Source organism: Zophobas morio, unplaced genomic scaffold, assembly GCF_036711695.1.
Source record: "Zophobas morio isolate AGI-343-1 ecotype UQ-CSIRO unplaced genomic scaffold, CSIRO_AGI_Zmor_V1 ptg000101l, whole genome shotgun sequence".
Lineage (NCBI taxonomy): Eukaryota > Metazoa > Arthropoda > Insecta > Coleoptera > Tenebrionidae > Zophobas > Zophobas morio.
The window spans coordinates 3369-71660 of record NW_026972206.1 but is presented as its reverse complement, the minus strand read 5'-3'; the positions used below and the strand labels follow the sequence as shown (position 1 = coordinate 71660).

The 68292-nt window shown below is 33.9% G+C and overlaps 4 protein-coding genes and 5 long non-coding RNA genes across 15 annotated transcripts; 3 read left to right on the top strand and 6 right to left on the bottom strand.

Moving 5' to 3' along the window:
• Positions 1-2598: 2598 nt before the first annotated feature.
• LOC135144465 (uncharacterized) lies at positions 2599-6440 on the top strand. Its single transcript, XM_064076498.1, has 17 exons — positions 2599-2671; positions 2726-2820; positions 3237-3298; positions 3394-3449; positions 3505-3614; positions 3672-3725; positions 3776-3857; positions 3910-4034; positions 4089-4240; positions 4430-4535; positions 4596-4894; positions 4950-5012; positions 5061-5283; positions 5337-5379; positions 5604-5732; positions 5794-6269; positions 6325-6440. Exons 2-11 carry the CDS (start codon positions 2755-2757, stop codon positions 4728-4730), a joined length of 948 nt encoding a protein of 315 aa, XP_063932568.1. The 5' UTR covers positions 2599-2671; positions 2726-2754; the 3' UTR covers positions 4731-4894; positions 4950-5012; positions 5061-5283; positions 5337-5379; positions 5604-5732; positions 5794-6269; positions 6325-6440.
• Positions 6441-8320: 1880 nt separating this feature from the next.
• Positions 8321-8677, bottom strand: LOC135144457 (uncharacterized). The gene is made up of 3 exons (XR_010283148.1): positions 8588-8677; positions 8448-8534; positions 8321-8391 (listed from the first exon to the last, which is right to left on the bottom strand). It is a non-coding gene; the product is annotated as an uncharacterized LOC135144457 (long non-coding RNA).
• Positions 8678-9980: 1303 nt separating this feature from the next.
• On the bottom strand, positions 9981-12695 carry LOC135144456 (uncharacterized). The gene is made up of 6 exons (XR_010283147.1): positions 12640-12695; positions 12435-12581; positions 11597-11634; positions 11074-11211; positions 10334-10440; positions 9981-10032 (listed from the first exon to the last, which is right to left on the bottom strand). It is a non-coding gene; the product is annotated as an uncharacterized LOC135144456 (long non-coding RNA).
• Positions 12696-27370: 14675 nt separating this feature from the next.
• On the top strand, positions 27371-30654 carry LOC135144464 (uncharacterized). 7 transcript variants are annotated; one of them, XR_010283157.1, is made up of 17 exons: positions 27371-27451; positions 27505-27595; positions 27648-27791; positions 27942-28124; positions 28183-28401; positions 28464-28595; positions 28650-28749; positions 28804-28870; positions 28935-28994; positions 29222-29279; positions 29328-29405; positions 29457-29663; positions 29729-29788; positions 29854-30114; positions 30170-30262; positions 30337-30457; positions 30515-30654. It is a non-coding gene; the product is annotated as an uncharacterized LOC135144464 (long non-coding RNA). The 7 variants fall into 7 exon arrangements; XR_010283156.1 differs by having other exon boundaries at positions 29328-29532; positions 29585-29663; XR_010283155.1 differs by having other exon boundaries at positions 28025-28124; positions 29328-29663.
• A 4144-nt stretch (positions 30655-34798) lies between these two features.
• LOC135144471 (activating signal cointegrator 1 complex subunit 3-like) lies at positions 34799-44433 on the top strand. The gene is made up of 66 exons (XM_064076507.1): positions 34799-34911; positions 34961-35045; positions 35106-35208; positions 35270-35377; positions 35436-35501; positions 35556-35618; positions 35684-35783; positions 35842-35934; positions 35988-36071; positions 36127-36243; positions 36295-36395; positions 36456-36512; positions 36573-36689; positions 36755-36829; positions 36884-36946; positions 37003-37092; positions 37146-37248; positions 37314-37366; positions 37420-37534; positions 37586-37696; positions 37758-37805; positions 37863-37940; positions 37991-38036; positions 38094-38217; positions 38272-38349; positions 38411-38524; positions 38582-38660; positions 38718-38785; positions 38836-38922; positions 38983-39049; positions 39106-39212; positions 39266-39393; positions 39452-39530; positions 39600-39642; positions 39694-39755; positions 39814-39892; positions 39949-40053; positions 40123-40186; positions 40240-40288; positions 40345-40458; positions 40512-40566; positions 40618-40697; positions 40750-40875; positions 40930-41043; positions 41104-41190; positions 41237-41315; positions 41367-41410; positions 41464-41485; positions 41539-41653; positions 41708-41766; positions 41832-41942; positions 42002-42115; positions 42180-42289; positions 42352-42463; positions 42525-42638; positions 42696-42791; positions 42854-42999; positions 43056-43141; positions 43203-43320; positions 43383-43463; positions 43524-43745; positions 43798-43854; positions 43920-43994; positions 44047-44116; positions 44183-44233; positions 44291-44433. The coding sequence occupies exons 4-66, from the start codon at positions 35285-35287 to the stop codon at positions 44431-44433; spliced, it is 5607 nt and encodes a 1868-aa protein (XP_063932577.1). The 5' UTR covers positions 34799-34911; positions 34961-35045; positions 35106-35208; positions 35270-35284.
• Positions 44434-44453: 20 nt separating this feature from the next.
• On the bottom strand, positions 44454-46072 carry LOC135144470 (porphobilinogen deaminase-like). Its single transcript, XM_064076506.1, has 11 exons — positions 45913-46072; positions 45756-45849; positions 45628-45704; positions 45452-45578; positions 45307-45378; positions 45172-45240; positions 45075-45121; positions 44955-45015; positions 44778-44906; positions 44601-44720; positions 44454-44551 (listed from the first exon to the last, which is right to left on the bottom strand). The coding sequence occupies exons 1-11, from the start codon at positions 46003-46005 to the stop codon at positions 44454-44456; spliced, it is 987 nt and encodes a 328-aa protein (XP_063932576.1). The 5' UTR covers positions 46006-46072.
• Positions 46073-54889: 8817 nt separating this feature from the next.
• LOC135144459 (uncharacterized) lies at positions 54890-58930 on the bottom strand. Its single transcript, XM_064076494.1, has 24 exons — positions 58781-58930; positions 58640-58720; positions 58479-58576; positions 58353-58409; positions 58221-58300; positions 58067-58148; positions 57930-57997; positions 57780-57873; positions 57615-57725; positions 57440-57560; positions 57305-57380; positions 57004-57251; positions 56832-56947; positions 56686-56776; positions 56531-56627; positions 56395-56471; positions 56251-56341; positions 56088-56183; positions 55856-56036; positions 55690-55795; positions 55337-55628; positions 55192-55279; positions 55051-55129; positions 54890-54996 (listed from the first exon to the last, which is right to left on the bottom strand). Exons 1-21 carry the CDS (start codon positions 58928-58930, stop codon positions 55383-55385), a joined length of 2367 nt encoding a protein of 788 aa, XP_063932564.1. The 3' UTR covers positions 54890-54996; positions 55051-55129; positions 55192-55279; positions 55337-55382.
• A 228-nt stretch (positions 58931-59158) lies between these two features.
• LOC135144460 (uncharacterized) lies at positions 59159-59535 on the bottom strand. Its single transcript, XR_010283150.1, has 3 exons — positions 59476-59535; positions 59308-59414; positions 59159-59242 (listed from the first exon to the last, which is right to left on the bottom strand). It is a non-coding gene; the product is annotated as an uncharacterized LOC135144460 (long non-coding RNA).
• Positions 59536-67358: 7823 nt separating this feature from the next.
• On the bottom strand, positions 67359-67979 carry LOC135144481 (uncharacterized). Its single transcript, XR_010283165.1, has 4 exons — positions 67960-67979; positions 67802-67898; positions 67652-67744; positions 67359-67465 (listed from the first exon to the last, which is right to left on the bottom strand). It is a non-coding gene; the product is annotated as an uncharacterized LOC135144481 (long non-coding RNA).
• Positions 67980-68292: the final 313 nt, after the last annotated feature.

The following is a 68292-nucleotide window of genomic DNA, read 5'->3' as shown; positions in this document are numbered from 1 at the left end:
GCTTAACCTTAGTGGGGCTTAAATTACCATAGGAGATCAAAGCGAGCATAGATAAGTGTTGCAAAAGGGAGTTTGAAATACTATTGTCAGCTTCCTAAAAATAATTTCGGTATTAAGCCTCTGGAACCAAGGTAGACCTAGTGTTAGCGTTAATCCCCCAAATTGGTAAGCAAGCAATTAACTGCTTTTAAATAGAAGTCTACAGTGAACATAAGAGGGTGAGTAATGTATCTTATAGGGGCCTTTACTTAAGGACCCATCAGAGAACATGCCAGCAAGGGGCTTAAGAAGAAGTGTTATTCCTACGATTTTAATAGACGCCGCGAATACAATTTGTGAGGAATTTTGTTTTAGAGAGCTGGCAACAAGCAACCCCAAAGACAGAGAAGTACAAAACTGTTCTAAGGTAGTCACCTTTTCAAACTGTTATAATGAATCCTGGGCACGTTTACAGCATTTCTTTCAAATTAGGACGCTTAACTACTTTATGAAAAAGTTATCCACCTGGTAACAGTAGGTATCGATCTCTATCTCTCCGGCGTAAAAAGCTGAAAGTGAGGTAGTAGAGGTACTCGAAAAAAGGCGTCTTTCTCTTTTTTTTCACCTAATCTTCTATCCAGATGAATCCATAATAATTGCAGGCTCTCCAAGTATTATAGTAGTTTCAGGCTACTAAGCAGAATGTATCCTTAATCTTTTCATTAATTTCTCTATTATATCGTTTTTAAGGGCAGCTATATTGTTCTAAAACTTCAAGTGGTAGATTGCTCTCAGTAAAACCGGCTGGAAAAGGAGTGCCTGCAAATAAACTTAAAAAAGAATCCCTTGCTCCTTTTTCTTCCTCCACCGAACAAAAACTTGCTGTGTGTGCATAAGAAAAATTTTAAAAAGTGCACATTTTTTTTTAGATCTGGCATACTACGGTCGGTTCTTCTTTAGACCTTGAGCCCTTAATCTGAATTACCCTCTTCAGCAGGGGTTGGAGCAGGAGTGTCCACCCCTGTACGCGATATAGAGCTATCATGACCCCCTCGAAAGGTTGAAAAAGCGAAAAATATCGGGCTCAGACACCCACCATTCGACCTAGTGTGGTGCAAAACCGCTAAAAATCACCACCAGGAGAGGCAGCCCTAGGCTGAAGTCACCTAGAGACACCGGCCAGCACCACTGCTAGCCCGGCCTCCCTGACTATGAGCTCCTAACCGGGAGGGAGGAACAAAGTGCACTTTTCTAGCGTGGAAGACCTTTTCTACCCTTTTTTCTAGTTGGTTGGAAAAATATTTTCTAGGGTTTTGGGAAGAGATAATAGTTAACTTTGTGAATTTCTTAGTTTAAAAGTAGGGAGTTATGGTTTATAAAACTGGCTTTTTTGACTAAGCTGAATGAGTGGTATACAGTTTGGAGAGGTTAAATCCAAACTCCAGTAATCTTTTTTTTTTCGATAAGATTTTTATGTACCTTTAAAAAGCGCCAAGCAGGATAGGTTTAAACTGGAGGCTAACAAGGGCCTGGTCGAGCCCAAGACAACGCATTCTTCGCGCTCCGCACAGTCGCTAAGAATTTCGCCTTTATTTCATACTTTGCTATACCAGTGGATAGTCTTACAATTTAAACTTTGCACGTAAAACTGATTAAAATATTTACATTCTTTTCCATTTAGCATTTCCTGCCAGATAAAAAAAAGCAATAGCAACTCTCTTTGCGCCATGTATGTTTACAGGGGTCGCAGTAACCTCTATAATAGTGGTAATATTGTATACAACTGTAAAATGAATAGCCTGCATTTTTGGCACTTTTAGTACTAAAATTTTAAATTTACCGTTAGTTTGTTTTGAAGTTGGTATTTGTTGAAACAAATAACGTTTTTAAAATAATTAGTTAATTTTACCTTAATATCTTGTAAAAGGAAGGGCAAGTATACAATATAACTACGTGTTAAGCATGAAACATCTTTTAACCGTAACGTTTCATTAGCTAAAAGGCATTGCGTAACTTCGATTTGGCTGTCCATTTCATAAATTTAAGTTTGTTTAGTGCTTCATAGGTACAACGATTACTTTCACACACAGACCCTTTTATTAAAGAAAGCAGAGTTCAGTAACCTATTTAGTAGACGGAGCTTCCCCATAGACTGAAATATCTGTGAACGAGGTAAGAACCAAGCATATTGTGCTTGAAAATCTTTATCTCTTCAACATAGCAGTTGCGAATAGTATGACTCTTCAGGGCGAGCTATCATCAACTAAAATCAGTGATGATTGTTGTGACCAGTCATGCCAAATATATTATAAACAAGAAAAAGAAGAAAGTATATGTGATCAAAATTCTATTAGTTATGACTCTTTTATAGAAGGCGCTTTAAAGGAGGAAAACTTTTTGGAAAAACCTTTTGATCTAAGCAGTTCACTTGTTGATAGCAATTTATCGCATAGCTTCGCTTGTAGCGAGCTAGAAAATCAAAATTTTAGTAGAAGCCAAAATTTAAGTGAGCCTTTTGTTAAAAATAATATTGATACTATTACGTCTGAAGATGACAGCGCTACTTTAAACCAAATGAATAATAATTCTTCATATAATAACAACATTAAAGCCCGTGAGTCAAATATTGAAGCTTACAAAATTTTGCCCACTGTTAACTTAAAAATACGAGCGAATATCAATCTTGACAATGGTTTATTTATGCTTTTTCTTACTTACAGTTAAAAAAAATTTTATAAAGTAAAAGATTGCGTTTCCTATATAAACCAATTACAAATGGTCAACTATGCTTTAAAGCTCAAACTTTTATATTATGAAAATTTTCTTGTAAAAACGGATGGGGTAAGTAATATTTTTTGTTGGTCCATTGCTAAAAAACATTTTCATATTTATCAATTTTTCTTTAAAATAATTTGTTTTAAGCTAAGATTTTAATCTAAAATAAAAATTGTTCAACTTCGGTTTATCAAGTGACTTTTTTATAACTATAAATTGTTATAAAATTTTTAAATTTTCCAAAAAACTTGTTAATATTCTCCTATAGTTATTGTATTCTCGTTAAAAATATTGCTGCTTATAAAGTTTGTATTTTTTAGATATATTGTTTTGACCACTTTCTATAATGAATAGCTTTAACGTTTTTGAAATTTAAATACCTTTATTATTATTTTTTCCGGTTTTAATCTATCTAGCTTTTTCCAGTTTTATAAATCACTTTATTGTTAGTTACAAATATTAATTTTAATTTTATTAATAAGAAGTGGGAGAATAGAGATTTTCTGGTTCAAGAAAATGTCATCCTAAAGCGCATTAGATCTAGGTAGTATTTTATATATTAGCCCTGCTTTAACTTTTGTTAATTTATTAGAAATAATTAATTTTTTTATTATTTATTATATACTTCTTTTTATATAGAATTAAAGGAGAAGTAGGTCGGCTTTTTGAGCTGACCGCGAGCGATCGTAGCAGAGGTCCAAGCTTACTTTTTTGTATACGTGAGCTCATAAATACCGCTTTGTTATAAAGGATGCAGCTATGATGAAGTAAAAGAGGTTTACGACGTTGTATTTATGCATCAAGATGAAATCTACTCGACTCTGTGGGAACAGCCAAATCCCGCTGGGAGTGCCTGCAAAGTTTTATTCGCGTTTTCTCTGTTGAATTGCTCTTCATTTGAAGATTCTCTTTTCCAGTCGACTAGCTTAGAAAGGGCAGAGTCTTTCCTGTCTCCTACGGAGCATCCGGATGTTTGTTTTTTTTTAAATGAGTATAATAAAATTTATGTTAACTTTAATAGTTTGCCTACAAAGAGGAAATTAACAAGTTGACTAAAAAAATTGATTATTTGCGGGAAAAGCTTTTCTTCTACGAAGAAAAAGGTCGAAAATATACGCTTAACGCGATATATTAAGTGTTAAGCTAGAACAATAGAAAGGAAGGATGGCGATTATTTAAGGAAGTACGACGAGCTTGAGGCTCTTTACAGCAGTACGAAAGCTAAATTATACGAAATGGAGGACGAAAATGCTCTTCTGAAAACTCGTTTCACTGCACTGGTGTAAATTGTTAGCCCACTCAACACTTTTCAATTCTTAAAATTTTTTGCTCAGTCCGTTGAAGTTAAAGAAGCCAAGTGTTCTTATCAAGAGGCTCGTGAGCACAACGACGCTCTGCTGAAAAACATTAAGCGATTGGCAAACAGAAAACATTGGGCGCTTCTGCATGAGCTCAGAGGCCGGTTTCCTAATGTCCACTTGCAATCGTACTTGCCTACAAAGTTATTCTCTGTTTGGCAAAATCGTACGCCTCAAAGTTAGGGCGTGCCTAGTACATTGGCTATATCCACATAGTTGTTTTTACTAGTAAAGAAAATTAAGAGGGTGTTAGCGCATTATGTCTTATTTCCTTCTCACAGGCGGTTTCTACTTAATTCTGTATTCTATTTTTTGAGGTTTAAAAGTGGTTTAGAAGGAAATAAAAACAATACTGCACTATTAAGGAAGACTTTTCCCACAATGACACATAAAGTTGAAGAAAACGGGACTGCTGCTAATAAAGTTATTTCTTAATACTTTAATGTTGGGTTGCTTTAGTTCTTATGCACGACACATCCATAGTCTGACAGTGCGCGAGAACAAGATGAGGAGGCTCCGGGTATTATAGTTACCAACAGCGTAAGAGATGTAGAAAAAAGGAAAATAGGTCTAAGTAAAAACAGTAAAAATAAAAAAAATTATTTATATCTTAATTGAAGCGCTTAAAGATCCTCGTTAGTTTTTATTAATTCTATTAATTACTATAATACTTCGTTAAGAACACTACACTCATTTCACCTTTTTTACACTCTCTATGTGTATTGTGCCTCACTTTAACAGCCAGCACCACGCACACAGCCATTGTGGAAGACTTTCCGCAGGTTATTAAAACATGAAGTCTCTTCAGTCATTTAAAACTTAAATATTATTTTAAAGAATGTTTCTCCTTCTAACTCCGGGTTAAGCCTAGATTTTGAGGAGGAACAAAATGCAGATTTGGTTTTTTTTATTTAATTTTGCTTTCACCTTTTACTGGTTTATTAAAAGTATACTAGATATGTTTAAATGGGAAAGAGGTTGCCGCGAAGAGTGCTTCAGAAGAGAATTCTAAATGGTCACTCCGTGATAAAAATTCCGAAGCTGTAAGAGAGAGTACAGAACAACTGAAGCAAGAGATACTTGCAAAAAAGTCCACAATTGAGATGCTCACAAAAGTTAATCTTCACTTTTTCTCCCAGCTGGAAGCGCTTCATAAAAAAGGACATACGAAGTATTTACAATCTTTTTTAATGGCAGATATCTTTACGATGTAAGTATTCTTAGTAATTCTCAGGAGAAGTTGACTTGTTCTGGCACTAACAAGAAGGTGGCGCAGCGTGAGACATATTTAATTTTTTACATTTGTAGAGAGCGCGACAGTAGATATTAAGTAGTAGAGTAAATAATTGCAAAAAGAGGATGGAGGGCGGGGCCGCCTTAATTGAGTTTATTAAATTAAAGCAACAGTGGATAATTGCGCTACCGTTGTAATACGAAACCCTTGTTTTATATATTTCACTAAATCTTTAGTATACTAACAGCTTAGTTAAGGTTAGGAAAAAAGAACTTTCAGAAGTGGTTGCAAAAAATCTAGAAAATGCTAAAACTCTTATGACAAGCCAGCAGGCGCTTATTGACGATTATGAACATTTTATTATTGATTTTACTGAAGAATTTCAGGTATATCAGTTCAGAAATTAAATTTATATAGTCAAATAACCTTGGGGGATCTTTATACCAGGAATTAAAGACTAACTTGCAAAGATGTTATGAATTCTTAAAGCCATCCGAAGAAGTGAAGGCAAGTCAGCAATCACAGTATAATTACTTTTATAAGCAAATAGAGAACTACGAAAAGATGTTTGAAAATCTTAAGAACCTTGAAATACAGAACCGAGAGAACACGAGTGAACTAGAAGTTAACTTGCAGAAATGCGAAGAAGAGAACTTGCAAATGTCATATAAAGTAGAGACCCTCTCTGAGTTGTGCACTGCAATAAGTGAAGAGAAAGAGAAACTGAAGAGCTTTTATAAAGAACTTATAAACGTTAATAAACACTTAACAAATGAACTAGAATGGCGTAAGAAAGAGTATGAGCAACACGAGGAGAGATACACTAATCACATTGAGGAGCTGCAGAAGACCATAGCCTTCCTTAATTGCGAGCTGGAGAAAAGTAAAGACGAGTACGAGCAGCAAAAAAAAGACCACGCAAGGTATCTTCCTTACCTTGCTTCTTACACGTGCGCGTCTTAGAGAACTCCTTAATAGAATTAGTACCAATTTAGCTGAAGAGTTTAAAAGGCGACAGAAAGAACATATCCTCCAACTAAATTTGTATTTAAAGTGGATTTTATCTGTGCAAGAGATGCTTTCCCAGCAGAATAATCGACTGTTAAATTCGGAACAGCTTCTTGAAGAAAGAACAAAAAAAAGTTAAATTTCCTCGATTAATTGTGAAATTTTTTTTTGCTTTTGGATTGGAGAAATAAAGATGATAAACCTTTTATATTAAAGACTTAAGATAGCCATATTAGTGTTTTACCATTACTATATATTATACAACAGTTAATTAATATGACATTAAAAGTTAGAGTCAAGTGAATAAAATGTTGGTGACCGCAACGTAACTTATTAATATCTTTTTCGCTAAATCAGTATCTATATCCACAAGCGACGCCCCGAGGGGATTGGTGTAAAGACCGTTTATAACTTAACGTAAAACAGTCTTTGCTGTGTTACTGAAAAGTTCGGTTTAACGTTTTTTAAGCATTTTACTAAGTTGTTGCGCTTTTTTAAATAAAGTTGCAAATCTATAGTTTAACAATTTTTTATTCTTTAAAAGCTGTAGCTTATCTTGTTGCGGGTTTTTATATATCTTACTCAAACATTTTTACTAAAGGGTTAAAATCTAATGCAAAAGGATCTGCTTTTGTCTAATTAAATGCATATAGCTTACGTAATAACTTCACAATTCATACACAACTTTAGTTTTTACAATAAGTCTAACAATGTGCCATAAAGGTGGGTTAAAGCAAATAGTAAGCCTTTAAAAGACGGCAAACAAAAAAACTTTAAAAAAAGACTGCAAAGCTTAATATACAACTGAGTGACTGTACTCCTCCAAGCATAGTTTCAATATTTAATTAATCTTGTTTTTTTAATTGCTTTTAGTTTTAAAGAAACACCTTTTTGTAAAAGGAATGTAAATAACTTTAGAGGGACGATTATATAAAGTTCTCTTGGGTTGTTAATATCCTTCCGTAGCGTATACTTTAAATTATAGTTTATTGTGCGTCTTAAGTTTTATTTAATAGTTTTTAAAAGTTATTGAAAGCGTACCACTTTAGCAGTTTTAAGGTAAATCTTATGTAATATTAGTCTTAAAAAAAATTTACTTTAACAAAATCACCTCAGACCAGGCCAAACAATTTAGAAGTAAACTAAAATATCTGCTAATGTATCTTTGTTTAGAATACAGTTCCTTTTCTCTAACTGTTTCTTACCTTATTTTACTATTACTTATGTATATCTGCTAAAGCTCTTAAAAATGTTTTTTTTTAAAATAATTTATAAACTGTAGGTAAAATTAAGTTCATACTAACCTCTCAATTTGATAGTATTTGTTAATTTTTTCGCACTTATAAAAATACTACTAATATATAGTGTACAAATTTACATTTATTTAAATTAAAGCAATAACACTGCGTTTCGTTTCATTACGTAACTTGTATAAGTAAAATATCACTGCTACTATTGTAGGATAGTGAGATCAAGACAACTGCACGAGCTAAGATTTTTAGATTAAAATAAATAAAAAGCTTAAGATGTTACATACGTTCTTTTTTAAAAAAATGTTTATTGAATAAAGCTTTGTAGTTACTATGATATTTTTTTCTTTTTGATAATATTTTTAATTTTTAAATATTATTAGTACGATACTTGAATATCATTAACATAACCTTGAGAGTCCTGAAAATTTCTTAAATATTGTATATACGTTTCGTAAAATTAATTGATTTCGTTTTTTATAACTTTTTACTGGCTCCTCTCTTGTAATTGATACTCTTGTAAACATATTAAAGTCAGCTAAAGGTTTTTTATTTTATTGTAAATAGCGGAGTAAACTAATAAATTAATTTGAGCAAAACTTTTCCTTCGCCAAGCCTTACAATTATTTACAATTAAACGATAAGCAAAACCACGAATATATATAAAAAAGATGTTTCCCTTTTATTACTAAACTTTCATAAAAAAATTAAAATCAGCCAATAATATTTCAGAACTCCCAACTCAAGCAGATTTTTTATTTAAAATCCCCAAAAAAGTGATGTAAACCTGATCAAAATAAAAACTAAGTTTTCTTTGCATCAGTAAATTTACAATTATACTACAGGACAGCCCCAAATTTCAGACAGACTTGAGCTAACTTCCTGCGAAAGCATAGAAATGCCGCGTCCACCAGAGCCAAGAAAGATGATCTTTAAAACAATTTAAATTTAAAGGAAAAATTCATGCAAAACAAACACAATACCAATCTTGAACGTTTATTAAAAATGAGAGTGTGCTTGACAAAAATGCATTTCTCGGCGGGATGATAGTTAAAAATGGTTTTATCCTTTGTTTAACGTTTTTTTAAAAAAAAGTTAATCGCTTTAATCAAAAAAAATAACCAAAAAAAGCTAAATTTTCTGAACTAAAATAGTAAAAATAAAAAGGATTAAAAAATTAAAAGTGAAATGCAAAAACTTTTAAACTAAAAATTTTAATCCTCTCTTAATAATAAAATCACAAATGTCTAATAATCCCGATAAACATTAATAAGAGCGCACGTGTGTAATAAGGTATGGGATTTCCTCGTCGTAATTTAAAAGCAACTTTTCACGTACAACCATAAGAAAAATTTCGTGAGGACTTAATCGAAGCGGACTTTCTCCCTTGCTGAATATCCACGGACTAACTTTTTTATAAATCTTTATAAGGTCCTTAAAAAAAATTAAAAATAACTTGAATGCAAATTATTTAAAAAAACTTTAAAAAGTAAATTCTTTTTAAGAAAATTAATATCTTTAAAAAAGTTCTTTAAAATTGAAAAATGTGACCTTAAGGCCGTCGATTCCAAACTTTGTACCGCAAGAAATGCAAATTTTATTTACGACATTCACTTTTTCACTCAACAGATTGTATAAATGATTTGTAGATTCAGATCTTTTCAGAGAATATTCATCATCACACTGAAAAGATTTAAAATTAAGAGAGAGATTATTTTAATTACGAGTTTAGATCTTATAAAGAATTCAATTTTTAATAAGGTAAATTCCTAAAAAATTTACTAGTAAAATTAAAAAGGCAAACATTTCGTACAATAATATTAACTACAAATCATGACAAAAAATAAATATTTAAAAAGATTTTGACTCAAACAGGAAAGTTATAAATCTAAACCCAGAAAGAATTTAAATTTAACAAAAATAAATTAATATATATAATGTAACAAAAAAAAGAGAATGCATGCCTTATTTAAAATTAACAAGACGGGGAGCCCCGAAGGAATTTTCTTAAGCAAAGATTTGTCTCTTAACGTTAAATCTCTAAAAGAAGTTTTTTTATATTCCTCAACAGAAATAACAAGTAAACCTTTAATTTAAATATTTATAAGTATATTTAAAAATTAAATCAACTTTATAAACGTTCAATATTAAATATTAGATATAATCTTAAAGAACGTTAACAAAATACAAATTAATTATTTATTAAATTTATTTTTCTTAACAAGTGTTTTAATATTTTCTAAAAAATACCATAATTATTTTAAAAAAAAGATTTAGGGATGCAAAATTATTTTATTTAAAATTAAATTATCTTTTAATACTAAATTTATATTTATTGTAAAAACTTTCTAAGAATAATACATGTATATTACAAATGTCTGCATTTTGAAGAGAAGAGGCAATGGAGGAAGCAGAATTCTCAACTTTTCTATATAATTGTTATAAAATACTTGTTTACTAATAAATATATAAATATAAGTGTAGCTTATGAACAGCAGAAATTGATATATAAAAAAGTATATAAAAATGTATATAAAATATTAATAAATATCCTTAAATAATTGTAGCACAAAGTTTCATAAAATTTAAACTTTTATGAAACTTTAAGTTAATTAACTTTTAAAGCAGTGAAGAGACAATTCATTGTTTAATTATTATTAACCAATAATGTCATTAAAAAAGGGTCTCAACCAATCATTAAACAATGAAATATAAAAAGAAAAAGTTACCGGCTGAGTGGAGGTGTATCGGTGAGGACCACCTGCAAGTGGGACGTCCAATAAGCGGCAGTAATATTAAAAAGTGTCGTATCGACTCGTGGTGTAACCGTACTGGACTGTCCAGTGGCACGCAGAATAAACCAGTTAAATAAGTTATAGATATTTTTAAACGTTTATAATATGAAAGGAACAAAGTTTAATGCCGGGAAGGTCAAAAAACACCTAATGCGAGGGGCTAATAGCACAGGCTTCCGCTTTATTCACTCTCTGATTGCTTAAAACCACGACCAATTTATGCATAACTAACCTAGCTACCAACGGCCATATAAAAGTCCGCAGCAAAATCAGGTCACAATAAGACGACAGCCGGAAAAAAAAAGTGGGCAACACTCAATATCAAGATAAGCACTTGGCTCGTTACCTACACTATAGCCAAAGCAAATGCGGAAGCGCCGTTGGCTATGATATACTATTTTCAATTCATATAATATTGCTAGCAGCAATAAACTAACTAAAAACTGGTAAAATTATTTTTATTATATTGTCAAGTTTATTTTAATTTATCTTATAATTGTTTTATCATTTTTTGTTTACTATTTCAGTTTATTATATTTCAAATTGTTTTAATATTTATTATTTTTATGTTCACTTTTTTATTAATTTTTAATATCGTCCTTATTTTTATTAGGAAACTTAATAATAATCTAACTCTAAAAAAATGTATGAACAATTATTAAAATAAATATTACTTTAACTCCCAGCAACGAATTAAAAAGGCTCGACTTTCCAGCATTAGGAGAGCCAATAATAACGGCACGTACTACTTCTGAATCAGAAGGACAATCAGCAAGAGTGCTCGAAAGCCATTCGAAATGCCCGTTCCACTCCTTGTAGAAGTTTTTATACAAAAGTAAAGTTGGAAGTAAAAAAAGAAAAATATTTGTAATAAGTTTATTTTAGTTAAGACAATAAAGAGAAAGATGAATAGTATTGTTTTTTATTAATAAATTTTGGATATTAATTAATAGTGTAATAATTTGTTATTTAAACTACTATTCGTCAAAAAAACAAAAAGAAATATTTCCAAATAAAAAGTGGTAAAAAAAAAAGCTAAAAAAGTAATATAATTAATACTTAGCAACATATATATAGATAAATTAATTTCATCTTTTTTTAATTAAAAAAAATATTTCACTATATAATTTTTTTAACCTTTTTTATTTATAAATACATGAAACGATAAAATAGTAAAAAAAAAAAGATAGTATATACAGCAAGCGAAGTTGGTTTCTTTAGTTGAATCCAGTTTTCTATATAAAAATATAATGATTCAAAGATTAGAAGCTATAAAAAAACGGAATACAAGTAAAAATTTATTATAACCAAAAATTTCCATAAAGAAAATGGCATAAAACCTCAAAAAGCTCAATTAACTTAATATAATAATTCAGGAAATAGTTCTTTAATATAAATATAAAGGGTGTTTACTAAAATACTGTAAAATATTTATTTCGCTCTAAAGAAAAATCTCAAACTTTACTGTAATTATAAACCATCAGTCCACTAAAATTTAAATATTTTTAATTCAAATAGATGACCCGACTTAATCATTTAGGCTAAATTTAAGTTGATAGTTTATAAAATAACTACAAAAATAAAAATTAAAAAACCAATAAGTTTTCAATAAACGAAAACATGCTCATTAGTATACCGTAAACGACGACCCAAATATATCAAATAATATATTAATAGAGAGAAGGAATAATAAAATAAATAAACAAGAATTTTCTCAACGAATATAAAATTAACCATATAAATATTATTGTAAACAGTTAAAAAAAAAATTAATTTGTGACAGGGTTTAACGTATAAACTAAGACAAACTAAGTTTTCCTAAATGTAAGATAAAATTCTACACGATTTCTAAGGTACATAAGGTTATACTTAAATATCTGTGTTATTACTTCAAAAAAAGAAATTAGAAAAAAATATAAGTACAATGCTAATAATATCTTACTACTTTTATATTATCAAAAATTAAAGTAAAATCAACTTATTCTTATAAATATTTATAATTACGAGTAACAGTCATATAATAATTAAGTTTTACCACTCACGTCTTCAGAAAAAGAAGAGCTTACAAAATCTTTTAAAGGTTGCCCACTATATTTTAAAGCATTAGAAGGGTTTACAACTGGTGGTGACAAAAGTTCAATATTATCTTTGGCGCTGGTCTGCTTATCTTGATTATCTGCAACTTTTTAGATTTTTAGCTTAAATTCAATAACATCAAGATTTAATTAAAGCAAGCTCACCTAAATCAAATTGGTCTATCTCCTTAACTGGAAAACAATTCTCGTTTTTAATTTCTATCCCATTTGAAATATTGGTGAATTTAAGTAGACTAGAATCTTTAAAAGATGTAAAATTTGAAAGCTCAACTTTTCTATCAGACACCTCTAAAAAATTAGCTTTCTGAAAATTACTAGCATCTAGTTTACTTAGATCTATAGTAGAAGTTTTCCTAATATCTTTTCTTGTATAAAGGTAATCTCCTTCTTCATACTCTATAAAATAATTCTGAGTTGGGCGACTTTCTAAAGTTTCATCTGGAAAAATAGTGTTTTCCAAATTCATAAATTTGCTTATGATGGAGTTATCTGATTTTTCATTGATTGTTTCGTTTAAGCGGTTTTTTAGATTATCTATAATCTTTCCGTCTTTTCTAAGATATAACATTACAGTTAAAAACAGTTTATAGCTCCAAGAATTCTTTAAATAATTTTGTATTATAAGACTCTTTCTTAATAAAAATATTAAATAAATTAAAATAAGCATTTCAACTGATACCTTCCCTCTAATTCCTCTACTGAGCTGAAATGATCAGATGAACTTGAAAGTTTATTTACCTTTTTCCCTTCAAGAATTGTTCGAGTTATGATGCTTATATTTCTCGAATATAAATATAAATATATCTGAAAATTAATTTTTTTTATTGGTCCTATACAGAACATCATTTCTTATAAATAATTGATTACAATAAATTTTAACTGTTTTTGTGCTTGCTCACATTACCCTTAAGAAAGTCACGTGGGCACCCCTACTTGGCTATATTTAATTGATAACAAACAGCTATATTTAAATATATTTTAAAGGGACGGTTTGTTATTGAAGATATGTGCCAGCACATAATAATTGTCAATTCAATTTTTTAACTTTTAAGAAGCTACTAGCATTGAATAAAAAAAGCTATGTAAGAGCTTAAAAATAAATATTAATACTTTATATAGAGTATTGAAGTTATCTTGACATCGATCTATCCGCAGCTTTTATTTAGTAAAATATAGTTAAATCTTCGAAGCAAGACCTTTTTAATAGTTTATACACCATAAATTATATTTCATGACACCTGTTTGTTTGACTGAGAGTCTGCAACTAGATAAATACTTCAAAAAGTTTATTGAAACTTGACAAAAGATTTTATAACTTATTTTAAACTTTTCGGTATATTTGGTATGCTGGGAAAATGCAGTCTTAGTTTAAGAAATAACGATTTTATAATCTTATTGAAGAGTGGAAATATAGCTTAAAATTTAGTAAAATTAATTTAACTTTAAGTTTTCCTATTGCCACGCGCTGTCAATTGTTTGCTTATCAGTGAGCAAAGTAAACTTATAACTTAGTTAAATTTTTTAAGACTCGCAGAGTATATTTAGTTATAGCTGGGAGATGTATATGGTCGATAGGAGTTTCAATGTTTTTGATTTTTTTGAAAAAAAGTTTTTGTTGTACTTTAAATATATATTGGCAATTTTAATAAAGATATGCATAGGCATTAATAAATTAACTATTTTCATTCGCTATTTTCGTAAGTTGTAATTATTAATATAAATTACATCTTTTTAAAACTTTTATGGTAGTATAATGTCACTTTTACAATAGCAAGACGAAGAAAAGTTACGGGTTATTGTTTGTTTCTCCATCTTTTAAGCTTAGTCAATGTTCTTAATTTGCTATTAAGTATGTTAGTATTAATATTTCACTCTTAAAAGTACGTTTAAAAAAGGTTAGTGTTTAAATTTTCCTTCTAAGCTTTTAGGTTTTTTTAGTACTACACACACCTTCTAGATGTTAAGCTCCCAATAAACTCTCCTGTAGACAGTTACTATCAACACTTTGTTCGACCCTATAGACCAAAACAATATAACTTGCTCTTCCGATAATAAAGCTAAAAATTCTTTACAGTCGTACATTCTGAAAAGATGCCACTAAAACAAGGAATTGAAATCTTGTAATGTTGAAATAAGATGAATATTTTATACACAATTTTAAAATAAACTTGATAGATTAAATCTACCAGTTAAAATTAATATAAATGCAAAGAGCATAACCTTAGTTGTATGGAATCTGTCCTTAACTTTTAATTTTTTTTAACTGTGCACTGTAATTGGATCATATAATCAACAGTTAGCCCATTGTTTAAATAACCTCTTAGTCTAAAAAAAAAAATTAATAGTTGCTATTGTTTAACACATTAATGTCTTGAAGAATTATATACATATAATTAAAAATTTAAATGAGTGAGTTATTATTCTGTGAAAAAAATCCTAAAGGCGTTGGTTTCTTTATACGCGAAGCCAAGCAGTTGTAATACGTGGACTAGGCTCTACTATTTAAAAGCCCTTTATTTATGACTAGTCCACTTAATAATTTTTACTTTTTACTTTACTCACGTGTATAAGAGAGGTGGACAATTCAGATGAGATAGATTAAATTAGTAATATTTTTATGAACACTGTTCGAGTAAATAACCCGAGTTTCAATGCAGGAACTGTTGGTTGTGCTTAGACGTAGAGTCGCCATAAACACATTTATTAGTTTTGTGTGTGATTATAGTTTTCATACCGTAAAGGTAAGTTCTCCCATTTAACATAATTTTTTTGAGAAATGTATTTGCGTGAAGCTATTGCTGTGAAGTAATACTTGTTATTTTTGCTAACAGAAAATAGTTCTTAAAACAATGATTCACTCTACCTAAACAGCTACATTTTCTTTGTTTTAAGCTTGCGGAGTGGGGGGAAACTTACAGCCAACTGTTGGGAGGGAGGTTAAACCCATGGTTGAAACAACCTCCTGTTACTTTTTAATAATTTTGTTTAAAGTTTAAATTTATCCTTTAGATGCTTAACAAATACGTTCGGAAAACAAATAGTTGAGGAAACGAACAAATGATGAAACCAGCAATAAAAGAATACTTAAAAAAAGAATGCATTACTGAGAAGAGGATAGGGAAAAAATGAATTAATTCTCAATACTTTACAAAGTACATTATTATAAATAACTAAACTTAATCCGAAAAAAAGCTATGTAGACTCAGATTCTGGTGCAGTAATGAAAGATACAGGGATAATATTTCTAAAATTTATATGCAGTTAAGCAAGTGTTTTTAAAACAAAAGGAAGCCGAACTCACCAATTATTTAAAGAAATCTCATCGCTATATAAACAAGTTTTTATGTAGGATATGAATTTGTAAAGCATTACCCATATTTAAATACCCTTCTACTGGGGATGTAAACAAAATGGCTGGTAAGATTTTCTTGTAATTTATTTGTAATTTTCACTCGTATGTAACGTGAGGGTTATTCACCCGAGGGTTTTAATATTTATAAGCGAGTTGCCAATCGTTAGCCAGATTTTTCTTTTACATTGTACTTACTCGCTCTTAGTTTGAAGTGGCAAAGCTTTTAGGAGAATTAAAGATTGTTAAATAAATTACCACACTCCTTCTTAGTTCATCGGCCTTCCTATAATATATATGTATACTATAATACTAGTTTTCGAAACTATCAGCTGGTGAAATTAACACGGTGAAATTATAGTTATTGAGTGATCACATTAGAAGTACTGCTTTTAATAAGCAAAGGATGGTGGAATTTTTGAAAACTATGCTTTTTAATTGAAAAATAAAAGTTTAGACCTAATCAGATATACAATCTAAATGAGACAGGTAACAAGAGTTATGAGACCCGTGAAGTGAAGTTGTAACCACAAAAGATAAAAAAACCAAGTTGCTCAGGTTTCCTCTGGTGAACTAGGAGAAGTAGTAAAAATTGATGTCATTATTAATGCAGTAGGAGGAATCATTCCTACTGAATATTTATTTTCACGGGTTAGAGATCTTGAGGCGTACCTAATTGACGGCTCCGAATTCAGCCTGGTTTTAAGCAACAGACCGGACTGGACGACCAAAGGATTGTTTTCTATTGTTTTAAAAAATATCATTTAATATACCAAATGTCCAACAGACCATTGAATATTGCTACTCATTGCCAACCACGATTCTTATGGCCCTCAAAGGTCGGACTTTGACAGTGCCATATGACGATTAGATGCTTTCTCATCGTAAAAAAGTAATTACTAATAGAAACATAGTAAAAACGACAAGGTTAGGGTTTTTTCGGGCGTTTACTATAAGTAATACTATCGGTAAATTAAACAGGCCGGATTGCGCTGCTTTTTCAGAAGACTTTGTGGCAAGCACATTTAGAAATGCTGGATCTAACACAGCAAAGAAAATTATAATAACCTTCCTCAATCAAATACCTTAAGCACTAATACGTCTATCAGTACTAATTCACTATCTTAATCAGTCAGTCGCACTAACTGCGTCGAGTGATTTTTTGGACAACAACGCATGTACAAAAAGAGATCTTTTAGAAAGATTTCGACCTATCCAAAACTAAAAGAACCGAAAATGTTTGCCGAAGAAAGAGAGAATCTAATGCAAAAATATTCACACTGACACCTGAATTGATGGAAAAAGAAAATAGTCAGGTTTATTCTTTTGCAGCCAATTGCAAAATGCGGTGAAGCACCAACACAGTTGTAATGCACTCAGTTAAACGGTATCGCTACAGTAAGTGGCGGGGCGGGTTGAGGGAAAGGAGTGGGCGTGAGTTAAGTAAATTCTGACAAAAGTGATTTTTGACTCAAGTTAAGTCAGCTAAGCTAATTCAAATATTAGATCACCAGCAAATTATAAATTTCCTTGTTATGACCAAGTGCCACCGTTGCTCTAGACCAGTGTAAAATTACACCAACTAAGACACGGTGAAAACCGAAAAGTAAGGAGTGGAGAAAAAAATTGGAGATATTTTTTTTAAAACCATATATATATATATTATCATAAAAATACAATTAATGTAAAACTATAGAAAATAGTTACCTCAATTATTTAAATTTTAAATCGGCGCTGTAAGGTGAAATAATCCTGAAAATTCTTTATCAAACTCCTAGTTGTAAATTCTTCCGCCCGCCCCCACCTTTACCTACTTATGCCGCAACTTCACTTTCATTTTAAAATCTTAACTGTTTCTGTCCACCATATTTTCTCGAAGCTTTCATAAGTTAACTTTTTTGTTTCTTTCATCTATCCTTCGCTGTCTAAGAGTTCATCTATGGGCCCTCACCAAAGTAGGAATCTTACGATTTTAGAGTCGTAACAGAAAATATTTACTACTTCAAATTATCATATGGTTTATATAGAGTTATTACCTTAATTAAAGTTTAATATTTACAAAATTAAGTTAATTTAGACTAGTTGATAACTGAGTAAATTAGTTAGCAGCTGCTTGAGTGTAATGGTAAAGACTGTATTATAATTAAAAAACAACATTAAAAAAAAAAAGTACAAAAACGTAAGGAAAATTTGTATTTAGAAATAACAAAGAAAACGCTTAAGGTTTGCTTATTTTTTTTTAAACACTGGCATACTGCAGACGGTCTTTCGATAAAGACCTTAAAGCGCTTAAGCTGGATTCCCCTTTTCAATAGGGTTAGGGCACGAGTGCCCACCAGTGTACGCCCTTTACGGCTATTATGACTGCCCCGAAGGAGTGGAAAAGTGGATTATCCGGCTCGGACACCTACCGTTTGACCTAGTATGGTGGAAAAAGACTGAATTTCACGTGAAAGGCAGTCTTAGGCATAAGATCTGAGGCCACCTAGAGATGCAGACCAGCACCGCTGCCAGCCGTCCTAACAGAACGAATTTGAAAAAATAATTAATTCATCGATCAGCTTCTTTTGAAAAAATATTTTTTATAGTAATCTTCTCTTACTGGTACCGAATTTTGCTTTATACACTTTAAGGTGTGTAGAAAAGCTTTATTAAATTTAAAAAATTATTTTTCTGTCACTTAAAATTTTAGCAGAAATTTTTATGTAATTCTATAACATATGAAATTAATTCTTGGCTCTCCTCCTATATTTGGAATTGCTAGCCATTAAAAAATCGTCAATGCACACATGTGTATCTATGAGGTTAGCCATTATGAAATTCATACTTTTCTGTGTTTTGAAAGAGTCATTCTGTCTAGCATGGTAAATGAATAATATTTTTTTGATTCTGGATTTATCTCTCTTTTATAAAATCCTTTAACATTATCTAAGGTGCTATATATCTTTTTACCTCTTACCGAAATACTAACATCCCTCTCTTTCGGAGCCCAGTAACTCCACTATACAAAGCCTTTTACCTTGGAAGGCAGCCCACATTCTCCTAAAAATTTCTGGTGAATGCTGAGTTTCTTTTGGGTTAGCACCTTTAATACTTGGTTTTTTAAAAGAATAATCTTCATTGTCTATCAGTATGACACGTAAAAAAAAAAATTAATACACACTCCCCATATTACGTTCTTAAAGTGAGCACAACTTAGAAGGGCTTTCAGCAGGCAACATAAATCGGTTCACTTCTTACAATAGTAGAGAAAATATTTTAATAGTACTCATTATAAACTAAAATTATTTTCTATCTTCTTTAAGAATCCGCATTGTAAAGTACGAAGTGTTCTTCATTAATCTTTTACCTTGCCGCAAATATATTTTAATAAAACTTTATTCACTTCCTAAGCACTATAGCGACCAATCCAAAAGTTCACTAATTATAATATTCGATAAACCATTTAATTAAAGTAATTTTTGGTTAAAGTCCTTACGAATAAGGTTTATCAAGCTTAGTTATTTAAGGTGGTCACTAGTATTCGCTTAACAAAGTAAATAATTTAGTAAATCGTCCTTTAAAATTTAAAGTTTAATGAAGATTAGGCAATAACTTATGGTATTTGGTAAATATTTAATATTTCTGCTTCCGTAAGGAGGAAATATGAAATAGTTAAATAGAAAAGACTCCTCCACTTAGTAAGTTATACCCTTAAGTTTTTCTTTTCGACGAAGTATAAACGCTCTTAATTCCAATAGAAAATTATTGCTTTTGGTAAAATCTAAGGGAAACAACTTAGACCCTAAGTCTTAGGAATAGCATCTTTACGACCCACATTCTTACAATAAAGTAACCAAATATCTTTCAGGTTCTATTAGCCTTTTTAATTAAACTAGCATTGTTATCCTTAAACCAAATTGTTTACAGGTGATGAATTAGTTTATCGATAGTTTTAACAAATATACCATGCGAGGAATCTGTTCTAAAATTTTAGACACTAAAAAAAACATTTTAATTAAAGAGTTTTTAGTTACTAAATAAAGATTAAAATGTATTTATCGACCCACTTGTAATAAACTGGAAAGTTGGAAATATTACTATTTGCTTTCAAGTGTTATGATTTTGGGTTTTTAACTCAAGTTTCTAATAAAATTTAAAACCCTTAATGTAGCGTTTAAGAGAAAAAAAGTATTCACTAACCCCTATAGGTCACTGGTTACTATGTATACTACTTGTCGCCTAGGTTCGCTCTGTAAGAGTAGAATTGAGGAAATCGATCCTAAACGACAGGCTCAGTCCTGACACAATCTCTGGTAAGTTTGAGTACCATGTTCTAACGGATTAGGCAGCAACCAACAAAGTGGTAAATTTGGTTATCGGTGAACGTTGAACATCTGTTGCGCGGTCTTTTTATTGGACAAAAAAATTGTTCATTCTGGTTGTAAGAAGTTTATTTTTGGTTGTAAGTAGGTAAGTAACATTTGTTCTACTGTTTTGTTTTGAAATATCAATCGGGATATTATAGAATCAAATTTTTTGAAAACAAATATTGGGCTTTTAAATATAGTTTCAACATAGGTAGTGATTTCGCGGGAAAAACAAACCTATAACTCGCCTTTTGCTCATTCGCTTGAGGCAACTTTATTTATCCCTGATTTAATATGACTGCTTCCTGGGCAACCTTACACGTAGTTATAAAAAAAGACTGCAAATTAAAAGTTTGAAATTTTTCGGTCCTTCAAGAAAATATTTTTCTGCTAACGAGCTTCTTTAATAAATGAAACAGTATTTCTTTGCAAACACTGAACTCGAAAGCAGGGACAACTCTTTTCCCATCGTATGCTCATTAAAAAAATAAGCAACACGAATTTGTCAACCAAATTAATTATTTTAGAATAGCTCGAGGTTAATAATAGAAAAAGTATGGTTTTTAAAAACTGAACCCTTATTCATTCTTTACCTACCACATTATTTATTGCAGCCCAAAAGCTCAAGAACATACTTGGGCCTAGAATAAGCAATTGTAACAATAATCCTTCCTCTATATTAGTTATGTATTCGGGTAACCGTTTCTATAAGATTTCTGACTTCTAATAAGAATGAAGTACAGTTTTACAATAAGGGTGTGGTGACATGAGGAAATATATTTCTAACCATACTTCTTACAGTTCCTGGAAAAGCGCTGAATGGGGTGTAAAATGAAATTGTTTTTAAGTCACAAATTATATTTATAACGAAGATCTTACCTTGCATAAATTATTCGATGTTATAACATACGCAGAATCAAATAAAAAATCTATAAATACAATTTTTAACCAAAAATAACACACTAAGAGGGGGACAACAATTTCTTAACTGTAAGGCTAGCACTCTACTTTACTATCAAATACGAATATGACAACGTAGGCTCATTATTAACCTCGTAATTGCGTCGCTCACCAAATATACATGCAAACTAGAAAGCTCGGCCTTCACCAACACCGGCGCTATCTCTAACACACCTTAAACTAGCTCATGAAATTTATTTATTTATATTTAAGCCTACCTGCTACAGGCTTGTTACTGTCAATTGCTGCTTAACCAAGTTATTCCTTGACAACTCATGGCTTCATTAACGAGAAGAGATTTGTTATATCATCACAGCTAAAGAGCATACATATTAGGAAAGAAGCAGTGGCAATATAAAAACATTAATAATACATATTATATAAGCATAATGAAATTTTAGTACCATTATAAATTAATTAAATAACCTATAATTTTAGCCATATTCCCCCCCCCCCCATAAATAGGTCTAAAAACTGTTATGGTCTTGAAAACTTGGTGTGCCAGTGAGAGTCATAATCAAGAGGCTGTGTAATTATATCATTGTGAAAGCTAACCCTTGTAAGCCAGTTTCGTGTAATTATACAAAAAATGTGCTTAAATAGGCTTGAAGTTGTACTCTTGAGGTAGTTGTTTGTGGCGCACAAACTAAAGGGCACCCATTACCATTATTAGTACGTAATTTTGTAGTACTTGTAGTTGTTGTATACGTTTTCCTTGAGAGATATGCTCAGGCAACGGAGGCGTAGGCCACCAGCGGGCGTTTAGGTCGATTTATAAAACAAAAGCTCGCTTTTTCTAAAAACAATCTGCTTTTTCTCTCTCATATGAGCTTAGCAGTAAGTTAGTTTTAACAGGTTAAATACGTCAACAATCATACCAGGATTGAGAGTTGTTGTAGCCCAGCGGTTAAGAGCACTGATGCGCATACCCGTGTCGGGGGTTTGATTCTCACCGAAGCCGCTGACTTTTTCAGTCTTCGTGGTATGTTAAACTCTTTGGTGAGAGCATTTGTCACTAAGCACTCAACAGATTCGTAAGTCTTCCGTGAAAGTACGGAAGCTAAAATGATAAAAAAAAAGGTCACTGGAAGTTTTAGACATCATGAAACTACTAGTTAACATCATTTAACTGTTATCATGGCCGTCTTCCATGTTTTATCTTGCGTTTGCTGTAATATGTTGCAGGTGCAACAGAAGAAAAAGTCTACCAAGTGGTCTTGCAAAGCAAGTTATTTCGATATACCTAGAAACATATATCTTAAATTAATGAAAATACATTTTTATTTTATAATTATATTATATATATATATAAATTTTTAATTTTATTTAAATATGTAATTGCTATTTTTTTTGATTTGCTCGGCGTTAGATTTGTGGGGAGAAACAATCTTTACAACGAATTTATAAAGAAGGCACATCAGAAAATTGCAGAAATCTTGTTATGCAACTTAATCAAGACAGAAAGGAACAAACTGACCCTTTAGAGAGCTCATTTTTAGATTCCGGCTGTAATAATCCCGACGCTGAAGTGTATTTAATCCCAGAAGATGCAACAATTTTTTCCAAAAAAATCATCTGGTTATCATCACCACTCAGAATACTCTAAAAGGTGATTTAGTATAAGTTTAATATTACCTTAGCGTAAAAATTACATTTCAAAATAGTTGTAGTAGATGGGTCAAATATTTGTGACCAAAGCTCTAAAAATTGTTTTTTAGGCATGCTATATTGTTGAAGTTATTACGATCTACAATACAGTTACCGTTGCTGCATGAACATATTAGGGAATAATTTTTTTATTACCTTTAATTTAAAAGTCGAAGCCGTTTGAGTAATTAAGAATTTTTTGTAGACTAAAGTTTATTGTTTAAAACATCACATTTAAGATTTTTTTTATTTATTCATTCTGTTTGGTTTTTAAAAGATTTACAAATTCTGTACTACAGTTAGGGGTTATCAAGGGATTTATGTAGTTGATTAATCAGTTTATAGTTTTTTGTATTTTGAAGCTTAAAAACAGAAGCTCTGACCTTGAAAATTGTAAATACAAGTCGAGTTCTCTTCTATGATATGCTCTATTTATCTACCCTTGCTGGTAGCGTAAATTTAAAATTGGTCTTAGTTTAATTAACACACGCTACTCGGGGTGTACAGTTAGAGGTTTAGTTATATCATTTATCTTATTGCTGATTATTTATATCATATTTAAAATATCTATCAACTCAATTTTGGACAGGAGGTCTTTTACGAAACTTCTAGTTATAATTAAGATTTATGAAAGCCTTTTAAAAAAATTTTATGAAACGGAATTTTTAACATACTAAAAATGTATTACGTGAAAAAGCGTTAAAGTTAAATGTTCACAAAAAAAATTAAATTATAACTTACAAAAACGAAATATATTATTTAATTTCAAGACAATGCGTACAAAGTAAAGCGAATTTGCATGAATTTCAAATATTAAAACAATGAAAACGTAAGTTAAGGCCTTTTATGTCTTTTTTCACTTTACTTTTCGTTTGTTACTAACTATTATTGATTTAAAAAAGATAGTTTTTTTGTTAAGGTAGTACCAACTGATGTCATTTATTTTCATATTTATTTATTATCGATACCATACTTAAAACACAGAGCGTCCCTTTTCTACGTAATCTTTTTCCTCTGATTGGATAAGAAGAGCAGTGAAGAAGGAGATCAGTCTATCTTGTAAAATATTGCTTTTCACGGTTTGTACCAGTCCGTCGGCCGATAGTATGAAGAAAGTTGTAGACAACAACAAAAAAAAAACATCTAAAAAAATTAAAAAAAAGTAAGTAAACAAATGTAATATAAATTAGTTATATTCTATATACATTTCTTGAAGTATAATAAATAATTACTTTGACCTTAGCATGTTAAAAGGAAAACAGTATTGTTTCTGTTTACGTTCTATTAAAACAAAAGGTTTTTGCCATCCTCTCAAAATTGGTAGGTAGTGTATGTTAAAAAAAGTTAAGCTTTTCTACACAACTTTTTTGCTTCTTTTCAAAGAAACTTTGCAGTATTTCTTGGTTAAAGCATCTCATGACTGTTTTTGCAGTTTTCCTGCAAAGAGCCGTTACTGTTCTGGTAATTTGGAATTTTCGGGGTGGTTATGTGTGTTCAATTTCTAAGTTTTTTTTTTGCTAAGCGAGGCTTTTATCTAGTTTATAGCAGTAGCTGGTGCTTCTTACTCTTAAAATATGCGCAAGTTATGGACGCCATGTATTTTGGGCGGTTATATATGTGGTGTAAACTATAAGAATTTATATTAAGTATAATTTGTCTGTAATATTGGGATAATGTTTATGAAATCTTGCATAAAGAATGTTTCGTATTCTTTTAAATTATTCTTTTAAATTTTGATATAAACCTAGTCTTCTTTGAAATTTTTTTAACTATGACTTTGCAATGCTAAACAATTGACGTATTTAAGTTTAAAGAAATTAGTTATTATCTTTAAATTATGCACTACTAGAACATTCAGATTTGTTAAACGTACACTGCATCTATTATCAACTATATGACGCTTTCCATAAACTCCGTAAAAAATCTAGTTGGTATAGTTCCGTTATACCAGCAATAGTATGAATTAAAAATTTTAAGGTGCGACAATATTTACTATGCTTTGACTTTTTACTTTTTGTCCTACTTTTTGCCCCTTTGTGTTCTCCTCAGGTTGCGGTTATTTATTTTACAAACAGTTTATAATATTTGTCATTTCTGGTAAATTTTATTTTGGTTATATTTCTCTATCATTAACTATTATTGGTTTTTTTTACATATATCAGATATTTAGTAATTAAATATTATTTAAATTTGCAAAAGTTCTGCCTATTTTGAAAGATTTGTAAATGATCTTTAGTGTAAGCTATATTTAGTTTTAGTCAAAAGTACTGCCGGTAGAGTATTTATTACTATTATTATTTGGTTAGATTTACAACTTAACAATAAACAATTGAACGTTCTTACTATTAAAATTAAATATTCGAGAAAATTTATTTTACTCTTTTTTGGTAAAAGATGTGGTTAAAAAGTTTAATTATCAAAGATTTTCAACATAGTGCAAATCAAAAACTTTGAAGGATATGTCAAAGATTGAGCGCCGGGCCATCGATTAAGAATGCAGTTTAGGGACAAAGAAGCCATTTAGTGATAAAGTGGCTACGCTCTATTTAATTCTTTAATATTCAGATGACAGAATGTTGAAGCAGTTTGAATATCGTATAGTATATCCAAAATTATAAAAGTATCAATTGCTGCTTTTATAAAGCTCAGCTGTGAAACTGGCAGCTGAGGTAAAAAAAAAAAATTAGTTTGCAATTGTTTGGAAAAACTTAAGAAAAATACTTTATATGGAAACGCGAGATAAAATGAAAGAGCAATGCAAACCACTTCAAAGCAAAAATAAGGAGATTTTGAAGCTCGTAACTGCATCTCGGAAAGCGTGGGAGCGGGCGCAGAGGCTGGAATCGCGCAAAAATATCTTAGCAGTGAAAAAAGAACATCTAAGAGAAGTAGTTGTAATAAATTTTAAGAGATTTTTATAAGGGGGTTTGCCTGCAGGGAAAAAATAGTACAGCCTTCACGCATATTAAGTTTCCCTAACGGATTCCCCGGCTTGATCTCCACTGATGTCGCGCGGTAAAACATTATAAGGCAGCAAAGAGAGAGGGAAATACTCAAGTAGTTACTAAATATCTGATATATGTAAAAAAAACCAATAATAGTTAATGATAGAGAAATATAACCAAAATAAAATTTACCAGAAATGACAAATATTATAAACTGTTTGTAAAATAAATAACCGCAACCTGAGGAGAACACAAAGGGGCAAAAAGTAGGACAAAAAGTAAAAAGTCAAAGCATAGTAAATATTGTCGCACCTTAAAATTTTTAATTCATACTATTGCTGGTATAACGGAACTATACCAACTAGATTTTTTACGGAGTTTATGGAAAGCGTCATATAGTTGATAATAGATGCAGTGTACGTTTAACAAATCTGAATGTTCTAGTAGTGCATAATTTAAAGATAATAACTAATTTCTTTAAACTTAAATACGTCAATTGTTTAGCATTGCAAAGTCATAGTTAAAAAAATTTCAAAGAAGACTAGGTTTATATCAAAATTTAAAAGAATAATTTAAAAGAATACGAAACATTCTTTATGCAAGATTTCATAAACATTATCCCAATATTACAGACAAATTATACTTAATATAAATTCTTATAGTTTACACCACATATATAACCGCCCAAAATACATGGCGTCCATAACTTGCGCATATTTTAAGAGTAAGAAGCACCAGCTACTGCTATAAACTAGATAAAAGCCTCGCTTAGCAAAAAAAAAACTTAGAAATTGAACACACATAACCACCCCGAAAATTCCAAATTACCAGAACAGTAACGGCTCTTTGCAGGAAAACTGCAAAAACAGTCATGAGATGCTTTAACCAAGAAATACTGCAAAGTTTCTTTGAAAAGAAGCAAAAAAGTTGTGTAGAAAAGCTTAACTTTTTTTAACATACACTACCTACCAATTTTGAGAGGATGGCAAAAACCTTTTGTTTTAATAGAACGTAAACAGAGACAAAAAGGCGTTACAGCTGGTTTTTGTCGAAAAAGATTGTCTACCTCGCACTCACCACCGAGATAGGAAACGTATAGTCGAAAAACTGATATAAACCGTATCCTTCGTACAAATCTCGAGTAAAGTCGAAATAAAGGGCTACCCTTAATAAAAAAAAAAATGGTAAAAATAAAGATAAAAGGAAAGTTATAAACGTAAGTATAACAAAGTTATTAATTATGAACAAGTTAGGTGATAACAGCTTAAAAAGAAAAAATTTAGCGAGAACCCCGAACATATGGAATAAAAGGTAACAAACAACAGAATTCTAACAATTCTTCTTTGTTATAACGGGGACCTGTAAAATTTTTGAAGTCCACCTATTAGAAGTTCAGAAAATAACTACCGTCACCAGCTAATCCCAGAGAGAACATTTAGTTAAACAGAAAACATGATTAGAATTACTAAACTATTAACAAGATATAAAAGAGTCGAAAGGTTAAACTAAGTTTACAACAATCACATAGTGACAAGGAGAGGGAGCCGGTAGAAACTGCCATTGGGATTCTCCGCAAGCCTCAAATATAACCCCTTGATCTCAATAGTATTGGTATTGGCTTTAGAGTTGTGTTTTTTGAGGCAGAAGATAAGCGTATTATAACAGTAATGATTTATAAGGATGGAGGCGAACCTTTACCCCTCTAAGTAACGCTTTTTACTCCACTCATTTAAAAATAAAAATTAAGTTTTTAAAATAGCACCTAAGAACTATACCGTAAATGGGAGGAGTTAGCTCCATTGACTGCAACACAGATAGTTTCTGTTTCGGCTTTAGCTGAATGATATAATGCACTTATCTATTAGTTTTCTCTTGAACTTAGCGAAGTTATATTATTTTTAGACATCAACAGAAGACGGTTTCGGTCATTCTAATACTAAAGATAACGAAGACGTTACTCTGCCACCCATTAATTCTGTGGAAGGGTTTTAAATTTTTCTTTGGCCTTGAGAAAAAGCTGGAAGTGAAAAATGATTCTGCTTTGAGGTTATTTAGAATAATTTCGTTTAAAGCTAAAATTTTTTATAATTATAGTAGATGATAACAAAAGTTTAATTTTAGTTGGTTTTAGAAGGAGTAAAAGGCCTTTGTATACAGTTTGGTTTTTCTATTATGTGTTATGATAATTTTATGTAGCTCTCAACTGTTCAACCCAAAAGTTAATATTTGAGCTTATTAAACAAAGTATATACCTTGCGCAAACCTGGTCTATATAAAAGCTTTCCTTCACTCATTAACTTCAATTATGAAGTCTTGGAAGGAAATTGAATCCGCTTTGGTGTCCCTTGAACGTCTTCATAAGCAATGCAGATTAGTGAGGTATAGCTGGTCTACTTAGTAATATTATGTTCATCCTTTTTTTGTTTAACTTTTTTAGCACCAAAACTAACGGGCTCCATTCGGATTGCACGCTACTAATGGAAGAGCAGTCCGCTCTAAAAGCTCACGCAGACCAAATTTTATCATGCCTTCAATTTATTTAGAACCAGAAAAAGCTACTATTTATCTTCATTCTACGTCTGTAGTTGTTTTTTCTCCCTCTTTTATCACTTTGTTAAGAAAGCTCGACGACTCTATATTGTTTTTGACCCAAAAGGTCTTTAATATTTTTTTACTGCGTTTCTTGTGTCACTTTTTAAAGTTGCCTAACTTTTTAAGGGTTACTATAAAGATGCTAAGCTGTATTTAGCAAAGTTTCAGCGCATTCTCCACCAAGTTCTACTGCTTCTGAAAGTAGACGTACCAAAAAGCTGTAAATGTGCGTCTTACAACTCACATTTACGTTTACAAGTGACTTCGACTCTTTATTATAAATGTGGCGAGCACAAATATATTTTGTCACAGGAAAATGAACTTTTTTTTGTCTGTAAGGAGCTTTTAAAGCGAACTCTCTCATTAAAGGTTTAATGGAAGAACTCTACTTAAAACGGCAACAGCAGGCAAAGTGCATTTCATAATATTTTTGACTTCCCTCGGAGCGCTAACCGACTTATTTAAGCTACTTTGAAGTTTTCTTCGGTTGCGAGACTTGCTACATTCGGCAGTGTCGCGCACTTCTTTTTAAAGTAATAAACAAAAAATTCGCGTCTATAGATTACAGAAGACCCGAGCTCATCGCCCCCTACGTAGATCTTTTGGAGGAAAGCAGTTTTAGCTGGGGCCCGTTATATAACGTAATTCTCTTATCAGGTACTTCAGTGTTGCTCATTTACGCTTAGAATATATCAGCAGGAAGTCGAGCTGTATGACCTTTTTTTCCCAGCTTATACCCAACTTCTCTCTTAAAGCTCTACTTTCTATTAATAGTTCATTTATTTTATAAAGTTCGATTATATTATGTAGTGAGTACCTTGAAGACTTATTAGAAAACTTATATAACCATCTACGACCAAAAATAATCAAAGTTATCGTCATAGAAACGCTAGCTGAACTATGCGAAGTGCTGAGCTCAGAATTTTTAGACTTAAAAAAAAAGTAATGACCAAGTAGCGGTATTTGTAGGTTTACTATAAACCTAATTAGGTCTCCCTTTTGTAAGCTTTAATGCGACCATTCGTGAGCTGATTCAAGATGTACAAACGTCTAATAACTCTTGCCCATGTATCTTGCTTGCCGTTTTCGAAAAGGCGGCAAAAATAGTTTGTTTCCCAGATCTTTATTATAAAGGACATAGTAAATTTTAATCCAAAACCGGAAGATTTGGACGTCCCAGCTAAAATGACTACCGGTGCATTTCGCGGGACCAATATACTATGCTTACCACTATTATTTTTTAACAGGGGAACGTTACGATCGGTAGTGCAAGCCGTTGCAGAAAACGCTTGCCTTTTTGGCTATACGATCTACCGTTGAGTTGACGTGAGATCTTTGCAAAAATTTTGTGCTTTAGGCATATTTTATCCCATACCGTATGTAATTTTTAGAGATCTTGCTAGTGAGGCTATCAGCGATGCTTTAGATGCCCACAAAATTTAAGCAATCTGGTTCAAAAAGATTACTGCTGACTTTGATTTTTTTCGTGTACGCGTTATAAAATACTATTACTTAGTCAGAACTGGACGCACACTTGTTTCTCCTTGTGCACCTGCTGCTTCTGAAAGAGCAATTAATGCCCTTCGACATCGATTCAACCTGGCAAAGGGAAGCCATAGCAGAAAAAGGGATATTTGTTTCTTGAGTTCTACATGTAGTGGAGTAGAGCAAGGATGATCTGCTAGCAGACCGGGAAGCTCCCGCGTCTTACGATCTTCTTCAGCTTTTTACAAGAGGTGGACCGCTTGTATCTGTACCTTTTTCTCCTCCTAAGGAGGTCACCAAGATTTTCTGTTTTGTAAGTTATACTAAACGTTTTTTTATTGAAGCAGAAAGTCGAACAGCACTTCGAAGTTGCTTACGTCGCTTTTCTGCAATTTTCTGATTAATATTTCACTTAACTCCTGCGTAATTCCGTTGAAAAGGTGTATGAAATCAACTTTCTGCCGTAGCTTTTAACTAATTCCTTCCCGTGATTTATATAACTACCTTTCCGAAGAGTTTCTCAAATCGTACGGACGTTCTTATCTAGACGAACTCCAAGCTAAAAATAAGTTATTCTGTGAGTGCCTGCATCTCTACTTGGGCGAAGTAAAGGAAGAGAGGAGCTCTACGCTGTAGTTAAAGCACAATAACTATAAACTAAAAGCACTGTTTTAATATTATGATTCGACTAGAAAAAAGTTTTTGATTATCTAATCTTCTGCCAGAATAATTTAAGCAGCTTTGACTTTTCGGAACATTACAATTCAATTCCTTGAATCCTTATTTATGACTTATAAAAAAATATATGACTGTCCGTAGAGACTTTTCCTTACTTAGCAACTTTAAAGAAAACGTTTCGAAGTATAATAAAAAAGTGCAATGGTTAAAATAAAAGTTTATTATAGCATATTGCTTTTATAATTAAGTGCTTTTGAAAAGAGTCTGTGGACTTTGTACCTTTCGCAGTCTCTGCACATGAGTGTAAGGGAATTAAGTGCAGTGACCCCAAAGATTCCTGTCCCTTCGGAATTTTTAGTAAGCCCGTAGAGAAGAGTCAGTGTTTCTTCGCACCACTTTAATAATCTGCCTGGCTTCTTTCCATATGAAGTCCCAACTGCAGTGCATAACATTTCGTAAGCTGTTTTCGAGAGCGCTAAAATTTCTTTACGGGTCTGAACATCGTAAATTAACTCGCGAGCAGTACAAGGGGTAGAGATGCCCCTTTGAAAGTAGTATTGCTTGAGAAAGGGAAAGAAAGTCTGCTCCAGGTAAATATCGTAGGTAAGAATTCGAAGAAGTGCTATTTGGATGAAGAAACTGTTGAATATACTACATTCATCATTAGCGAAAAACGTTTCACATATAAGAGAAATTTTTTTAAACGTTGGGGAAGCCTTAAATTTTTCAATAGAGGGCCCTTCGGGGATGTGTTCCACTTTATGTAAGTTTTCTTTAATGCGACGATAACCATCTAAAAAAGAATGCTCTTTTAAGCGATCAAAGAAAAAGACTAAAAAAATTAAGTCTGCTGCTTCTTCTTCTCCGAGTTTAAACTTACTAAAGTTTTTTAGAACCAGGAATATATAGTAAGAATCACAAGCTGTACGATAACCAGAAATGAGACTTAATTTAAAAATAAACGTACATATTAAAAGAGACAACGGAACTTTTTCTTTCAACAAGTTTTTAATAAAATAAACCGCCATCGGCCAGTTCCTTTCGTAGTAACAAACTTTAAACAATAATTCGTAAAAGTGAGCTTTATTAGAAACTCCTTTGTAATAAAGAGCTTCTAGTACTAAGGCTACTCTATGACTTGAAGGATACGCTTCGCATGCCTTTTGCATAAGAGAGATGGTAATTTCATTTATAACCAAATGGTCGTTTTCGGGGATAAAAAGTTGTTTAATTAACCAAAAGGACAACTCGGGACACCTTAAATTAGCAACAAAAAGATAAGCATTGAAATCTTCTATAGATGGAATCAATTTCTTGTTTTGTTTATAAAACGGACTTTTTTCTGTAGTTCGAAGTGGAGTTGCCAAGTTGTTCCACTCTCCTAAACAATTCAGGTCGCGATTTTTGGTTATTAGAGACAATTTAGCTTGTAACAAAGTTGAAAGGTACTTTGGAGTTGCATCTTTTTGATGACATGCACTAAAGTATTCATCGTTTCGCAACTTATATAAAATATTTGATATATTTATATTATTGCTGAGGTAGCCAGAGTATTTCTTCTCAAAGCTAGAATAAGAATTACTGAGGACTTCGGAGTTTTTCTCTGTCAACAGGACACAAGTTTCAAAATTTAAATCTTCTGAAGTGCACGTATGATTAACTTCCTTTTTTTCCAATAAATAAAGTAATTTCTTGGTAAGCTCACTGTGCTCAGGAGGAATATTGGGTGAGGTGATGGAAATTTTTCTTTTCCTTTGAAAGTAATAGGAACTCTTGGAAGTAAAGACAAACCAAGTATCAAAAAAAGAGTAGTGACGGGCTTTTATAAGTGTATTAGTCCGATGAAAGGACGCATACAAGTCCATGACTAGTGGAGGGAGTACTGCGTACACATCTTACATCGTATGAATCTTCCATACAAGCCTGTGTACCACGTAGCGTTTCCACTTCTCGCACGTACCTCGGCCAAATTAGTAGTCCATCAAAACTAGATAATAAACATTAACCCCGCCTTTTTTCTTGTACTCTTCCAGTACGGTACCTCACATATTTTTCTTATCGATTTTCTAATAGCGATCCTAAAGAATTTTGTAACAAGGCTGTACTTTTCTTTTCTTTATATTTTATTTCTTCATTTTAGTACATACTAGTTTTTTTTAAATAAAATTAAATTATCACTCGTAAAGAATACATTATTAACTTATGAGCTGTTTTTCTCATAAACTACAGTTTTTATCGGTAGTACTTATACATTTGGACTAACAGGAAATTAATGTACCTGCTTTTTAAAAATGCAACTTTATGTCTTGTAAAAGGAAGCGGTTGCAGGACCCCAAAACCATTTATATTCATTTCCCAAAAAACTCTTAGCACTTTTCATATCTATACTCAAGTCAGTTATTATTGTTAAAGTTAACACTGAGAAGCCGGCAATATACGAAATATAAATGGACCTAAAAACTATAAAGAAAATTATTTAACCTTTGTTTTTCAAAACATAAGTTGAAATTAAAGGAAACTTTAGTATAGTTCCCTCTATAACTTCCACATTCCGGGCTATACCATTTTTACTTATGAGCTTAAAAATATTAACTAAAGTTTCGGGTCAAAATTTATATAGCAAAAATTCTTTGAAAGAGATATTTATTTAAAAAGATTACTGGGAAAAGAAAGTAAAACGGTTTTTAAAGAAAACAAATTATTCAAAAAAGTGCATCAAAAGGGCTATAAAAGGTAGTTAAAATCTTCAAACTAGTTTTGGTCCTTTTATAACTTCTTTATTATATAAACTCAGTTATCATCATTTTGTAAAACTTTTTACAAGATACACTAATATTTGACAAGAAGTTCTTGAAGACTTAAAAGTAAGACGCACCGAGTGTTTCTTGTATCCTACTGAGAACAATAAAACTTTGGTAAAATATTTTCCCGTAACGGCTAAATAAATAGTTTTGTCTTAACAGTAAACACGCCCTCCACAGTATAGTTATTCGTAGACTTACGTTTTAGTTTATGCCCGGCGATAAGCAATATAATAAATTTTTTCCCCCTATTTATTCCCGCATCCTTTGGTGCAGTCGCTATAGAGTAATACACCACGCATCTTTCCTAGCGCACTGGGAACCGTTTTTCAGAGATTAGTGCTGTAAGATTCAAGCACTTTTTAAAAGTTGTAATGTTTTGCAAGGAAAATAATTATCTTTATGGTAGTAGTGATGCACAACATGATAATTTACTACCTACTACTGAAGAGCTTTTAGGTTTTATTATATGACATAAAAGTTTTTTGTGAATATCACGTTTAAATTTAAGTTTGGTATTGTTTAAATTTCAAGTCTTTGAGTATTCCTTATATTTTTTTTAACGTTTGCTTGTCAATATAGAAATTTTAAATAGTAAGAAAAATAGACAGTTAACAACTTTATCGGCGCAAGATTGGGCTTTAATTAAAAGAAATCTTTATGATTCTCCTCTGGGAAAACAAGGTGTACTCAGTTTTGAGTTATTAATGCTGTAATATACCATTACCAAAAAACTTCATAGTTAAAAAATTTAAGTATTTAAAATATTTAAGCTTTGCAATATATTTTTTCCTCTCTTGCAATTTTCCGAAACTCCAATTGTACTTATAATAATCCGCTTTGCGCACCGTAAAGCACTTTATGTTTTAAAACCCTATCTACTTTTAAAATTTTATGCAAGTTAACTTTTGTAAAATCTGGTGCTAATAAAAATTTTACTTTTAAAGCGGTTTTATAAATATGTTTTATTTTATTTTATTATAGTTTCCTTGGAAACCTCCTTACGTCAGTATTTGGATCTTGTATATGTTTTCAGCCAAGATCTTTGTGAAAGAGAAATAGCAGCAGCTTTCCTTTTTAATATTCTTTGGCCTACCTGCTGTTTATTGAAAAAATCTTTAAACGACTGTAACTTAAGTGAGAGGTTAGATCTCCGTGAAATTTGGGTTTCTAATATTTTTGTGAAAACTGCTTTAGAACACGTTATCTTCTCTTTTGGTAAACCTACCTTCTATTATAATCAGTAAACCGACTACTACTATTTTTATGCGCAGGGAATAAAAATATTACTGAGAGACTTTTTATTAAAGTTTTTCAACAGGTATATGAGTTTTACTCTCTAGCAAACTCTGTACTTCCTAGCATGTTTTCGGACTATAAAAACAAATCTTTTATATGTTGCCGTCGTTATGGTAAAATATTACTTTCTTAATTATCTTATTCAATTTTTTATATATATAAAACAGCAGAGTCCATCGAGTCGTACGTGGATCGCTCCGCTTCCACTTCGAGAAAACAAATTCTTGTTCTTTTATCGAAAGAAGAGATTCGGCGTCTACAGGCAAGCCGTTTTAATACAGTAGCCGAAAGCTTTTTGAAAAGCCCTAATGGTTGCATTATCCGGTTTTCCAATAATTTTCTTATAAAAATTTCTGAAAGAAAGCAAAGCTAGCAATAGTTTAGAATGTGTTGCTGGTGCGGAAGTAGGACTTGAGGTTTTTGATTCTAATTGGTTGGCCAGGCGGTGAGCTTTTCTACTGTTTCAGCAGCTTACAGAAGTGAATTATAAATTTTTGCTCCATAGTTGCGCGCTGTACGCCCACCAGAGCAACTCTGAACACTCTCCTCACGATTTGACAGTAGCCGTGTACAAGATACTACAAACGCAAGACGTCATTTGTGCACAGGTCGCTTTATTGTCCCTTATATTTGTCCTTTTTTTGTCCCCGAACGCGTATTTTATCGCAGAGTATACTTGTGGACATGCTTGGCCTTTCAGCACTTGACTTCATATCAAATATTTTGCAGAAAAGGGACGACATCCTCCGAATAACTAAGAAGGCTTTAAAGGGAGTAGTGCGTCTTTTTGCTTTAACTAATCAACGCTCTTGTTTCTTCCGCTGTTTTTCTGCAGCGAGCATACAGACAACTTGCATTACAACGGGAAGCAGCGAATCCTACTTCTACCATTATCGGCGTGGTAGGCTCCCCCCTCCCCTCTTTACTCTGAGATTTAAAAACTATATACATGAAGACCATCAAAAGCAAAAGAGAGCATCTCATGCCGAAGCATTTAAAAAAAACCAATAGGCTGCATGTGCGCTTGCTTGCTTGCCATGTGGTCGTTAAACGATTTTTTCATCTTTCTTCTCTACAAAAAAGCAGGGAGTCGCTCTAAGCGGAGACCGCGACTTCGAGCTCAAAGCTGCATTGGGGTTGGATAACAGTTTTAATGCGGACTACCTCTCCAAGTACACGCGTGGTGAGGGCCAACAAGCAATTTTCTGATCAGGCTTTGTAGCTATTATTATTATTATCAGGACATAGTAGGCGGCAAAGACCCCAAACACCCAAGTATCCCCACGTTTATGATGAGAGGCTCCACGGGACAGAGTTGGCCGCCTACGTTGGAAGTTAACTGCCTTAACATGTGTTATGTGCTGCTTTATCCACTTTCGTTTCTAAGGTTCTAAGCTAAGCTTACCAGCCAATGCAGAACGAGTACAAACAAACCTTTACGAGTCCATAACCATTCCAGCGCCTGCGGCGGGTTATTTTTTTTCATGAGTGAGTCGTCACCCTTTTTTTCACAAATATTATTTAAGCACCCCCAGAAAGCTTTGAGTTCCCTATAAGCATCGAGGCTCTTTCTCCGCTCTCCCAACTTGTATTTAAAGGAATCAAAGAACTAAATAGGATTCAGTCTATAGTCTACCCTGCAGGTCGGGTGGTTTCTCTGATGTCCCAATTACGTGACACCACTGTTTGCTAAGCTTACTACAGTAACGAGAACTTGCTGATATGCGCTCCCACAGGCGCAGGTAAAACGAACATTGCTCTCATGGCCATTGTGCGCGCGATAGAGCAAAATATGGTTTTATCTATCATTTTTTTTTTCGCCGTTTCGTTTAGCGAATTGTTATACGCTTAACAGGTTAATGAAGTTGTCCAACTTAAAACTTTTAAAATAGTTTACGTGGCGCCAATGAAAGTATATTTTTTTTCCTCTATTTTTTTTTTTGAGAAGTTAAAGGCATTTCTTACATAAAAGGCACTGGCTTCTGAAATGACTCAGAATTTTGGTCGGAGATTAACGCCGCTGGGTGTCGCTGTCCGCGAGTTAACGGGTGACATGCAGCTTTCAAGAGCTGAGGTCAAAAATACACAGGTATATCGGCAGGCTCAAGAGGATTCCCTTATTTCCTTGCAGCTATTTATTTGGTAATTCGGTAGGTGATCGTAACCACCCCCGAAAAGTGGGATGTGATCACGCGAAAGAGCGTTGGGGACACTGAACTGTCCCAATTGGTGCGTTGCTTTATTGTATGCGACCCTCATCTCACTTTGCGCATGCTTAAACAGGTGCAACTGCTAATCATTGATGAGGTCCATCTTCTTCATGACGAGAGAGGATCCGTCGTAGAGGTGCCCTTAAAAGGCTTCACTGGTCACCTTTTCCGGAAACTCACCAGCACGTCCAGAGTTTAGTCGCGAGAACACTTCGACAGGTGGAAACAAGCCAGAGAATGGTCCGCCTCGTGGGATTGTCGGCGACGCTGCCAAATTACCTGGTTGTTACCGAGGCGATGCTGTTCTGTGTAGTAAATTCATTATATATATACAGGATGTGGCGCAGTTTCTCCGCGTTAACTTTTTCAAAGGCCTTTTTTTTTTTGACGGCCGGTTTCGTCCAGTGCCACTGACTCAAACTTTTGTCGGAGTCAAAGGTACGACCCTGTTCTTCTTCTGTTGACTTCTTTTTATCCACCGCCTTTTATTTTTCGTGGAGAAGGGAACAGCCCAACTCAAGTGAGTGACCATATGAATGAAGTTTGCTTCGAAAAGGTTCTAACTTGAGTTTATATAAAGAAGCGCGCTTATTGCTATGTAAACATTAGGTCCTCAAACACGTGGAAACAGGCGACCAGGTGATGGTTTTTGTCCATTCCCGAAACGACACTGTGAAGACCGCTGAAGCTTTACTGGAAAGAGCTCGAAATATCGGCAGGGAAGGTGGCGAACTCTGCTCTTCTACACTCATATCATGACGCACCATTGGTTTAGACGATTTTGCGCCCCCTGAATTGAGCACTTTCAGCAGGAAACTTCTTCTCAAGTCTCCCAATAGGACACTGCAGAACCTCGGTCCATGTGGCGTCGCCGTACATCATGCAGGTAACTTATTTAACCTTTTTTTTATTTCCGCTTCTCTCTAGCTCTACCGCTTTTGTGGCAGGCATGCTCCGTTCTGATCGCAACTTAGTGGAGAGGCTTTTTTCTGAGGGTGTCTGTCTTTGCTATCCTCCAGTGTGCCAGTTTAATAATGATGGCCCATCTCAAGGCCAAATTCGTGTTCTCTGCTGCACAGCCACGCTGGCGTGGGGCGTCAATCTTCCTGCGCATGCTGTGATTATTAAAGGTAGTGACCTTGCAAACTGCGCACAATGACTTGATGGCAATGCTCCACAGGAACTAGCCTCTACGATTCGCGGACAGGCGGCTTTCGAGACTTAGGGTAAAATATATGGCTAATATGTATCTGTTCAATAGGTAATATTGCTTGACACGGCAGCGTGCTGGACGTGCAGCAAATATTTGGACGCGCCGGCCGGCCTCAGTTTGATAGTTTTGGAGAAGCCTATATACTGACGCCCGTCAATAAGTTACCGCACTACATTACTGCTCTGACCACTCAGGTTTGCTTATTTGCTTTCATATCAAAATCCTTTCTAACATTTTTTCTTTACCAGACGCCCATTGAAAGTCAGTTCATTAAAAATCTCGCTGACCATCTAAATGCGGAAGTCTCGTTGGGGACCGTCGCCAATGTACCGCCACTATTGTGTTTACTTATACGGATCCATACGATTGCTTTGTGGGGGGGACTAGGTGGACGATGCCGTGCAGTGGCTTAGCTACACGTTTCTCTATGTACGGCTCAAAAGGAACCCCTTGAATTACGGCGTCACGTGGAGTGACGGGGAGCGTGACCCCACCTACGCTGTAAGTCACCTTTTTCCTTTATTATAACACTTGTAAGCTGCCCCGCCCACCTTTTAGGAGCCTCAAAGGAAGTGGATTTGCACGGCCGCGCAGCTTTTAGACGATGCAAGGATGGTTCGTTATAATTCTCATACAGGTGGGTCACCTTATTAGTGAAACCTCTCTGCTTTTGTGTACTTTTCCTTGTAAAAAGGGTTTCTTTCCCCCACGGATCTTGGTAGGATAGGGAGCCACTTTTACATCAGCGCCGCCAGCATTATGGTTTTTTCTCTGACTGGTCAGTGGGCACGTGTGTTAACTAGTGTGTGCAGCGCTTCAACGAGTTGTTTAAAGAACACATGAACACTGCTGAGATCTTGGGCTCGGTCTCCAAGTTTACCGAGTTTGCCAATATACAGGTGCTTTTTATCGGTGTAACTCCCACGTGGCTTGTGTAAATGTTGTGTTCCCTTTTTTAGCTTCGCAGGGAAGAAGAAGAGGAGCTGGATGAACTAAGGAAGGAGACGGTTATCGAGGCAGACGGAGGTAACATTTGCCTTCTTCCCGCCAGCAGTCAGACTACTCACGCTCGAGGTCTTCAGGTGTGGAGAGCACTCATGGCAAAGTCAACACTCTGCTGCAGTGTTACATAGGCAGAGTGCCTATTAGTGGCTTCTCGCTTGCGTCAGACACCGCGTACATAGCTCAGGTCAGACTGCCCTACTTCCACGAGTATTTTCACGTCCCTATTTACACTTCTAGAACTCTTCACGAATCCTGCGAGCCATTTTTGAGCTCTGCCTTCGAAGAAACCAGCCTATCGCTACACAGTTTTTAGAGCTTTCTAAGTGCGTGCACCGACAACAATGGCCATTCGAGACGCCGCTGAGGTGTCGCCTTTTTTTTTGAGCTCACCTGCAATATAACTGGTCCTGTGCGCGCGAATAGGCAGTTTGGGCAGCTAAAGTACGAGCTAATAGATAAGCTTGAAAGCAAGAAGTTCACGCTTCCCCAAATGCGCGAATTGGTTATTTGTGTTCTTGCGTATCCTAAAGCTCTTTTAATTGATTAACACCACCATTTTCATATACTCTAGACGTCTGAGGATTTGGGCCACCTCGTTAGGCACGTTCAAGCAGGTTTGCCAAATTACGGTTGCTTAGCGCTTGTTGGATAATTCCGGTCGCTAGGGCCTATTTTAAAAAAGTATGTCTCGTACATCCCGCACCTCAATATCAAATCTCTCGTTCAAGTATAATTTTTATCAAACAAGTGATATCGTTGTCTTTTAACACCTGTTGGTGGTTAAGCCTATAACCAGGACGATTCTTCGGGTGGAGTTGCGCATTACCCCTTGCTTTCAATGGAATGACACGTGGCACAGTCCGGGTTACGTTATGTACACCGCTTCTTGAAAGTGCATATCACTAAAGCACATGCTTTAGGAGAACCGTGGTGGATCCTTGTCGAGGATCCATCGACCGACCACCTATACCACACGGAATACGTTGTTATTCACAAAAAAAATCGACATGACACCCAACAGTTAGGTTTGCACAATTACTATGCAACAACCGTTATTCTAACCGAATCATTGTCGTCCTCTTGCGGTTTTGTAGTGTTTACTGTCCCTCTCTTTGAGCCACTCTCCTCACAGTACTACGTTAGAGCCGTCTCAGAGAAGTGATACTACTTAACTTGTAAGTATAGGAAATTTTATTAAATTATATAAAAAGATGGCTTGGCGCACTGGTCGTAGAGGAGCTCAAACTTGACAGACTGAGGGTTTAAGTTTGGCCCATATTTTTATTAATATTTTATCGACGTTGTTTCCATGCCAGCTGCCGCTGCAGTACCAGGCTCACACCCCTCTTTTGAACTTGTGCCCACTTCCCATATCGGCTTTACAAAATATTCGTTATCAGGCGATGTATAAGTTCCAATTTTTTAACCCAGTAAGTATATTAAGAACGCTCAGTCGTATTGACCTTTTGATGAAGTTCTTCAGTTGCAAACACAGTTTTTCCATACTGTTTATCACACGGACGAAAACATACTTATCGGTATGAATCCAATTGGTTTTGCTAATAAAGACTGAAGAGACATAATTTAAGGTGCTCCAACGGGGTCTGGTAAAACTGTCGCCGCTGAGCTGGCCCTATTCCGCCTGTTTAATAACTGCCCCGGCTGTAAGGTCACTCATGGGACGACGAAGTGGCTAATGTATCAATAATTACTTCCAACAGGCGGTTTATATTGCTCCGCTAAAGGCACTTGTTAAAGAAAGAGTAATCAATTGGAGCCAACGCTTGGTGAGGTGCACTGATAAAGTTATAGTAGAGCTTACCGGAGATGTTTCGCCCGACCTGGTGGTATATCTTATTTGCCAATTTAGAGAGTTGCGGCGTCCAAGAGCTAAATGGTAGGCCATTGAAAGAGCAGACTTGATCGTGACTACCCCTGAAAAATGGGACGGTGTCAGCCGCAGCTGGCAGAGTCGCTCTTACGTAAAAAAAGTTGCTTTAATCATCATCGATGAGGTTCTTCTAAGCCACGTGCGCAACTTTTTTAGAGAAATGATAAATATTTGTTATGCATAGATTCACATGCTGGGGGAGGAGCGGGGCCCCGTCCTTGAGATCATTGTGTCCCGCTTTAACTATATAAGCTTTCAGCTGCATAAGAAGGTTATCCTTACTTTAATAACAATAACAATAATAATATACTTTGCAGATTCGATTTGTCGGCTTGTCCACGGCTTTGGCCAATGCGCACGACTTAGCGCACTGGCTGGGAGTAAAAAATTCACGAGGTTTTTTTTTATCCGTGACTTCCACCACCTGACTTAACTGATTGTGCTGAGGGCTTTACAACTTTCGTCCCTCTGTTCGCCCTGTCCCACTTGAGGTTGCGCTTTAATCATTATTTTCGGGTTTTTCTATAATAATTTCTTTTTTAAGGTCCATATTGAGGGTTTTCCAGGTGCAAGGCCATCCAACTAACCGAAATACTCATCTTTTACCATAACATGCCAGGCAGGCATTACTGCCCCCGTATGGCGACGATGAACCGCCCGACTTACGCTGCTATACTGACCCATTCTCGCGGGCAACCGACCCTGGTCTTCGTTTCCTCCAGGAGGCAGACCAGGTGACCTCCAATTCTTATTGGCTGCTTTGGTGTTTTTGACTTTCCTTTGTACAGGCTAACTGCGTTGGACCTGATTTCTTTCTCAGTCGCTGATGACCGCCCCAAACAATTTTGTATTAATAACAGCAGCATTTCCTCTCCTTTACGCAGGAGTTCTGTGTACCTTTATCCTTTTTAGTGACTATCAATGAAAAACGGCTAGAAAGTCTTCTTCAAAACATCGTGGATACGACCTTGCGGCACACTCTCAGTTTTGGTGTCGGCCTGCACCATGCGGGATTGGTCGAAGGTCTCACCCGGCAATATAGTTGTCGGTGCGCACTTATTGGCACTAATTATAACGAACAGGCGATAGGAGGATAGTCGAAGAATTATTTTGTGAACAGCGTATATTAGTCTTAGTGGCGACCGCAACTCTAGCGTGGGGCGTCAACCTGCCTGCGCACTTGGTGGTTGTCAAAGGCAACGCAGTCTTGCTTGGTTTTGCTTTTATACCTCTTAATGAGTTTGCACGGCTACTTTCAAGGCACCGAATTCTTCGATGCCAAGACGAAGAAATACAAGGACTTTCCTGTAACCGACGTGTTGCAGATGATGGGCAGAGCCGGCCGTCCCCAGTTTGACGAGTCAGCAACGGTGTGCTTTTTCTTCCTTTTACTCTCATGATGTCGCCGCTGCTCATTTCCTCCATTTTCCAGGCCGTAATTCTTGTGCACGATACTAAAAAGCACTTTTATAAAAAGTTTTTGTATGAGCCGTTTCCTGTGGAATCGAAGTTGGCCGATGTGTTGGCCGACCACCTGAACGCGGGTACCTTCTACCTTCTTGCGCTATTTCTGGCACACATGCTTGCCTCATGTCTTTCTTGAAGAGATTGTGTCCGGATCCGTCTTTAGCAAGCAGTCTGCTGTAGAGTTTTTAACTTGGACGTATTTCTTCCGAAGACTTGCGCAGAATCCCAGCTTCTACGGGCTAGAGAGAGTTGGTATATCTAGTTTGCTTCCATATAAAGCGAATTTATATGATCAGATTTCGTTACCAGACCAAAAAAATATGAACTATTATTTATCGAAACTTATTCAAAACACTATTGCAGCGCTACAGGAGGCCGACTGCTGCGTGGTTAACGAGAACGACAGTCAGTTTTCCGCCTTTCTCACTTTTCCATGACTCCTTATCTTCTCCTAATTGACTCTTCAGCGATTACTCCAACGACTTTGGGCGCCATTGCTTCATTCTATTATTTGAAACACTCGACAGTGGGAATGCTTTCCAAAGCTCTCGTTGATAAGTTGCAGCATTCTGATTTACTCAGAATCATGAGTAACGCCAGTGAATTTGCCGAAGTACAACATACTAACACTGCTAGTCTCGTAAAGCAGCCCGTCATCATAGCTTGCAGGTCCCCGTCCGGCACAATGAGGAGCATTTCAACGCACAGCTGGCGGCGGTATTGCCTTGGAAAGTTGGCAAGGACTCCTACGACAGGCATGCTCTGCCCGGTCGCAAAAGCTTGGAAGTTTCTTAATACCTTTTTTTTTCTCTGCAGTCCCCACACAAAGGCAAATCTTTTGCTGCAAGCTCGGTTCGAAAGGTGTGAGCTTCCGGTGGTTGACTACCAAACCGATACCAAAACAGTACTGGATCAAACCTTTCGAGTGCTTCAGGTGCACTTGCCCAACCCGCATAGTCTTTTGCTGCTCTGTTGAGCGTTTTTAACTTATTCAAGGCGATGATCGATATTGCAAGTGGCGGCGGCTACTTTGTTTCTACTCATTCACTGGTTGGGTTGCTGCAGATGGTTGTGCAGGTGCAGATTTATTTAATTTTGGGTCTATCTCTGCAGCTTCTGAAGCACCTATATTTATAGGCTCGGTGGATTCACGAAAACAGTCTTCTGACCATCCCCGGAGTGGAAGAGTCTCACTTGCCAAGCATCATGCACATGATTGGTGCTGCAGGCAATGCCTGCCAAAGCCCCGTAGTTTCCGATGGTCTCCTTAGGGAACTTTGCAAGTTCTACCAAGCAAATGACAAGTCACGAGTCACGGCTACACTTCAAGGTCTCGTAGGCCCTCGTGTTTCGCTAAAAGTTGTTTTAATCTTTTCTTGCCGAGCTCCTTCTTAAATTTTTCTTTCGGCAGATCACCGAGTTTGTGGAAGGGCTCCCCGCTATGGAACTGACGGCTATATTGTGCGAGGTACCCCATCTCACACGTAGTTTTCAGATCGATCTTTCTTTACGCCCGATCCGCGCAACTTGCAGGACTCCATAGACGAGCCACTGCGTTTTCAGAAGGAGTATGTTTTGAAGGTGTTTCTGATAAATAAAAACAAAAAGGCATGTTATTCAGCCGCTCCCATGCTCTTTTGCACACTAATGTGAAGTACAGAGTCTGGACACTATTCGACCCTACCAGTGGCCTCGTGACGTTCCCGTCCAGTGGATTCTGGTTCTTCAGTGTTAGCATAATTGGCCCTGTGCATGACTTTTCCCTTCTTCTGAAATACCACTCGTACTCATTTCAGATGTGCAAGGCGATGCGTTGCTGGCAATGAAGCGAATCAAGCACGTCCGCAGTAAGTTTCGTACACGTCTGTCTGGTGGCGAGTAAACCCACTGATGCTTGAATGTAGACAAAACAACAATTGCTTTAGCGTTCTCCATTCCACGTTTAACCGGTGTAGAATTGGGACGGATTACCATTCAAGCCCACCTGTTTAGCACATGCTTTCTGGGACTCAACGCATGTATAGCAATGAACTTTTTAATAAACTAACGAGGTTTTCAGTGTTTTCTTTATTGCATATTCTGGCCGCCTGTAGCCAAAATTCCGCGGGCAGCCCGCAAAAGAGTATCGGCGCCAGCCTCTAACATTTTCTGAGCGATGTACTGCCCTGCAAGAGCGCGTGAGTACAATGCTCTCATAAAAGAAGTGCATGCTACCGAGCTTCTCCGCGTCCTCCCTCGTATGCATGGCGACAGTCGCCCTGTAAGTCACCCTCTGGTTGTCCTCAACGCTAAAACACGCAGCCTCGAGTACGGCAGACTGCCTTCCTTGCGAATCTTTTTTTATAGTACTCTAAAGAGATAGTCTTAAGCGAGTTCACAGATTGTAATTACGCCATTTTACACCAATGGGTGTGCTGCAGCCTCCTTGAAGGTGAAGCATCAAAGCGCGCTCCGCCAAACAGCAAAGCTCCGTTTCCCTATCGTTGATGATGGACACAAGTCCTCCAGTGGCATCATCATCTATTTAAAGTTGAAGGGGCAGCCCCACGATTAATTAATTTACCATACCGCTTCTTATTTCAACCGCGAGCGCGCCTTGACCGACTGCGTAGAAGAACTCATCGCCATTCTAATTCAAGTAAGCTTTTAAAAATTATGAAGACTAGGCCATAAAACTACACTTAGTACCAGAATCTGGCCAATCCGATCTTGCCAACCCATTCGATCAACTCCCGCTACAGCAGATAGGACCAATAAAGTGGGCTAAATAATACGAAATATATACCTTTGGCTAAAATTATTGCATCGTACTTGTCACATTCACAAAGTTTTTTCAGTCGTGTGTTAACATTTCCTTTAAGTTAAATTGTGTTGATGTAGAAAGAATATTCAAGTATTTTTATAAATTTAATTTTAAAACCTCTTATATCCAAAAAAATAAGTTGAGGGTATAATTGCTTTAACTGGGAAATCCGCCTTATTGAACTCGAACCTACACAAAATATAAAAAAATTTAAACTGTTAACTGTCTTAAAAGGAGTTACTAGAAACAATATTCTCTATACCTACAGTGGAATTATTCGGCAGAGAATTCAGGGAGGTGGGAGTTACGTTACTACCAAACTTGGGGTGGTATAAAACACAATCATGGGGATCATCGCGCTTGCAAATAGCTCCTATCCTTAAATTTTTCTTACATATAATAAATTTTAAAACTGCCTACAACAAAATTTAGTTTTACAGGTAGACTGGATGGAAGATCTTTTAAAGAATGAACAACAAGATCTACTTCCCTTCTTTGCAGGGCCAGTTCAAGTTCTTATATAGATTATAAAAAATATATTAAATAATAAAATATTAAAAAAAAACCTTTAGTAAACAATGACTTTTCTCCTATTTTAGGTAAGGGAAGACTGTTAAATTTATCTCCAAGGGTATCATATGTAACTACTTCGAATATTTTCTTAATTAAAAAAATTAATTATTATATATATTTAATATGAGATGAGGCGAAGGAATTTAAAACCTCCGGATAGTGAAACTTTAGCAAGTCAATAACTTTATTAGTTTGAACAAGAGCAAGTTCGCTTTTTCTGCTACCAACGCGAACTACGCTCATTACCTTGAAGTATTAAATAAATAACACACAAAGGCCGGTAGGTCGTCCTACTGTAAGAACAGAACTGCCTTGCCCTACAACCTGCGCTTCTTTTAACCGTTCTGTTTTACCTGAGCTTTCAAAGTTTTAAGTATTAGCAAGAAAAGATAATGAAGCTAGTAAAATATTTTAAAATATACCGAGGAAAATTTGAGGTCTCAACTGCTCTCTACCTTTTAAACTCGAGGTTATTATTATACACGTCTTCAACCTTGAAAGTTTTTACTGTTATCTAAAATATAAACTTTAACTAAACAGAGAAAAGTTTGGGGCTTATACTGCGCTTCTACTAATGTTTTTCTCCTTCATATACTATATGTATTCTCTATCGGCCTACTTAATCTTTCTATCAACTATGATGATTTTGTGGGCAGTTGTTAAAGACTGGAAAAAGCTTTCTCGTCTGTCTAATTCCCAACTTTTGGATTGCTCTTTTGGAGCAGTTAATTAAGGCAATAAATAGTTTTTTTCTATTATTACGGGCTATCAAGTGAAATTTCGGTGAGTTACACCATCTTATTATAACTCAACAATAACCTATATAATATCAAAAATAGGTAAAGATTCTAATCAAACCTAGTTTTGAATATCAGTTGTACAGACTATAAAGACTATTAACTCTTCTTTTTCTAGACTTTGGGAGTATATATAGCAAGTTTTTTCTGGTTATATCAACTCTAGATGATTTTATGCTCTTAACTAACTATAGTTAAAGTTTTAAATGTTGCTATTTTGAGTGAAGACTGTAGATTGTGAATTCTTTATACTACTTAAGGTCTCCACTATCTGGTAAAAGTAACACTGCAACTTTAACTTAATGAAAATCTTTAAATACGTTTTCATTCGTTAGTGCAGTAAAAATTCTCCAAGTTTACGGTAGGATACCCAGGCTGTTGGCTATAATTTACTTATGGACTTATCTTAGACTACTGTTTTTTACTAGGCGATTGATTTTAAAAAGGAAAGTAGGAGATTAAGGTCTCTATGTTTAATAAATGCTTAGTTTAAAAGTTTCGAGGATTTAATTTAAAAAAACCTATATAGTTTGGTATAGCGCCTGGGATACAAGACGGGGTTAATTCTATAGCGAATCCCCCGGTTTTATTAAGGCATACGTTTAATTAACTCTATTCTTTGGTTAATTCTTACCTGAAGCCTTTATTGCGTAATATGACCATAATAAAGATTTTAGACACTATAATAAGTTAGTGGAAAAGCACTAAAAAGCTTTATAAACTTGCTTAATGAAATAATTTAAAAGGAATGACGCTATTCAATTAAGTTATAAGATTGATACACATATTATACGCTGGTATAACAATAGGATGGCGACGAAAAGTTTAAGTACGTAATGAAGCCTAACTAACTCTGTGTTCACGCTTGAAAAATTATTAGATTTTCTCTAAGTATGAAAGTAAATTTTTCTTGGCATGTTTCAGTAACTTGAAAACAAACATTTCTAGGGTATGTGCAAAGCATTAAGGTAGTTTCTTTTTAACACTACGGGAAATAGAAAGGGTAATCATTCTATCGTACAGTTACAGACTTAAAGAGGCAGACAATTATAAAAAGATAAATTTTAAGTTTTGAAGTATAGTTTTCTTGGTTATTAAACTTAGTATAGTTTTATAAAAAAATATAAATTTTTAAAGCTTTTGTAAGTCTCTAAAATCTCTCTGCCTATTACTTTCCTAGCCACCAAAGTGTTTTTAAACTTTGTTTTATAAAAAAGCTCATCAAGCCCAGCCAGGCATCTATAACGGTATTGCGATTAGTCCTCTCCCGATGTTTCTGACAAGAAGATGATCTTACAACAGAACAATATACCGTTTATAATCAATAGATATTAACTATTTGAACAAGAAATACGACAGAATTTATTTTGTTATAAATCTAACCAACCACGAATTAATATATACTTTTTATACTTGTTTTGAAAGTATTGATCCACAGGCTAAGAAACAGTGTTAGTACATTTTATAAATTAATATGTAATTTAGGCGAAAAACCAAGATAATTATCGCTAATTTGTATAATGAACGAAATTTTCATAACATATATAGCAGTGTAGACCTCTGGAATGTAATTCTCACAGTGCACTACTAAGTAAGAAAATATATATCAGTAAGGTTTATTTTAACGGCACAATACTAAATTGTAAGTAGCTGTACTCTCTAGTATGTTGTTTGCTAGTTAAGAGAGTGCTCTCGTCTAAATAAATCCTTAGCCGTTCTCGGATATAAATTTCTTTATTATGACTGTTAGGGCAGCTTTAAAATTAGCGTATAAAGGTTTTATAAACATTGCAAGAGATGCGGAAACAAAAATAATTACGAAGCTAACTGCTTTGAAAAATCAGTCAGTTGGATACTTCCTTTCATCCGAATACCTAACCCTCCATCACTGTTATACAACATCTTAGCGATACGTTACAAAGTTGTAAATGTTAAATGGTCCATTCGGGGAAGTGTTCCGCTGATAACAAAGATATCTATATCTTCGCAATGCATTAACTCCTACTACTCGTATATTTTTTTTGTACACTCTCCGCATTCCATAACATTATATCATGTATGATTAAGAGTTTAAAAATTAAAAGACAAAAAATAAATTCCAAGCCTTTCGCGGTCTCGAGAGTGGTCGAGAAATAGGTCGTCAAAATAACTCAAAGTTGATCGATTTCCATCGCTTTTCTTGTTGTTGAGAAACTGTCTGCGTTATCAATGTAAGATTATGCGTAGGGGGCGATGGTGAAATCGCTCTCAGGCGGGAAGCATAGGATATAGAAGCAAGAGCTTGCCAACCACATAGCCAAAGATAGTTGGAATATTGTTCCTATATATCTTCAAAGCATATTAAGTCACTTAGGATTAAAATCGATAGGAATTACAAAGGTTGTATTTTTTTTTAAAGGTTTCTCACAAATACATGGGGCGGACTACGTACACCTTCTCCGTAGTAACTAATAAAACTACTCGACATTTAAAAGGTTATAGCCCGTAAATATGGAAAAAACAGTTGCAACTCTATTTTAAAACACATCTGTGAATGCTGATCTTGATGTTAAAATAATGGTTAAATTTTTAATAAATTGTAATCTTATGGGTAATAAGAATTTAGAAGGAAAGTGTCTGTCATTTAGTCTCTCTATGGAGCTTTATTAGCCGATTTTCTATGATTTAAATTTTTATAGACTAATTTAGTACAATCACACGTTGAACTATGCATACTTTTTAAACGCATTGGTAATTTTAAGTTTATTATAGTGATATACGTAGTTGCCTTAAGGGTTTTATGCAATGGGTTTTAAAAGGAAAGAAAGTTAACAAGGTTTTTTGTTTTAACTGTTAAAAGATGAATAAGGGTACGTTTATTGGATTCATGTTGCCAAGATGACTCTACCATTTGTAAAAAATAGAAAAAGTATAATAAGCTAGAGGCTAAAAGTTACAAATGCTTCATGAGTATTGTGGAATTAAAGAAACCAATTAAAATTACCTTTACTTAATCTTATAATTAATTAGTTAACTCACTTTAATACGGTCAAACGGCTGCAGATCAACACCGGTACTCTGCGAACAACTAATTATACTAAAATTTAGGCAGAGAAGATGAAAAAATTTAAGCTTAAATTTTACCTAACGTTGGCTTCATAGTATGACATGATAATAGGAGCCGCACTATATCAGAATTTATGAGGGCGAGATTAAATAAGCGACCAGCAAGGACCGAAAAAGAGGGTCGCGTCAAAGCTCTTAACCGCTGAGCTACGACGACGACTCCCAGTCCCGGTATGGTTTTACGTACTTAATTTGTTACACTACTTAGATAATTAAAGTAAAACACCCTATTATGCAAAAGGCAAACTGTTGCTGCGCTTTCTATGGCAGAAGCAGAATACATTTCGTTGGTATCTTATTTAACGGTTACTAAATGGTTCCAATATTTCTTATAGAAAGTCGGATTTCGTCAAAAACTTTTTTGAAGTATACATTTATAACCAACTTTGTCATTCATGTTGCTAACACACAACACGGAAAAAAGTTGTCAAGCCTTACGTTATCATTATGCTGAAAATATTTTTAAGAAAGGTTTGATTTCATTAACACATTATCCCACTACGGGAATAGTCGCTAACGAATTCACAGAGTTCAATTAAATAAATCATTCAAGTTTATAGAAAAAAAAATTTAAAAACCTTGATTTAGGATAAATTCATTGGACCCTAATTTTGTACTAATCTAAGGTTATTAAAAAGAACTAAATATTTAATTGCCTTTTAGTTTAACTGATTTTTAAAGATGGTGCGAATATGCACATACTATATACCTATTTAATAAGTAAAAAAGCTGTTACCCATATTACCTTTCTTTTCTTACGACTGCCAAGGCTGTTTCACACCTAGGCGTATAAGGGCGTTGGTCCTACAAGAGAGCGTTAGGGGGGGGGGGGGTTAGCTTAAGATTTGAAGGCAAAACTTAACGGTTCAAAACGTTTATTTTTAACTAGCATTTTAAAAAAAAAAATGCGTGGTTTAATTTTAAAGAAAGAATTTGTAAAATACCAATACAAAGGTTCTATAATTATAACGCCTACAAGAAAATATATAGGTAAACGAGGAACAACAATATATATACTAAATTGCTTAAATTGCACTTAAACGCCGTACAGCAGAACTCCACAGAAGATAACTTCCCACATATGTGAATAGTATTACTGATGTTGTAAGGTTTTCATAATAATATGAAGACGTAAATATACAAGTTATGTTACATATGTTTTAACAAGTGCCAAAAAAAAAAAATCAAAACTTAAAAAAATATTATACAAAAAAATTCCATATTAAAAAAGGTCTAAAGTAACTTTCAGTAAAACATTTCATGCTATTAATTATAACTCTCCGCTTTATAATATAAACTACCTTGTAATAATTTTCCTCATGCTAAAAAATAGACAAGATAGTGGGGGTTGTGTGCGATTCATAATAATGTAGATAACGCAAGACCCATAACAAACCCAAAGACCATAAATGTTTACAAAATGATAACTTGCACTTTAATATAATAATTTGGGATTTTAAAGTCCATTAAGTTTTTTAAAGCTCAAGATTTCATATAATAGTTCTACTTTTGGTGAATGTTTAAAAATTCTGAATTAAGCAATACAAACCGTGCGAAAGTCGGTCATCGCCTTCAAAGTTATTTCACAAGCGTTATTTGAAAACTTTCTTCAAATGGAAGAATAGCAAGCTTGTGGGCATCTAAATTAAAAAAGTCAAAAGACAGAAAAATTCCAATTCAGAAAGTAAAATAATTAAAAAGAAATTTAGCTTTAAGACTAAATTTAGTTAAATTATATTACTTTAAATTGTTTTATCTGCAACCTATTTTTGTAATTTAAGGTAAAAAAATGACCGGTTAATTTGCAGTTTTATGAATGGCTGCTTTCCGTAATATGTAAACGAGATTAGTAAACATCCCTATATTTTTAATTTTTCTAAAATCAGTAGAGGAGCCTTACATGTAATATTAGAACAGCATTTTGATATTTGCTATTGAATACAGCTCCCCTTTTTTCTTATTAACTTGTATTTATTAAATTTTTTTGGATACTACATTGTTTTGGGAATTTATATTTTTATACGCTTATTTTGTATATTTGATATGGAGTTATCGCCTTGTGAAAAAGCTCTAATTGTTCCTGCTGCTTTGAAAAGTTTTAAGTAGGTGATATTATTATTTTTTTATTTGTTTATTTATTTTTATAAAGTTTAGAACTTGTTTGCGAGTTAAATACCGTTATGTATTACATTATTGAAGGAAAATATGTTGAATCTTCTCCTGTTTTCATTAGTCTTGTTAGAGACAAAAAAAATAATTTGTATAAAATTGCAGTTGTTTCGGAGAAGGTAAAGACAGCAAGTTAATTATATATATATTTTTTAATGTTTTTTAAGAATACTCTACATTTATTATTTATTAAAAATACTTATAATCTGTTACTTTCTATATACTTATTTATTACTGTTTTGAAATATATATTTTTTTGAATATTTTAATCTTTATTGGAAGGCCAAAATATTGTGGCACATTAGACTTCCTTGTACTTTAAAAAAACTTAAAAGCCCTAAAAAGAAACATGTTCTTTTCTCTTTTAAACCTGAAAATCCTCTTGACAGCACAGTAGAAATAAGGGGTTTCCAGTTTCTTAAGGGAGGCGCTGTTTCGAACTTTATAAAGCGAATAGGTTATATATTTACTAAATTTCAAATTTTTATGCACATTTTGAGAAATATATCTGATAATGTTTATTTTAAAGAAACTATAAACAAAATAAAGAATAACTCGCCTTCCGCCGAGCTTAACTCAAAGCTGCACACATGCGGTGGGCACACTACTTTTGTATTATCCTTAACTAAATTTAATTTTTTTGCTTACAGCATAGTTAATAATTTTATTTATTATAATTAGTAAAATATTATTTCTACTTTGTTAACTGCTTAGATAATAACAATAAAACGAATAAAGGTCCGTCTGTGAAGGAAGTTTCTTTTCCCAAAACTTTGAGATCTGTAAATTTTATTACAGTTGACCAGTTAAAAATAACTAATTTCCACGTTTATTTTGTAGAATTCCGTATTCTCTAGCCAGTCTGCTTTACGTAACTTAAGCCTCCCAGCGAAACCCAACTATCCATTAAGGTATCTGAATTAGATTTATTTTCGACTTCGATATTATTTTTTTTGAAGTTCTAAAAGGGTCACTTCGGTTGAAAATTTGACATTTTCGAAATCTCTTACCTCGAGCACTTCGCAAGGTTTAACGGTTGGTAGGAACCGTTCTTTGCCTGCGAAGGAGTCTATTGAGATCGTGACTGATCTGGAAAGGAGAAGGCTTATTAATCGCCTTAACATTGAAACAGCCCAGTACCATAGAAAGCTTAAAGAGTTGGAACTACAAAATAGTAAAGTTTTACGAGAAAGAAATACTTATCTGGAGCAACAAAGGATCGAAAAGGAGTTAGAAATTCTAAAGCAGACTCAACTTTTGCAAGAGGAGCTTGAAAAACAAAAGAAATCTTTAGAAGAAATTCAGCGTGTTCAACTAGCGAAGCACCAAGAGCTTATTGAACTCGCTCGTAAAGAAACTGAGCGTTTAGTAGAGCAGCGGAATGAACTTGAGAAGAAGCTAAAAGAGGAGACTTTTAAGCATAAACAAGCATTGGAAGAAGAGAAATTAAAATTAACTATTGCTGCCCAGCAAGTTAATACCAGTAAGATTCTTGAGTCTAGAACTTTGCTTAAGCCGGTAGATCACCTGGAAAAAGGCGAGGTAAGCGTTACTCCCGACTTATCGTTGAAGTTATCCGACCCATCTGCTCCATCTTCCCCGTCAACCTCAGAACCGTCTTATAAACTTCTTCCAAAGCTTTGTTTTAGCGCTGAAGATTTGACAGAAGGCTCTAAAAACTTAAAAAAACGCGAGATTCTGCTTCCTGCAGAGGGTGATTCTTTAGCCGCTTTAAAAGTTGATGGAAACCCGCTGGCAGCCCTTTTACAGGCTTTAGATAAAAGAGCCTCTGTTTTGCACGACGTGGATGATGTTGACGATTTTTTAGATAACTGGGAGTGAGTATATTATTAAAATATTAAGTTGGTTAATAACTTTCGCCCCTTTAGAAGTAAGCAAGCTGTAAAGTAGTAAGAAAACTTATATTTTGTATATAAATAACAATAAAGCAATTTTTACACCATTGATAACGTTATTTGGGTTTCTATTGATTTTAAGAGGGCTGTAGGTTTAATCCAAGTTAGTTACAGGTTTAGCCTTGTACAAAGTAAGTCATAATTTAAAAACGACACGAGTATTGTCGTTTGCTTTGTGGTACTCACAACTCTTGCAATTGTTAAATTTTTTCCTCGCCAAGAAAATACTTAATGGTGTTTCATCACTTTTGCTTCTAAGGCTTCTTCTAGCTCTCTAGTAAATTGTTATGCTAAAAGGAGTCTAGTCCGGTTAATCAACCATTTATTAAGATCGACGGATTTACTTTTAAAGTTTGGGGCTTCAACTCTAGTCTTAAACAAACCGTTTCTTTAACCAAATTTGTTTGATATTTCCAAATAAAGGGTATTGACTCTTTTCCCTTATCTTTGTTTATAAGTTTATATGGGAAATTACAGTTAAGTTTAGTGGTGATAAAAACACATTACTTTTATGCAGGTTAAAATATATTTAGGATACGGTTTTTTTTTTTGTTTCAAGGCGCTAAGGCGGTGCCTGCAAGCAACATTTTTCGTAACATCTTTAAAATGTCATGACTCTATTACAACTGTTAGCTCTCAATTCATACAAGTATAAAGACTTTCGAAAAAAAGCCAACGTTGTTTATTTTAGTTAAAAAATAAGCACTACTTCTTAAAGAAAAGGCTTACTAAGCATTTTCCGCAGCTAAACAATTACAAGTTGTAAACTAACTTAAATTCGGTAAAGCTTTGCATTCCTCCTCCCATTATAGCTGAATAGCAAGTAGAACTTTACTGTCTGAAAGTTAAGTTGCGAGTAACCGTAGCGCTATAACAACTAATAGTTAACCATAGTTGTTGTTACCCTCAAAAACTAAGTAAATTATTTTTTAAAAGGATTTATCTAAAAACTAAATCATGTCGGGGAACCGAAGTAAAGCGCTGGTCGTCTTCTGCGGAATTATACTAATGACACATTGATGCTAGAGAAACAACAGTAAGCAATACTCCACAGCTATAAAATTTGGGTTTTACGTAATAATATAGTTCAACTAAAATATTTATTAAACTACAGATGCCGAAATAGAAGAGTTTCCAAGTGGTGCGCATTGAATCAACTATAATAATTTTAAAGGAAAAGGCTCGTTCAAATAGTAGGAATTACTCTCTTTATTTCACTTGAGAGCGGGTCAAGCCAGTCGTAACCCCTGCAGGGCTAATATATATATATATTCTAAAAAAACTGCTGGAAAAGGTTATACGTTTCTCTAAAAGCTGCATTTGAGTTTGAGAAGCGGGTAATGGCTTGCACTAAGTCCAGACAAGTGAGCTCAAAGCTTTCTTAAAAAATAAACAATTCTTCATGCAAAGAGCACCAGAGTTAAACTAGAATGCTAATAAACCTGTAAACTCTGACCGTTGAGCCAAGTGCGTTACACCACCAAGCAATCTTTTTACTAAAGTCCAAGAAAGACGAGGAGCGCACAGACCCTACAAAGAAAAAGTGCCAAGGATGCGCAGAGAAAGGACGGGCGACTTGTACTTTACTTTTCTGCAGGTTAACTCAGAGTCGCTGAGAAAACACGCGAGGAACTTACAGGCATCTTCTACAAAGCCAAAGTCTAAGTGTATACGTATAAGTTCCTCGTAAAGATTGTGCTTCTGCGGGAGCGAACGAGACTGAGAAAAGGCAAACTTTTTTTTCTAATTTTATAAAAAGTGCCTTAAACGCTTCTATGAGCCAAGTCTCAGCAGGGTGGTTCTCTGTAAACAGGCGGCTAAGTACAATAGAATGGTAAAAGTAGTTGGTATCGGGGCTGTCTAAGCGCTGGAGGTAAGACTATAAAAGGGAGGGGGCTGCGGATGAGACCACCAACACACACAGGCTCGAGAAAAGTTACTTTTAACAAAGCCCACGCACGAGCAGAAGGATCGTGAATGATCAATTCCTTCCCATCCTCGTCCGTAATCTGGTTGTGGTTTAACCAAAACAAGTCCCTATCGTCTCTAAAGTAACGGAAAAAAGAACGTAAACTGCTGAGAGGCGGAATAAAAAGTTGCTTGTACAATTTTTTCTTAGAAGTAAAGCTGATCCTTATGCAATCGGAAGCGAGCGTTTGAAAAAGCGAACTCAGCGGAAGGTCAGGAGCGTTATAGTCGGGGCTGCCGACCCATCGGGCCAGAGCGACTGCTTCGTCATAGAGTCCAAAATGTTCAAGCAAAGAGAAAGTTGCTTGAAAACCAGCTCCTAACGTTGCTAAGTCACATGGCCAGCACACAAAGAGGGGGAAAAAAACACCTTCCAAGTCGGGAATATGGTAGTCCTGCTGTAAAAGATGAGACTTAGCTAACAACAAATAGTACTTTCTTTGAAGTTTTTCAAGGGAGACCAAAACTTTTTATATATAAAAAAGAATGAGTGTTAGGATGAGGAAAAAAGCACTGAAAGCAGCACTAATAACCGTGCTTATCAGAATCGTAGAGCCACTGCTCCTGGTCTTCTAACTGGTGCAAAGCGTTCATGCAAAGGGACAACGCTTTCAAACGCTCATGCTGAGAAAACCCACACTATAAAATTTTAAAAAAAATAGAAAATAATATAATACTAGTCTCTGGCGATCCGAGAGGCTGCTTGGACTGTTTTTTTCGAGTGATTCTTCGTGTCTGAGCATCTCCAGAGCGGCTGTTTCATAATAAGTTGTAAAAAAAAGAGGCCAAAAATAATAAGAAAACGCAGCAGACCAGTTTTATAGTCCATGCGTAAAAGATAATGGGAATAAACAAACTCCTCAAACTTCTCAAGAAGCACGTGGAGAGAGGTTCTCCATGACTTCAGTATCTGTGCGAAGCAGAAATTAAACATAAAAGAGTCCGGAAACTACAGAAGAAGTACAAACAGTATCAAACAAATGAGGTGCACTGAGAATAAAATGTTTCAGCTCCGCTCCACAACTTTTGCCCCACAAGTCGCATATAAACGTGGCGGCCCTACAGGAGTGCAGGACAGTAGTAGCGCCTCTCCATGAAGCAAGCGAAAACGTACATCTCGCTCAGCATGGGAGAGAGCACGAGTTCCTTACTGGCGAGCGTCAGGACTACGAAGGCCTCTTCGTGAGAGTTAGTTTCAAGCGCAGTCTTAAAAAAACTTTTAGCCCAAAACTGTAAAAACGACGAGGTCAGGAAAGTAAGGGGGGTGTTGATTGGGTTATCCACACCTCTTCATGGAAACAGCCACTCAGCTTGGCTGCTCGGCAGATCTCGAGTGCTTGAGCGAACTGCTGTTTTGTAGTTCCGGACTCAGGAAGGAGTCGCGTAAGAAGTGTAATGATTATAACCTTTCCTTTTTTGAAATAGTCGAAGCAAACTTTTAGATAGCGGCTCAAAGTAAGTTCTTCCTCGTTTTCGAAAAAGACAACAAACACATGGTTTAATGGACTCTCAGGTGGAAGGCGGCCCTGTTCGTCTGCAGGAACTAAAAGCGATATTCTAGAGGACCTTTGCAAGAAGAACCAATACCGAAGCAAGACGTGACGGAGACAAAAAGCGTCTGTGCCTGTTGATATTGTTCAGAAGCCAGGTGGCATAAAGACAGCTAACGTGGAAAGACACTGGTTCGAATAAGGAGACCAATAATAAGTAGAGTAAAAGAACCATGAAGACAGTGGCCTCATTTTTGTCTACCCAGAGAGTTAAAAAGTCCAACAAAGCAGCATGCTGGCCCCACTGCAGTAAAACTTTAGCAATGCGGGGTATACCCAGCGGATGGTATACGCTATAAGGTCACGTAGGAGCACAAAGGCTTGAATTACAAAAATGAAGCTAATACAACGCTGAGATTACGTCGCTGTAGCCCTTGAAGCAGTCCCAGCTGCCTGATACACCAAAGTCGCCTCGAAGGAGGCAGAGCTCGAGGCAGCTTGAAGGCAGATCTTTCCCGCTTTTTATCCATATTGACCAAAGCACATATGCCTAGTAGGTTTTAAAGATATACCCGGAGCCGCAGGAGAGCTGAGGTGCCCGGAAAGATAAGTAAGCAAGTTGGCCAAGATGGTGAAGGAGGCGGTGACAGCTCATGTAGTCGCCTCCTTATTTATATGCAGGAGTAAAAAGAGCAGCAGACAAGCGAAGCGCATGCGCCCACCCCTTTCAAAAAGTTTATCAGTGCGCACACGAGTATAGGCAAGTCCCACGTGGAAACACAGCATAAATCTATAGTCGAAAAAAAAAATAAACAGTTTAGGCGTTGAGACAGCGAGATGCACACCACGAGCGCAGTACCTGCAGCAAAGCATGTCTTTTAAGGCGCACACCAAGAAGTTGGCATGGAGGACGGAAGCTGGTTCAAGGTCCAAAGGAGGAGCTACACCGAAACAGTATAGAAAAAACGAATCAGATAATAGTATTAAACATCACGTGTTTGAAAAAGACCCACCGACGACCCACAAGTCTTCGATGACGTCCCTGAAGACCTCGAGGGAAAGCAGCTGCTGTTCAAAGCGGGGAAGACGGCCACTATAAATACGTATCAAAGAGCAACTCATTTCATAATAAACAGGACACGCACTCAAGTGCACGGAAAAAAGAGCCAGTCAGAGCAGACAATTCATTGTAGTTGCGGTGCCTTAGAATTATTAAGCCAAAGAGAAGTCTCTAAACGGGCAAATGCCAGGCGGGTAACATAGAACCGAACCATGAACAGGAAGCAGGAAACATCATCCCGAGACAACAATCAGCGCCCAAGTGCAGAAGGCGTTCAAAAGTGTCACGTGCCGGGCACATAACTTCAGACTTGACAAACCAATAAACAACTTGCAAAAAAAGAAAGCAACAAACTGCCAAAATATAAGGAACCACGAAAGTGTCTCTGAACTTCTCACTAAGTAAATCTTTCCGCTCTGCAAACTCGAGTGATCTTACTACAGACGCCGAAGACTGCAATACCCACAGAAAAGTCAAGTTTTTTTTTATGCGCTGTTCGCATATAACACTCACGGCAGTCATAAACCAAATTACAGGCTCCTCTTCGGCACGAGCGTCCACGTGAATCGATAGAGTGCTATCCCCTTTCTGCAGCGTAGTCAGCGCAGTAGAAGTATCGAAGACAAGGAGATCGCTAAGACTATTTAGCAGCGGAGAATACATAACAAAAAAAAAGTATAAGATAATTTTCTTACTTTTTTTTGAAATCAGAATCAATATTGACGCAAAAATTGCGGTTTCCTTCGCAGGCGAGCCACAACTTGCAAAGACGCTGGCCTCCACTTGACGCAAAAAAGGAAATCTTAAACGCGCTTAAAGGAGTCTAAAAGAGAGCAAAAGTCACGCAAAAGTTAAAGCAAGGAGCAGCTGCGCAGGAAATACAACGGTGACGGGCGTGCTAAATGACAGAACCGGGGAAGCCCCCATATGAAAGCTGTCGGGAGAGACGCAATACTCTGCACGGTAAAAGTCGAACTGGCCAGTCCCAACATAACGAAGTATCAATAAAAGAATGAATGGGGGTATCTATAAAAACTCACATAGATTTTCGAGGCGGAGTCATCGCTAAATGCTGCACAGCAGATAGCAGCGTCTTCATTCATGACGAGAAACTCACAACCAAAGAGTGCCACTTTTTCGTTTTCAACTATAAAAAAGTAAATCAGTAAAGATTTAATAAATGAAATAGGAAAAAAAAAAGTAAAGACCCGACTTAAGCTCCCTGCTTAGAAGCAGATGGCCACTACTATCCTCACTCTAATTATTAATAAGGGAATTAGTTATAATCTCAAAGACTATTTAAAAAATAAACATTTTTGTTAAGTTTCCAAACGAATAGACCATTCATAGAATCCGAAGCCACAAGGAACGTTACCGATCCGTTAGTTGAAAAAGAGAGAGAAGAAAGGCTAACCAGATCACGTGCCTGAAGGCTTCTAAGTGAACAAACCAATAAGACAAACCGACGAAGGGAGCAGTCGCGTCAACCTGTACGACCAGAAGCGCTGGGGTTGGAGAGGAAACTCATGTGCACTTATCGTTTCTGATTAATAAAAAATATATAAATAAATTTAAGTGAAGCGAATAAGCGTAGAGGAATTACTATTTATGGCTGTGTATAAAAAAAACTAAAAAGTTTATTTAAAAAAACATGCCATCAGAATGGAAAATAACGCGCTTCACTGTCCCATCTATAAATCCTTAACGTAATAAAAAAAATTAAAGCATAAATTAAACTATTTTTTTTACAATAAAGATAAATAGATAAAAAAACCGAAAAAGAAAAGAAAATGGCTAAGAGCCACACTGGAGGTGATAAGCGAGTTAAAAACTTTGCAAGAATCTAAATTGAAAAAATGCTAGATTTTAAAGTAAACAAAATTCAAAGAACAATTTTTTAAAAAAATAGTACGTGCTGAACAAGTGGAAGCTCGGCGTGCGGTGGAAATTTAATTTGAAAAAGAGAAGTAGAGTTGGACTCTACATCATGACAAACACCGAGCAAGGAGAAGCCTTAAAAAAAAGTTAAAATTAAAAAAAATGTTGAATGTGTGTAGTAAAAACCTGCGCTATCGTTGAAGGCACACACAGATTCAGGAGAGAGCATGAGATTATCGGTGAAAATAAAATCTGATTATAAAAAATATATGATATATACTTAAAACATATAAGAATGATGAGATAAAAAATTTTCAAATTTAATTTAAAACTTACTCTCAAAGAATAAATTTGAGAAATTATAAAATAAATAAAATTATAACCGAAGAACTAAATTTTCTTAATATATATAAAATCTTGTAATAGTTATAATCAACAAAAAATATGTGCCAATTCCTGAAATTAATATTAATATAAAAATAGTTATAAAACCTTGAAATATATTCTTTAAGAAATAATTAAGAATTATAAATTAAAAAAGTTAATTACTGTAACTTTTAAAAAAAAAAGGTTGATTATAAATATTAATATCGATAAAAATATAATTTATTAAAATAAATCGATAATAATATAATATAAGAAAAATTAAAAAAAGTTAGTAATCGCATGTGAGACGACTTTATATAACCTTTCATTCTTAACATTTAACATTAAAAAATTATCGTAATTTTTATAAATCTTTTTTTTTAAGTTTATACTACAACAAAAATAGTATTTAATTTTAATTATTTTTTGGAAGATTTATTTATAATAATATAAAATTATTCAATTCAGTTTTTTTTGGAATTTGAAATAATAATTCATATCCCCATAAATAATTCTTTACATTAAAATGAATTTTTTAAATCGAAACAAAGTGCAAATAACGATTCGTAAAGAATACCTTTTTACAATGAAAATTTAATGCTTTCAACTAAAACACGAATAATAACAATATTATAAGTCTATGAGTTATTACTATAATAAGTATAAAATCAAGGCAGAACAAAAAAGTGATAGGCTGTTAATATAGATTCTTACATTTCGACACATAAAAAAATTATATGGATCAATAGATGTATGCAAACCTTTGCAATGGTTTCTATAAAAACTTTTTTACTATAAATTAATGAAAAGAAAAGTTATATGAAGTAAAGTAAAATAAAAACTTTAAAAAATCTCAACATAGTTTAAAATTATTAAAAAGCACGCCAATAAAAATTCAAATAATATTATAAAAAATTCTTTTAAAAAAAATATAATTACAACAGAAATTATTCATAAACCAATAATGAAAGTTTGATAAAGAAATGATAGAAGTAGGTAAAAAAGAAAAAAGCGACTAACCCAAAAAAAATTACGTACATCCAAAAATTTTTTGCATAACTTTTAAAAATAAAAAAATTTAAAACAATAAAGTGTTCCAAACCAATTATATTATTAATATTAATACTCAAATACCAAATCTCTTATAGACTTATGAATAGTTTTTAACTTATAAACAACAATAATGTAAAGAAATTAAAAATACTTATAGAAAGGGAGTTGGATTAAATATCGGAAACAAAAGAAACCTTATTATATTTAAACCTTTATTTATGTGTCCCGAATTTTTGGTTGTTGAAAAAATATGGATGTCTAACCAAACGAATGACTTCCGCACTTCATCCTCACCAGTATAAAATCCTCTATTATAAATTATAAATTACCATGTAAGTTTGATAAATATCAGAAAAAAAATAAATGAATTCTAAATAATTTAAATTTTTTTTACCTTCTTATCCAAGCGAACAAAATAGCATTAATACCGAAAGCACTAACAACTATAGCCTTATCTATAATATGATTGTCGCTAGTTAACTTAATTAAAACCTCAGCCTAAACAAAAGTAATTAGAGGAATATCTACAAAATGGGAACAATAAGTTACTGAATCTAAAAATGAAACGGGAGCTTCGTATTTAGGAATGTACTTAGGATTAGTCCCATCTAATCCTCGAAGCACCTAAGAAGAAGTATTATTTTTAAATCCACCAAATTTACAAAATAATTATATGAAATTTTTAATAAATTTTTTTTAATAAGGAATAATATTTTTACATCGAGCTCAACAAGGGTGTACTGTTCTGAAGTCATTTAATTAAAAGGCTTCTAAGAGAACTAGTAGAAGGTCAGCTATGCTCAGAACAATTGTTGGTAGCGTGTTAAAAAGATGGTACAGAAAAAAACATGGGGGCTTGCACCTGACGAAAGTAGATCTGTTAACCTTGCAGAAATCTTTTATATTATTTTGAAATTTTATTTTTTGTAATAATAATTTACGAGAGAACCTAAACTGCTTTTTGTATAGCGAACTCCACTTACTGCTCTTGTCGCGAAACTACCATCTTTTCTAGTAGTTATTTCGTAAATTACTATATCCTCGTTAAGCCTATTGTAATGTTTTACTCATTGAGCTTGCTGAAAAATGGTTTGAAAGGCTATAATATTCTTAAATCCTTAAATTAAGACCTAAGAAAATATTTTTTATTCTTATGTCTAAAAATAAAGTTTATATTATAAGTGCAATCGATTCATTAAACCGCCAGGTGTTATTGAACAATGAAAGCTTTGATCACCTGAATATATTTTTTTATTATAAAGAAGGGAGTTCTATTTTCAGAGGCCTTGGGTTTAATATTTGGGGATACCTCTCACTATAGTGGTTTTTCAGTAGTTCTCCACCACCCTTATTTGATTCGCGAAAGTTAAATTAAGGGGAGGGTTGTATTAATACAAGGTAACAGTACCGAGCACTTGGACCTTATGCTTAGACTAAGTTCTCTGTGCCCAAAGACACTAAGCCTTTACAGAAGTAATTAATAATAAAAAACGCTTCACTTGAGCAGACAAGTTGTGTCGTTATTTTTCTCGATGTCGGTAAAGTTTTTGAGCGTTTATGGGATGATAACTACTAACTTAAACTTCTCAGTCGTCTGAAATTTAAATGCTACGTTTCTCTGCAGAGACACCTTTGAAAGAAAATTAACGGTTACGCTGTGGTATCACTGGCGACTAACAGCTGGCATAATGCAAAGCTCTGGTTAATCTCCCCCTGCTCTTCATGTTGTGTAAAAAAAAAACTTGTTTTGCGGTTTCTCGCAATCGCATCGCGCTCACGCTCTTGAAAGGGTCTCTCACAACTGGAAGAAACTTAAAATGCTACCCGGAAACACTCGCCGAGTTTTGCCGGCGGTGGGGACAAAACATTAAAATCTGGTAAAATTATGCACTCCATATCAAGATGCACTGCACTCTTTCATTTTTACCAGTCTGTAGGCGTCATTCCATTTTTTATAATCGCGTGGGCTCCTCTATTTAGTTTTTTATCTGTGTAAAGTTAATTAAGTTAATTATACCATGTAAATACTAATAAATCTCTCTAACACGTTAACTTTTTAATCATCGTAATAGAATACGATATATATGCACCTAATTTGTTTTAATATAACTAAAACTTGTTTGCGTTTGGTATGAAAACCATTTTTTTAATTTTTAATTAACATAAATTAAATAAAGTAAAACTCCTTGTACCACCTTTTTCTTTTGCATGAACTTATTTGCAATTTTTTAATCTTTGAGGTTAAGACGCGTAACCAATAAACTTCGTTAAGCAAAAACACATGGCCGTTTTTGCAAACTTTATTTACGGCTCTGGTGGAAGTCCGCCAACTTTGAGGAGGCTGGTTTTGGCTTGCGCCGCACCTTCGCTCCTCCTTTTATCGAAAAGGTTTTGGTTGGGCTCCTAGTCGTTCCTTTGTTTTTTTAAGGCTTTCTTACTTCTCTCCTTCTTTAATATCTCCTTATACTTTTTAAAAACTTGTTTTTTTTCGTTTGATGAGATCGCTCCTTGTGAATTGTTATAATTTTTAAATTGTAGCTTTTCACTTTAACCCTTAATACTATGCGTTTGGCTCAGGCTAAAAGCGCTGTCCATTTGTTTAAAGTAGATTTTTGTAATCGTTTTCTACTATAAATCAGTTAAACGATTTCGTACGATCTTATTCAAACGTTTATACTTATTCCCTTTTGTTATCTGCGCTATTATAACTTTAACATATTTTGCCTTGGAAAATCCTGTAGAGGTTATTGAATGTAAGCAGACCTATATTGGTTTGCTTGAAAGGTTCGTCCTTGTCATTTTATGTTCCTCACGGGTTCCACTTTTATTTTATCTATTGCCTTGTTTTATTTAACTTTTAAAAACTTTTTCGGGGGCGCAAAGGTTTCGTGCGGCGGCCTACCAATCCTTTTTCTATTTTACAACCACTCCCTTTTAGCTTCCTCTCCTTCTTGAACATTATCTGGAGGTTGTAATTCCATTAGTTTGTGAGGATTATCTTAACTTTTAAAATATTGCGAAGGTAACCTTAGCCACTTTTTTCTTTGTACTTTCTTTGCTGTCAATACTTTCTCAGCTGTTGTTTTAAAACTTACTATAGAATTTGTTTTGCAGCTTGTTAGTATCGTTCATTATATTATTAGACATGTTTCCCGCCACTATTTTTAAGTAAGTAGTGTAAGTTGATTATATATACTGAAAGCTAACGCCAGCAATTTTTTAATAATTTATCAATTTTAATTTATTTGGTCCAGTGCAATATATTCCTTAATTTAGTATTGAGATGAGCATATGGTTATCGCCTTCATTATTCTTGGGACTACTTTAGTTTTACCTATTTTCGCGTAACGTTTAAAATTTTTATAGCTTGCCGATATTAGAAAAATTTTAAGCGTTACGAAAATCTTTTTTTTGGAAGTATGCGTTGAAGTTTTTTTTCAATATTTCGAAGCCTCTTATAAATTTTTATATAACTGGGTACTTTTAATTTGTTAATTTCGCCGCGGCTCGTCTTTTTTTCACTTGATCTTCTAAGTTTAGACTATTTTTATTTTTTTTAGCTTTCTTTGCCATTTATATATATTCTCTTTTGCTTAGATTCTTTTTACTGGTTGGAGCATGCTTTTGGAAGAAAAATAAAAGCCTCTATTTCTTAAATTTTTATGACAGTAAAGTTATTTGCTTCTTATTAGTTTATAAAAGTATATTTTTAATTAAGGAACTGCCGCTTTCTTTATTTTAGTACAGTTTTTATACAACCGTTTAAAAGTTTATAAAGTTTATTACTAACTTGCGTTCCCGCGACTAGTAATTTATTTTTTTGGCTTTTTCGCGTAAGCGGTGGATGATCGGAGATAAGAATTAACTTAATGCAGAGCTCTGTTAGCTTTTTATCAGTTTTAAAATTGATGAGTCGGTTCCGTGCCACTTTTGCATAAGTAGAAGTATTTTAAAAGTCTAGAAAATCTGAACTTCGTTGCTTTGGGAGCTATAAATCCACTATAATATATGACACTTTTGTTAAGCATAACTTGTGAAGCCAAGCTTCGAATTTAACTTAAATGGTGGCTAGTTAGAAGTTAACTCGTTTTTCCTAAAATCAAACCAGTTCCAATAAGAAATTTCACGGATATTCACGTTTATATGCATTCTTAAAATCAAACTGTAACTAATTTAGGGCTTGAGGGTTGGCAGTAGCTTCTTTAGGTTATAGAGTATTTTTAAAAAAATTTTGCCTACATAAAGAAATGTTTGTTTAAATTAGCCCTAAAAACCTTATAACTGAGAATAATTGCCTTATAGGAAACTATGATAAACTCCTTCAGCAAACAAATTTACTCTTAGAACGAATGAAAGCGTGATATCATGCGTCGTGCCTAATATAGTATATGAGAAATTATAGCCTCACTACTTTTATATACCTATATTATTGCTATTGTAAAACTTTTACATGTCTATTTTTAAACTATTTTATAATAGTTTCCAATATTATATTAAGCGCGAAATACCACTATAACTCTTTATTAACTTTACCAAGTAGGCCGTACAGATTTACAACTGGATTACTTTATTTTAATGTTGTGTTTAAATTAAATTTTCCACCACTTGATAGATATCTTGTTTTTTAGAAGTTTGTCTAGTTTTTTGTAAAGCTACTTAGTCTAATAACTGTTGTAATATTTCTGCTCTAATTTTTATAGCCTGACTGGAAGTATTCATTTCACTTGAGTTTATCACGTATAAAGGAGATAGAAATTATACATTCAGAACATTAGATTAGCAGTAATACTCCTTCTTTTAAACGCAGAGAAAAAGAGGTGAGATGAAAAGCAATAAAAAAATATTCTATAAAGTAAAATTTCTGCTAAAAAAGAAATTGATAAGTAAAAGATATTTGTTAATATTAAGTGGTATGACGAAAGTTTTTGTTAAAATTAACAAATTTTTCTATAAAGAATAAAATTAGTTAAAACGACTGAGTAAAAAAAGTAGTAGCCTTGATTTTGAGTATTGCCCGCCATATTCTCCCTTTTGCACTATTTTAAAAACGCTCGAGTTTAGTATATATATATATATATATATATTTATAATTCAAGAACTTTTTCAAGATGGTGAGTTTAAGCTTACGAAATACGAAGGCGAGGTAAAGAGACTTTTATTATTAAAAAAGTTGACGATGGCATATCTGACTTAAAATTTCTTTTTTAGTATGAATATTTTTTGCATGTATGGAATTTACGAATATGAAAATCAACATTCTTTTTTTGTTCTTATTAAAAAAAATCTCAATAGCAGCATGCAGAATTATAATAGTACATAAAATTTTTTTTCATTAACAAGCACTACAGCTTGACGCAACTATTAATAAAATGTGCAATAGCATAAAACACTTTCTTCCGTTGAAGATTAATTTCTAGTAAAGCTTTGTTACAATTATGCAGGATTTAAATGGTCTTTCATAAAAAACTTTTATTATTTTATAACTTTTCATACATTTTTTTTTAAAACCTAAAAACTAATGTACATTCTATTAACTTTTTATACTTTTTTAAATATTTTTATTATTTATTTTGTTATAGTAAAATTATAATGCCCTTGTAGCTCTCTTAAGCTTTAAAATAGTTTCATAAAGCGAATGTTTCTATTTTTAAACTTAAAATTGTTTAATAAAAAAGCTCAAAAAAAAATTAACTTAATTAATTTCCAGTTAGTTTGCTACTTATAAGAAAAAATGAAAAATAATAATTAAAAATTTTTTTATTGTTCAGTATTGTCAAAACTACCAGATTCACTGGCTCTAGCAACCGCTGGAATGACCAATAAAACGTAAAAATCGGGATGCGTGCCTGCTTGAAGGACGCTTTCGTGGGCTGCGTTAGTAAGTTCAAAACTTAGTAAAACCTATAATAATAAATTAATAGCAGATTAATAGTAAAATAATAATAATGTAGTGATAATAAAAATATAAAGACATAAATAAAAGTAATTTATACCATAAAAAAATACATAAAAAAGTCAAAAGGGGAACTAAAAAAGTTCCTATTGTTAATATTTTCGTAATTATGATTAGTTTTTTTATTAAATTACAAGAGAATGTAAACAGTCAAGTAAGCCATAATGAAAATAAGACATTCAGCAGAAAGTCCCTAAGCCTCTTAGGTTTTCCTCAAAAAGGAAATTCTATTAAAAATGATTATTATTATTTTATAGATTATTATTACTATTATTAACTAATACTGTAAGCGGAGTAAAAGCAGAAGGTTCTTCGTGGTACAATAGTAAAAGAGAATAATATATATCCAATATCAATAAAGAAGTCCAAAGAGGTTCAAAACTAATGTTTATATAAATATATTTTTATTATTATTAAAATTTATTATTATCGGATAAAGAACATTAAGGCGTTTTCAAAAAGAATTTCGACTGCAGACTTCACGCTCTGGACTTTTATATAAAAGTTTTACTTCATATGATTATTAATATATAATTTTATAAGTTCCGACTTTCCCCATTCTTCAAAGTATATAGTCCTATAGAATAGTAATAATATATTATACAAAAATCTATTATAAAATACATACAACAATAAAGCAATGGAAATATAAATTTAGCAACAAAAAGCATTTGAGGGCCTCTTGATGCATAAAGCGCTACGCCCAATTGGTGACTTACAAATAATTGGATGAAATAAAAATAAATAGTTGATTAGTAAAAATGCATTATAAATG

Excerpts from the sequence above, each read along its gene's own strand:
- LOC135144459 (XM_064076494.1), bottom strand. The coding sequence starts at position 58,930 with ATGTATTCTCCGCTGCTAAATAGTCTTAGCGATCTCCTTGTCTTCGAT. Across the intron at positions 58,301-58,352 it reads TCTTTTTTCCGTGCACTTGA|TGGCCGTCTTCCCCGCTTTG; the intron begins GTGCGTGTCCTG and ends ACGTATTTATAG. Across the intron at positions 57,561-57,614 it reads AGCGACGTAATCTCAGCGTT|CGTATACCATCCGCTGGGTA; the intron begins GTATTAGCTTCA and ends GTGACCTTATAG.
- LOC135144471 (XM_064076507.1), top strand. The coding sequence starts at position 35,285 with ATGCTTGGCCTTTCAGCACTTGACTTCATATCAAATATTTTGCAGAAA. Across the intron at positions 40,187-40,239 it reads GTTAGAGCCGTCTCAGAGAA|ATGGCTTGGCGCACTGGTCG; the intron begins GTGATACTACTT and ends TTATATAAAAAG. Across the intron at positions 44,117-44,182 it reads GTGGATTCTGGTTCTTCAGT|ATGTGCAAGGCGATGCGTTG; the intron begins GTTAGCATAATT and ends TACTCATTTCAG.
- LOC135144470 (XM_064076506.1), bottom strand. The coding sequence starts at position 46,005 with ATGAGCGTAGTTCGCGTTGGTAGCAGAAAAAGCGAACTTGCTCTTGTT. Across the intron at positions 45,016-45,074 it reads ATCGGATTGGCCAGATTCTG|AATGGCGATGAGTTCTTCTA; the intron begins GTACTAAGTGTA and ends TACTTGAATTAG. Across the intron at positions 44,721-44,777 it reads ACCCATTGGTGTAAAATGGC|ATTCGCAAGGAAGGCAGTCT; the intron begins GTAATTACAATC and ends CTATAAAAAAAG.
- LOC135144465 (XM_064076498.1), top strand. The coding sequence starts at position 2,755 with ATGGTCAACTATGCTTTAAAGCTCAAACTTTTATATTATGAAAATTTT. Across the intron at positions 3,299-3,393 it reads CTAAAGCGCATTAGATCTAG|AATTAAAGGAGAAGTAGGTC; the intron begins GTAGTATTTTAT and ends CTTTTTATATAG. Across the intron at positions 3,615-3,671 it reads CCGCTGGGAGTGCCTGCAAA|TCGACTAGCTTAGAAAGGGC; the intron begins GTTTTATTCGCG and ends TCTCTTTTCCAG.